The sequence below is a fragment of the Pleurodeles waltl genome, chromosome 12, assembly GCF_031143425.1.
Source record: "Pleurodeles waltl isolate 20211129_DDA chromosome 12, aPleWal1.hap1.20221129, whole genome shotgun sequence".
NCBI classification, from domain to species: domain Eukaryota; kingdom Metazoa; phylum Chordata; class Amphibia; order Caudata; family Salamandridae; genus Pleurodeles; species Pleurodeles waltl.
This window is the reverse complement of record NC_090451.1, coordinates 257,142,982-257,215,070: the sequence shown is the minus strand read 5'-3', so window position 1 is coordinate 257,215,070 and position 72,089 is coordinate 257,142,982.

Sequence of the window (72,089 nt, the reverse complement as noted above, 5' to 3'; positions counted from 1 at the left end):
AGTCTTACTCTACTTTTTTGAGAAAAGTGTGTTGTGGACCTTCAGACACCTACACTTGTTTGTAGTCAGACCTAAAAAGGCGGGGCAGTAAAGTCACCTTCCAAAATGATGATGTTTCCTTGGTATGGTAGTGGTGTTATACTGTGATAATATGTGATACAGTGTTATACAATTTCCTCGGAAAGTGATAAAGATAAGCACAATATCTATGTTTACTTTGTGTTAGTAGGGTTCAACATTTTAAATGTGCTTTCTTTGATTGTACTGAGTTGATTTTCCATCAATATAGATGTTTTAAGCCATTATTTGTAAATGGAACATCTAAGCAGCTAATGAGGAATTGTATTTCTAATTAAATGCTAAATCAGTCAATGTTTACTGTAGAAGTTTACATTTTGAAAGACATTTTTAACCGTATAGAATTGTATTGTTAAAGTCTGTTTTGGTGCCCTTTATATTACTATGACTCTAGTGGTGCTGGAACAATTTCGAGTGTGAGTGTGCTGCCCTCAATGTTCTATCACCCACATCATAGGTATTGTGAAAAATCCAAGCATCACACAAAGAACTAGTGTAGCAAATGAGCCACACCAATTTATCAGGAGATTGATAAATTGTGATATGTAGTCAGTGGTGTATTTGGGAGCAAACATCACAAATATATCTAGATAGTGCACTGTTATTTATAGACACAACATCTTTCATTGAAGTGGCCATTACATTTGCACTTCCTATGTACATCACAAGTGACAATGGTGGTCATTACAACCCTGGCGGACGGTGTTAAAGCGGCGGTAAGACCGCCAACAGGCCGGCGGTAAACATTTTGCAATTACGACCGTGGCTGAAACCACCAACAAAGACAGCCACTTTAACACTCCGACCGCCACAGTGGTACAAACAAACATTGCGGCGGTCACCGCCAACAGACAGGCGGGAGACAATGTACCGCCCACACTATTATGACAGGCCAATCCGCCACATTTTCCGGGGCGGATTCAACACGGATAAAAACACGGCGGAAACAGGCATTTCGAAGGGAAAACGCTCACCTCTACACACTCCACGAGGAACGACGACACAATGGAGCCGGAACTCCATATTCTTCCTGCGCTAGTCTTCCTGCTCCTGTACCAGGAGCACCAACGCTGTCGGCGAAGACCACGGTAAGTACTGCACCTATGACATAGGGGAGGCAAAAAACAGGGACACACACACGCAACACCCCAAACCCCACCCCCACCCTCACCCACTACAACACACACACCAATGTATATCCAAACATTACAGTAACACCCCCAAACCCCCCTGAAGAATGCAAAGACAAAAGGAAATGAGTGTAACGATTGTAATATATCAAAATAGAGCAAGCAAAAATATACATATAAACACTATTAACAAAATATACACCACGAATAGTAGTCCAGATAATGGACCATTCATAGTCCGTGGAACACTGGGCCCAAAGTGCATGGACGAGGCCCACACAAGATACCCGAACATGACGGAGAGAACACTGCAGGGGCATCAGATAGAAACACAACAGGCACCTCAAGGGGAAGGGAAGGGGGGGCACCTCAGCCGGATGAGTGCACAACGCCAGATCCACGAGGGGGCTCAATGGCCATTGATGTATCCTGGGGAGTGCAAAGCCACCGTCTCACAAGTCTCTACAGTGGGTGGTTTGCCCACTGTTCAATCCTGGGGAGTGCAAAGCCACAGTCTCTCAATTCTCTTATGTGGGTGGTTTGCCCACTGTTCAATCCTGGGGAGTGCAAAGCCACAGTCTCACAAGTCTCTACAGTGGGTGGTTTGCCCACTGTTCAATACTGGGGAGAGGAAAGCCACAGTCTCTCAAGTCTCCCAAGTGGGTGGTTTGCCCACTGTTCAGTCCTGGGGAGTGAAAAGCCACAGTCTCCCAAGTCCCTACAGTGTGTGGTTTGCCCACTGTTCAATCCTGGGGAGTGCAAAGCCACAGTCTCACAAGTCTCTACAGTGGGTGGTTTGCCCACTGTTCAATCCTGGAGAGTGCAAAGCCACAGTCTCTCAAGTCTCTACAGTGGGTGGTTTGTCCACTGTTCAATCCTGGGGAGTGCAGGACAGACGGAGTGGATGCATGTCTCCACTGGTTCTGGAGGGGGACTGGTGCCCAGAGTGCTTCATCCTGTGCAGGAGAGACGGAGTGGATGCATGTCTCCACTGGTTCTGGAGGGGGACTGGTGCCCAAAGGGCATCACTCACCCCATGACGGTCCCTGTTGCGTCACTGCCCCTGCCGCTCATTGGCTAGCGGTGCTTGAGTTGGCGGTCCTTGCCCTGTTCAGCGGTCCTTGCCCTGTTCAGCGGTGCTTGAGTTGGCGGTCCTTTCCCTGTTCAGCGGTGCTTGCCCTCTTCAGCGGTGCTTGAGTTGGCGGTCCTTGCCCTGTTCAGCGGTGCTTGACTTGGCGGTGCTTGCCCTGTTCAGCGGTGCTTGCCCTGTTCAGCGGTGTTGACTTGGCTGTGCTTGCCCTGTTCAGCGGTGCTTGACTTGGCGGTCCTTGCCCTGTTCAGCGGTCCTTGCCCTGTTCAGTGGTGCTTAACTTGGCGGTGCTTGCCCTGTTCAGCGGTGCTTGACTTGGCGGTCCTTGCCCTGTTCAGCGGTGCTTGCCCTGTTCAACGGTGCTTGACTTGGTGGTCCTTCATTGCCCAGCTGGGCTGGGGCTGGCGGTCCTTCATTGCCCAGCTGGGCTGTGGCTGGCGGGGCCCTCCTGTGCAGCTGGGCTGTGGCTGGCGGGGCCCTCCTGTGGCCCTCCTGTGCAGCTGGGCTGTGGCTGGCGGGGCCCTCCTGGGCAGCTGGGCTGTGGCTGGCGGGGCCCTCCTGGCTAGCGGGGATGACGGCGGTCCTCCCAGACTTTGCGGGTTTCTTCTGCCCCTTCCCCACCTTGGGAGGAGTCACAGCTGAGTCCACACTCCCCCCGGGACTCCTGTGAACGGCTTGGGTGGCTGGAGTCATCCCCCTCTCCCACCGGGCACTGGCCAACTTCTGGTGCTTCACAGCGGGGGGACTGGCTGTGCTCTGGCTCCTTGATACACTGGCTGGCCTGGTGGCCGGTGCACTCCACATACCTGTGACAACAGGCACTACTGGTCCCGGTGATTTTGTGGCTGAGGTGCTAGTACGGGACCTATGAGTTGGACGGGGGGTGGTGGGAAATAGGTTAAGGGTGGACAGGAAAAGTTGTTTGGAGACACTGGGACGGGTAGCTGGAGGGGGTTTGGGAGTGGAGGAAGAGGTGGTAGTTGTAGGAGGTGTAACTTTTGTGGATTTGGGTGCAGGTGCATGCTCTGGAGGCTGTCGTGAGGTGGATGGCTGTTGGGTGGGTGTGTGCCTGCGTTTGTGTATCTTCGGAGGGGGCGTCGCAGACACACTGGGAGAGGACACATGGGACGTGTGAATGGTAGTGGGGGTGGTGACTGCACATGAGCGGGGTGTGGTGGTGTGCGTGCTGGTGATGGAAGTAGTGGCTGTAGATGTAGTGCATGCGGGTGTGAGTGGAGACGAGACTGGGAGGGAGGAGGGAGACGAGGAGGAGGGGGACACAGTGGAGGCAGTGGATGTTGGTGTGTCTGCTTGTGTGTGATGCTTGCTTGAGTGCCTGTGGGATGTGTGGTGCTTATGGTTGCCAGAGCTTCCCTTGTGTGTTGACGTGTGTGCATGCTGGTCTGAAGGTGTGCTTGGGATAGGCTGAGGTAGAGGGGATTGGGTCTGGGTGGAGGAAGTTGGAGGGGGGAGGCTAGACACAGGGACAATAGACCTCCAGGAATGCATTTGTTGGTTGCAACTGCCATTCTACACCCTGGATGGCATTCAAAATGGTAGACTGCCAAACAGTGAGGGACCTGAGGTCAAGGGCCTCCTCACTGAGGGCAGCAGGGGTGAATGGGGCAGGGGCTGAGGTGCCTGGGGCGAAGGTGATGCCCACCCTCCTGGGTGAGCAGGCACGGGGCGAAGGCTGAAGGGCTGCTGGGTGGGCGGTGCTGGTAGGGGGGTGGCAGCTGTACCTGTAGATGCGGGTGCACAGATGTGGCACACAAGGGAGCTCCCATTAGAGGACGAGTCCGTATCACTGGTCTCAGCTCCTGTCCCCGCCGTGGAGCTCCCCTCACTCTCCATCCCACTGGTGAACTCCGAGTCCGTTGTCTTGCCCTCCAGGGCCATGTGGGATGCAGCTCCCTCCTGCTCCGGTGCCACTGCACCTCCGCCTGATGATGCTAATGCACACAAGAACAGGGAGACCGCAAAAAGATGGGGGGGGAACAGAAGAAAGACAGGTTGAGTGCATGGTTTACTGCTACCGTTGGCAGACAAGACAGACACAGCAGCCTCCTGCACTACGTCGCGGTGTTGGGATCTACAGTGCAATTCCTGGGAAATGGCCTACAAGGCTATGGACGACATCTGCACACATAGATAACACAGGTGCATGAATAGCTGTACTTGGCACTCTACAGAGGTGGGGTGGGGGGCCACAGGGCCATGCCTAACGAAGGGGCCTAGCCTACGGAACTCGCCCTGGCCTAGGGAAACCCACAGCCCTCCTCCCCCACCAAGGCCTCTCCACTGCGCACAAAGTCAGCAGAATGAGAGTGTACTCACCCCCTTATGTCTGCTGTGATGTCCTCAAGCGCCCATCCAACTCAGGGTAGGCCACCGCCAGGATCCGGAACATCAGGGGGGTCATGGTTCGACGGGCACCCCTCCCACGTTGGGAGGCCATCCCCAGCTGAGCCTCCGCCGTCTTCTTGCTCCAGCGGCGAATGTCCTCCCATCTCTTCCGGCAGTGGGTGCTCCGTCTGTGGTGGACCCCCAGGTTCCGGAAGTCCTTGGCGATGGCACGCCAAATATCCTTCTTCTGGTGGGCGCTGACCTACATGAAATGTACAGGGGAGCAAGAGTAGTCATTACCAACTGCACCGTCAAAGTGAGTGGCCCCCATCCCTACCTTTGCCATGTGGCACATGCACCTCCCGTCTTTCATTCACTCAGAATTCACTCACTCAGAATTCTGCCCCCTTACTTCTTACAACCAGCCGTCTCCACACAGGCATTGCCCATACAGCATACTCCCTATGTACTTACCTGTTGGTCTGGAGGACCGTAGAGTAGCGTGTACTGGGGGAGGACCCCATAGAAGATCTTCTCCAACTCCTCCGCAGTGAAGGCAGGGGCCCTTTCCCCAGACGCACAAGCCATTGTCTCTTCCAGACCGAGGTCACAGCAGCACTTGCAGTTTAGGTCCTCTCCTGTCGAAGATCAGGCATTGAGTGATTCAACAGATAGAAAATGGCGGTCACGTCCGCGTCGGTCACGTCCGCGGCGGTGCATACAATCACCGCCGGCGTACATCGTCATTGGCTCCTGGGACCCATAGGGTCCAATGTTAACCAATGCAGGATTGCACCGCGGTCTTCGACCGCCTACCGTGACAGTGTTCAACGCCAGCGCAGTTACCTCGCATCCCATTGTCCCGATTTACAGGTCAGGAAGCCGTCATTTCAGGGGCCCACATGGCCTAATTACCAACTGCGTCACACATACCTCGGCCTACTCTCAACACACATACAGGTCAGATTTTGTGTATGAATGGTGTTCTGTGTAGACTGTGGGTACATACCTCTGAGTTGTTTGACTCTGTGCTCGCTGTTGTCCTTCCTAGGCACTGTCCACTGGGACATGTGAGGAGATGGCAGAATCCTCCGGTGTACCGACCGCTGGTGGACCTGTCGACAATGGAGGAAAGACATTTGATCATCACCTACAGGTTTGACCGTGCCACAATCCAGGAACTGTGTACCCAGTTGGGGCCAGACCTGATGTCAGCAATCCGCCATTGCACCTATGAGACAAATAGACTGGACTCTGCCATGGACACTCCTCCGCCATCACCCCTCACCATTTAACTTCCCCCTCCAATATTTTGTATGTAAATAAACACACCTAAAGCACCAAAAGATCTGAAGTCTGTCTGTGATTTTGAAATAGTGTATTTGCAATTACAGTAACAAAATATCCAGCAAATAGTAATGTCAACATACCTATGTCACACAGCTCTAGTCCATGAGGAATCTAAGCAGATGACACACGTTGGGACCCACACCTGCCATCCCACAGGAATCCCCCGTCAAGTGCAGGTGCTATCAGTGCTCCATTTCCTTGCAAGCGGGTTTTTTCAAACAACTGTGGCCATGGCATCAGGGATGTCCCAGCCTATGTTTTCCAACGTATTGTCCAGAGTGTTGTCTGCCCTGCTGAAACACATGCAGAGCTACATCGATTTCCCTCAGGTGGAGGACTTGCCTACAGTGAAAGGTGACTTCTATGCCCTTGGACATATCCCCAACATCATAGGTGCCATTGATGGGACCCATGTGGCTTTGCCCCCCCCCCACAGGAGCGAACAGGTGTACAGGAACCGGAAGAGTTATCATTCCATGAATGTACAGAAGGTATGTTTGGCAGACCAGTACATCTCCCATGTGAATGCCATGTTCCCTGGCTCAGTGCATGACGCCTACATCATGCGGAATAGCAGCATCCCTTATGTGATGCGTCAACTACAGAGGCACCGGGTGTGGCTATTGGGTGACTCTGGTTACCCCAACCTGTCATGGCTACTGACCCCGGTGAGGAATCCCAGGACCAGGGCAGAGGAATGCTACAATGAGGCCCATGAGCGGACTAGGAGGGTGATCGAACGCACCTTCGGGCTCCTGAAGGCCAGGTTTAGGTGCCTCCATATAACAGGTGGATCCCTATTCTACTCACTAAAGAAGGTGTGCCAGATCATCGTGGCCTGCTGTATGCTTCATTACTTGGCTTTGCGACGACAGGTGCCTTTTTTGCAGGAGGATGGTCCAGATGGCGGTGTTGTGGCAGCTGTGGAGCCTGTGGATAGTGATGAGGAGGAAGCAGAGGAAGAAGTCATTGACAACAGGGACTCAGTCATCCAGCAATATTTCCAGTGAAACACAGGTGAGAATACATTCGTGCCTACTACAAGTGCTTTTACACTTCTACCTCTCTCCTGTCTGTCGTTTTCACCCAGTGTATGGTCACTGAGTTGTCACTTTCCCTTACGGTTTCACAGGTGTGGGTCCCAACGTGTGTCATCTGCTTAGATTCCTCATGGACTAGAGCTGTGTGACATAGGTATGTTGACATTACTATTTGCTGGATATTTTGTTACTGTAATTGCAAATACACTATTTCAAAATCACAGACAGACTTCAGATCTTTTGGTGCTTTAGGTGTGTTTATTTACATACAAAATATTGGAGGGGGAAGTTAAATGGTGAGGGGTGATGGCGGAGGAGTGTCCATGGCAGAGTCCAGTCTATTTGTCTCATAGGTGCAATGCCCATTTGGGCATAGGAAGTGGAGCTGGGGCAGTTCCAATTTGGACAGGGTGACAAAGTGGGACAGGGGTTGACAATCAGGGTGGTCTCATTTCTTGGCAGGGGTCTCGGCATCGTGCTCTGTATTGTTGCTGGATCTCAGGGACCGTTTGCTGGGTGTTTCTCCATCTCCAGGGGGTGGGGTGCTGGTGTGGTGGTCCTGTGGCGGTGCCTCCTGTCCACTAGCGCCGGCGGAGGTGGTGGGAAGTTCATTTTCCATGCTAGTGTCAGGGGCCCCTTGGAGTGCCACAGTGTCCCTCCTGGTGTTGAGTATTTCCTTCAGCACCCCTACGATGGTGCCCAGGGCGCAGCTGATGGTTCTGGGTTCCTCCCTGAACCCCAAATACTGTTCCTCCTGCATGCGCTGGGTCTCCTGAAACTTGGCCAGGACCGTTGCCATCGTCTCCTGGGAGTGGTGGTATGCTCCCATGATGGAGGAGAGGGCCTCGTGGAGAGTGGGTTCCCTAGGCCTGTCTGCCCCCTGTCGCACAGCAGCCCTCCCAGTTCCCCTGTGTTCCTGGGCCTCCGTCCCCTGGACCGTGTGCCCACTGCCACTGCCCCCAGGTCCCTGTTGTTGTTGGGGTGGTGGGTTATCCTGGGTTCCCTGTAGTGGTGGACACACAGCTGATTGACGTGTCCTGGGGACGGAGGTATGGGCCCGCTGGGTGGGTGCTGTGCTGGTGTTACCAGATGGTGGAAGGTCTGTGGTGGCCTGTGCCTGTATGAGGGGAACCGACCTTCCCGAGGCCCACGATGGTCTGGGCTGGTCATCTAGATCCAGGTGGACAGAGCTGCTGTCATCACTGTGGGCCTCTTCTGTGGGTGGGGTGGAGATGTGTGGACCCTCCTGTCTGGTGACGTTGAGTAGTGGTCCTGCAGGGGTGGAAAAGCATGATTATTGCATCCGTGTGTGTCATGGTGTGCAATGGGTGTGTGACCGTGTACCCCAGTGCTAGCATTCCTGTGTGGGGGCTTGTGTGATGATGGTTTAGGGGGGTGTATGGGTATGTGCAGTGGGCATGCTTTAGTGATGGGTGTCCATGCTTTGTTGTTGCATGCAGTGCTTGGTGTTGGGATGTGTGGTTTGTGATATTGGGACATTTGTGTGGAGTTGGAGTGATGGGGGTGAGGGTGGGGGTATGTGATCGCATTCAGGTAGGGTGGGGGATATGGTAGTTAAAGGTTTGACTTACCAGAGTCCATTCCTCCACTGACTCCTGCAAGGCCCTCAGGATGCAGAGTCGCCAAGACCTGCTCCTCTCATGTTGTTAGTTGTGGGTGAGGAGGTGGGGGTCAGCCGCCAATCCGCTGAACCGCCTGGTGGTGTCTTGAGACCACGGAACGCACCTTCCCCCGTAGGTTGTTCCACCTCTTCCTGATGTCGTCCCGATTTCTTGGGTGTTGTCCCACTGCGTTGACCCTGTTGACTATTCTTCGCCATAGCTCCGTCTTCCTTGCAATGGAGGTGTGCTGCACCTGTGCTCCAAATAGCTGTGTCTCTACCTGTATGATTTCCTCCACCATGACCCTGAGCTCCTCCTCCGAGAACCTGGGGTGTCTTTGCCGTGCCATGGGGTGGTGTTGGTGATGTGTCGGGTTGTGTGTGTGGTGATAAGTGTGGTGATATGTAGTGGTGTGTGGTGTTTTGTGCGTGGAAGTTGTGTGGGTGATGGTGTTGAGTGCCTGTGGATGCAAGTTTGTGGATGGTGGTGTCTCTCTCTGGCCTTCGTTCGTGAATTTTGGTCGTAGGGGTTTGTGGGTGATGTGGGTGTGTGTTTTATATAGTATTGGGTGTGTGGGAGTGGTGTGTGTCTGTGTATCAGGTGTGTGTATTTTGAATTGTCCAATGTGGCGGTGTTTTGTATGTGTGTGTGTATTTTGAGCATGGCGGTGTGTACCGCCAATGGAATACCGCGGTTGCAAGACCGCCGCGTGTATTCGTGGGTCGTGATAGCGTGGGCGTATTTCTGTTGGCGTGACGGTGTAGGTTTTGTTTTCGTCAGTTTATCACTGACCTTTGGTGTGGCGGACTTGTGTGGGTGTCTGAAGTTTGTCGGATTTCGAGATGTGGGTTATAACAGCTGTGACGGAATTCCGCGGCCGCGGCGGTGTGTTGGCGGTCTTCTGCACGGCGGTAAGCGGCTTTTACCGCCGATGTTGTAATTTCCGCCAATGTGTGGAAATCGGGTTTCACTGAATAATTATAATTTGTACATTACTGAGTGTCTTGATTTGTTTTGAGCCTTTTAAAATGTATGTTTCCATCTCACATCAGAATTTTGTTTTTAAAGTGCTTCTATTGTTCTTTTTTAAATTCTGATATATTTTGCAACATTTGTACAGTCCATTTTGTAGTGTTAAAGAAATAGCATCCAACAGTCTCCCTGTTCAAGGGCATCCTACAGCCTTAACTTTGACACTCCCTGTATTCCAGCAAGATTGTCACGCAGTTTCCCTACAAAATCATTTTTTTTGTAGTAAGAGAATTAAAAATGAACACCAATCTTCATGTTAACTGAATAACCAGATTTTGTCAGAAGACATACTTTACCTCTGTCTTTGAATGAACAGCAAACATGACAAGATAAAGACAAAATGTAAATGCATCTTTATTAAGCAGTCATCTTCTGAACTCCAGCACGGTTATTACACCTCCACTTCCAATGCCTGTGCCTGCCTCTCAGGAGGCATGCATAACAGACATCTAACACAAAATAAGTAATGCAGTATTGTATGCATTCTCATCCATATTCTTTATTAGACACGTTACTGAGTGGGGTATTAGCCTTGTCAGGAGACGGGCAATCAATTTCTATCACCTAAATCTACCCCTATTGTTTGTCTGGCCCTAAAAGGTACCTACATCCTACCTGTATAATTTTTGTGCCAAAATTAAATTCCTGATCCAGTAGAGCAATTATAAGTAATTGTAATGTATAACAGGAGTGCTGTTCAAGAAGGCACTATGGCCCTCATTCTGACCTTGGCGGTCTTTTCGCAAGACCGCTGAGTTACCGCCGCGGTGAAGACCGCCGACCGCGGCGGTGTGCCGCTGTGCGCATTCTGACCGCTGGGAGCGTTCCGCCGGAAAACCGCCAGCAGCCACACTGGCGGTCGGCGGGAAAGTGGAGACTGGTCAACCTCCACCGCCACGCCAGCAGAACACCGCCCACAGAATTACGACCCACATTTCTGTGTGGCGGTCTTCTGTTGGCGGTCTTCTGTTGGCGGTCACGTCCCTATGGCTCCCGTCGCCTCCCGGAGGACCAACGCACAAGGTAAGTTGATCGTCCGTGAGGGGAGGGGGTGGGGGGGTGTTGTGTGATGTGGGCGTGCATGGGGGTGTGCGTGTGAGTGTGTAGAGGGGGTGTGTGAGTGCGTGTATGCGGGCGGGGGGTGCTGCTGTGTCTATGGGTAATGTGTGCTGTTCGGCAGGTGCGCATGTCGGCATGTATGTGTGCGGGTATGTGTCCCCGTTGTGTATGTGTGTGTAGGGGGTGTGTATATGTGCATGTTGGGGGTGTGTGCATGTCGCGGTACATGTATGTGCATGTCGGGGTGGGGGTGGGGAGGGGGTTCGTACCACCTCTGGGGGGTGGCAGGGGGGTGGAGGGTGTGGGGGGAGGACTCGGGTGGGTAGTGGGGGGTGGGGGAGACCCCTATCAGTGCCAGGGAAGGAATTCCCTGGCCCCGATAGTGCTTACCGCCATGGTTCGCACGGCGGTTCCCGCCCGCAAGAAACCGCGGCGGTAGGCAGGGTCATAATACCCTTGGCGGTCTTGGGACGACCGCCGGGACGGAGTGCGCAAACTCCAGCCCCGCGGTCATGACCGCCGCGGCGGTCGGAGTGGAGAAGTAGCGGTCGGTCGCGGCGGGGACCGCCGCGGTCAGAATGCCATTTTTAATACCGCCGGTCTGTTCGCGGTCCGACCGCCGTCTCTCCGCCGACCGCCAGGGTCAGAATGAGGGCCTATGTTTGTACAACAGCTAGCTGAGGGCAGCCTGGTTTTTGAAGAGCATGACTCCTGCCCCAGACGACTTTGTTGCCCTCACTGAGTACCCACCTGTTTATTCTTCCCCCTCCCAGTTGCATGTCATGTTAACAAATAAGTCAGTCAGTCACTCCAAATGATCTGTTTATTAAGACCCTGGGTCAGATGTATCAAGCTCCAGGTTTGCATTTCTTAAATAGCAAATTTTAAGAAATCGCTATTTAAGAAGTCCAAAATGGGATGTATGAAAAAAATTGAAAATTGGTAATAGCGATTTCTTAAAATTCGCAATCGCGATTTGCGAGTTGCACATCGCAAAAAATAGCGAATTGGTATTTCCAAATCGCAAAGTGTGAAAACGGCAACCTGGAACAGCCTGATGACATCACAACCAGGAACTGAGTCAGTCCATGCTGTTTCCAGAAGCCCCACCCACAGGAGCAGGCAGAGCGACCCAGCCAAGCACCATGGAAGCAGTCTAGGAAGCCAGCCAGGACCAAACAGGATAATGGCTACTGATGGGAATGTGAAGGAGAAAGGAGATAGGAAGTGCAAACTCAAATACAGTGAGCAGGAATTAGATGTGCTAACCTTGGAGGTGGTTAGGAACTACAACAAACTATTTGGAAAACACTCACTACAGGTACCTGAAAGTGAGAAGAGAAAACTGTGCTCAGACATCCAGAACAAAATATGCGCAGTGGGTGTTGTGCAGCGCTCCGTTGAGGAGATACACCAAAGAGAGGGTAGCAAGCAGGCTGGCTGAGGGAGGCAAGGAACACCAGAGGAGGACCAACCATGCAAACACCGTCCACACCAATGGAATCCATGGTGGAGTCTGCACTTCTTCCTGAAGCTGTCAGTGGTGTCACTGACATTGACACCTCAGGCACACCCAGCACCAGCAAAGGTAAGGGCAGTAATGATGTGTTTCCCCATATGTGCATGGACAAATGCGCCTTAGAAAATAGTTATCACACTATGCAGTGTTATAAGTTGTCCATGCCACATCTTACATACAACAAAACAATGCATTATGGGAGTGGTAGTCCATATCCCTAAATGTGCAACTACCACATAAATAGCAAGATAGTGTAAAACCAAACATATACACAACACAAAAGTCTCTCAGTGATAATATGGCAGTGTAAATTTAATAATATTACACAACTGTGTGAGTACCTATCCAAGAATGACATGCTGCACATTGTTGTTGCAGATGATCCAGTCCCTGACGCAGCAGAAGGTGGAGATGTGGGGGATAGCGAAAGTCAGCCACAGTCCGACTCAAACACCAGTGAGTCCTTCATACAAGCACCAACTAGACGCAGGGCAACAGTGCTACCCCTCCCTGAGTATAACCTGGACTCTGATGAAATGCTGGATGAAGTACCCACACCACCCCCAGAGGCTAGAAGCACCGACATACAACAGTCCCTGCCGCAGCATCAGTCCTCTCCCCTCAGGAGGCGTCGCGAAGAAGGTAGACAGTGCACAGAAGAAGGTGAGGGCCCATCACTGTTTTGTGGCGTTGAGGCTCCTATGCTGAAAGTGCAGTGCCTGCAATGTAAACACATGAGGTCAATGCACAGGCAGTTGGTGTCAATCGATCATAACATGGGAGCAATGCACAGGCAGTTTGCGTCCCACAATGACAACATTGGATCAATGCACAAGCAGTTGGAGATGACGAATGCCATTAGGGAACTCTGCACTGTGATGCAGCAGGAGCATGTCAGCCACAGTAGGCGCCATCACAAATTGATGGGCAGGTTGGATGGGTTCTGCAGATCTGTCAATCGGTTCACTACCATGATCTGTCAATCAGCTCACTACCACAACTGCTTTGGTATCACAACGTGCTGTGGGCATAAAAGTGGAGATACCACATTGCAGTCTGGAAGTTGCACAAGGATTGGTGCAAATCACAAATGTTTTGGAGACAATGCAGTCAGCACGGAGTGCTACAAGTAGCGAACTATGTGGTGGGGATAGTGAAGAGCTCTCTAGCCTCAGCAGTCTCACAGCCCCTGTGATTAATCCTAGGCCTTGCAGTACCAGGCACAGTACTGTCTTTGAACCCTCAACAAGAGGTGCCATCGAGAACACTGAGCACTCAAGTGGAGTGTGTGGACATAGGAAATAATGTTGAGAGGTACAGAGGACTTGCATATCATGTAGCAATGCAGTGATACTATGATGCTAATAGTGTGACACTGTAACTAGCACCTGTATGTGTATAGTGCTTATCTATGTCCTTATCACACATATATTACCTGAAGTCAAGGCAACAAAGATGCTGCTTACAGCAATACATAAATGTATTACTTACATCAGAAATAGTTGTGTGTAACCTCAGCACGTCATTGTCTGCCCTCTGCTGCACTGCTTCTGTCTGCTGGCTGAAGGGGTGACAAGGGATCGTCCTCCTCATATGAGTCAGGCTCTGTGGGTTCTACTGGTATGCCCGTCGTTGTTGCAATGTTGTGCAACATGGCACATGTAGCCAAAATTTTGCATGTGTTTTCAGGGCTGTATTGAAGTGCACCACCACTCTTGTGCAGGCATCTGAAATGGCTCTTCAGCAGGCCAAAGTTTCTCTCTCCAACACTGCGTGTTGTCCTGTGTGCTGCATTATACCTCCTTTCGCTTGGCGTGGCAGGGTTCAGATAGGGTGTAAGTATGAACGAGCACACTGCGTAGGCACTGTCTCCAAGAATGACAGGAGAGTAAAATGAGTATTTGTTATCCGTGACATCACATATACATCAAGGCGACATTGTCAACTATTACATTACCATGTAGGTATCCATCGCCAAACTCCCCAGCAAGTAGTCTTGTGTGTATACCACTGTGCCTGAAGATGTAGGAGTCAAGTGTGCTACCTGGGTATCTGGCCACAACATCAGTAATAACATTGGAGGCATTGCATATGACTTGTATGTTCATGGAATGAGTACTCTTTCTGTTCCTATAAACATACTCTGTGGCCCATGGGGGACAGATAGCTACATGTGTTCCATCAATGCAGACAATGACGTGGGAATTGGGCAATCTGGTAGAAGTTGTATTTGGTTTGTAGCAATTCCTGTGGGGTGTTGGGGAATCTAATGTGCAGATGGATTTTGCTAAGCATGGCATTGAGGATTGCATTGAAGAAGTGTGAAAGCGCACTCTGTGAGACACCTCCAGCTGCTGCTATGACCCCTTGATAGCTCCCTGAGGGTAATAGGTGCAGGGAGCATAATACCTGCACATGGGTGGGTATGCTATTGGTCCTGTGTGTTTTTTGCTGCAGTAGGGGTTGTAGATCAGCTATCAGGGCAAGTATCATGGCTGAGTTTATCCTGTACTTATCATATATCTCCTCCTCTGTCTGGTCAAAAAGGGTAATGCGCACTCTAAAAATGCGCCACTGTCTCCTCCTCCCTCTCCTCAAACCTGCCAGGATCCTCGTCCTCCTTGCCATGACGTAGAGTGCAGCCATTGTGGAAAAGAAGCTGAGTCATTCTGGGCTTCTTTATATAGGTTGCACCTGTTTACCACCTGATTTGAATTTGTGGCAAATTGCACGTGCAAAAAGCCATTCTGCAAATATTTGAAATTTGTGAATTGTTGATGCATTGCATTGCGATACGGAATTTGCGATGCACATTCTGCGATTCGCAAATTCACGTCGCTAGTTGCGAATCGCAGAATGTGATTTGGAAAATCATGTTGCTATTTGCAAATTACAGAATGCGACCCGCAAATTCATGTCGTAGTTGCAAGGAATCGCTATTTTTGTGATTCCTTAAATTTTATCTGCGAATGCCTCTCATACATTGTGAAAGGCGATTTTGCATTTGCAAACAGTGGAATTTACCGATTCGCACCGTTTGTGAATGCAAAATCCTTTGATATGTCTGGCCCCTTGTTCTTTTAGACAATTGTGAATACTTCCATCTACTAATTAGACATTATAAAGACAATCATTATCTTAGCATTACCATTTTATTCTTTTAAAATGTACAATTAGTCATTATATTATTATTCTTTTAAAATGTACCTTGTATATTAAGTAACAATACTATGTTAAAACATGCTTCTCATCTAACCTTCAAACTATTTACATAGTTCTCCTTTTAAAATTCTCTTTACTGGTATCAAAAATCTTCCAGTTGCGCAAGTCACATTCAAATACTTCATATACAGTATATAAAAAAATCTGAGGATTGCCTACCTTCAAAACTTCAATATTTCAAAAGATTTGGTTTTAAAAAGATTTTTCATGCCAATTGAGTGACGAGCATAGAATCTGTGTTATTCTCAGTTTTTGAGAACTTTATATAATAATCTTATGGTCTAGTGAACAGGTTCCCATCTGGTTAGAGGAGATAGGCTCTGCAATATGGAAGAAGGGTTTCACCATCTTAGAGTTAGGTAGAGAGAGCTACTGTAGAGCTGTTTGCAGTATGTCACAAAGGCAATGATGAAAAAAGTGGGTAGGTTAAACCCTGGTACCTTCTGGAGTTCCCAAGATTACCATATATCACCATCTTGGCACGTGGTAGACAGGGCCATAAGGTGTGATTGTTGTTGTGCCCATAATATACTTGACAAGTATGTGTCACTTGAAATTGGTTACGTTTTGATTTAGTTTGAAATGCAAATGTATGGCTACCAAAACTTTACCTTGAATGGTTGTATGCTTCACAACAACATCCTAACTATGCCAACCCCTAATAGCAAAGTGACTTGTACATTGACTGCAAGAGCATGCAGACCTCCTCCAGATCTACTTGGTTATGTAATTCTCCCTTAGTTGTATTTCCAATGCTTCCTTTATTTTTGGGGCTGTGGATACATGTGTCTCTGATTATATCTGAGAATAATGCATTGCAAAACTGCAACCATCTGAAGGAGAATCCTCATACCTTAGTCATCAGTTCTCTCCACCTTCATAATGTATTTGCCTCAGCATGAAGGTGCATCAATGGCTTGTGCCTCCATTCTTGATCCTAAGCCTTTATAGTGGAAATATTAATTAGCCTAATAACCTCTTACCTGTTTTATGGGCCCCAGTGTTTTTTAAAACAAACTTTATTGTGTTTTTCCTGATCTATATCAACACATACATGACATAGCTATATGAACACATATCATTCAATACAAAATGCCATTGTGGTAGAAACAGTGTAGGTTGCACAAGGTGCACATCACAAATTGTATACCATAGTTGTCAGATCATCAACAAACATATTATTAGTATGTGGAGGGATCAATAGTAATGGATGGTTACAGTTCATGAACTTGTTGACAAAAATAAACAGAACAAAAAGAAGAGGATAAGGTAAAAAGAATTAAAAAAAACTATTGAACCAGAATCCACCCCCAACACCTGGCCTGTCATCTCAGCACCATGCCTCTTGGACCTGTTAAGACTAATTGGGAAGTTTGTGTGGAAGTATATCCTATGCCTAAATCTATAGGGATGGTACTAATCCGGTTTCAGTGGTTCCACACATGAATGCACCAGAGACAGTAGCTTTTAGTGAAGGAATTCGGTGAGCATCAGTAGGCACCATGTGGTGGCAAACAAATGAGTGTGGCACAACAGAAGAGAGAGAATGCAGACCTTGGGCAACATGCACATAAACAGAAAGGAATGGTGCATGTAAAGGCACAGAAAGAAGCCTACTCAGTGCTCTCCACTTGGGATTTAAATGTTTCAAGCATATCATCCTATATCATTGCAATGGGATGTTTTTGCAGGCCGCGGTATTGCTCCCTACACAGGGTACAACTCTTTGCCATACCCCACCGTAGCACCTCCTTTCTCCATTGAGATACAGAGGACACTATGGAGGTCTTCCAACATCTCATCATTAGACACTTTCCCAATAAGAGCACCAGGTAATTGAAGCATCGCAAAACCTTAAAACCTTTAGGTCTGGGATATATCCCTAACAGACAGTGTTTGTTGCTGCCCCAGTGGGTGGACCCAGTCAGTTCAGTCAAAGCGTCTGTATGTTTGGCAAGTGAGGTCAATCTAGGGCAAGCCAAGAGCATGTGCAGTAGGTCCGAGCCCTCTGCGTGACACTGGTGGCAACTGGAGGAGGCAGCAGGGAGCATGGTGTGATGTTTCCATGGTGTAAAGTATGCTCTGTACGGGACAGAGAGTTGTATACATATAAAACATGAATTGCAAGAGATCCTTCTTGGGTATTCTAGAATAAAGTGCCATTTGTTATCATACAGAACACAGAACAACTCCTCTTCCAATTTGTCCCTTCGAGCCTCCTGGGGGGTAGTTAACTGAGTATGTAAACCACGGTAGAGCCATTTGGGTAAATGTTGTTGGAAAATGGGTTATTGGTAAGGGCAGGTAGGTACCTACACTTATCAATAGGCCACTAACCTCCACTTAGCTCCAGTTAGGTCTCTGTAAATTAAACCCAGCTCAACCCTTGGTAGCTTGGCAACCAGCGTCAAGGATTAACTTAGGAGACAGAGTGTAAAGCATTCAAATACCACAAAACAGTAATTAAATAAAGCACAGGAAACAGTTTAAAAATCCAAAACCAGTTTATAAAAATAGATTATATTTTTATCTTTAAAATGACACAAAAATGAATAAAATCTGATAAGGGGAACCAGAGATATGCATTTGTAAAGAATTATTGTTTTTTTAGCGCCTAGAAACAAAAAGCGCCAATCGGGTCATCTGGTTGCACCTCGACCGGGGCAAAGTCAAAATTTAAGGCCAATCGCGATGGAGCCCTGCTCGGCTACAGCTCGCGGGAGGCCTCGGTCAAAAGTTTACCTTCGGACTTAGGGGGTAATTACAACCCTGGCAGTCGGTGTTAAAGCGGGTGTAAGACCGCCAACAGGCCAGCGGTAAAAAAATTGCAATTACGACCGTGGCGGAAACCGCTAACAAAGACAGCCACTTTAACACTCCGACCGCCATGGTGGTACAAACAAACAGCTTGGCGGTCACCGCCAACAGACAGACGTAGGACAATGTACCGCCCACAGTATCACAACCTACCAATCCACCACCTTTTCCGGGGCGGATTCACCGCGAACAAAAACACGGCGGAAACAGGACTTCGAAGGGAAAACGCTCACCTCTACACACCCCTCGAGGAATCCGGACGCCATGGAACCCAAGCTCCAGATCCTGCCAGCCCTCATCTTCTTGCTCCTCTACCAGGAGCACGAACGCCGAGGCGAAGACAACGGTGAGTACTGCACCTACGACACAGGGGAGGGGGGAGGGAAAAAACTGGGACACACACACGCAACACCCCCACCCCCACCCTCACCCACTAAAAAACACACACTAATACAACATGATACATTACAGTTACACCCCCCCAAACCCCCTGGAAGAATGCAAAGACAAAAGCAAATGAGTGTAACCATTGTAATCTATTAAAATCCAGGACGCAAAAATATATATACACTATAAACAAATATATACACCAAGAATAGTAGTCCAAGTAGTGCTCCACTGAAGTCCGTGGAACACTGGGCCCACACGGCATGGGCGAGGCCCACACTCAATCCCCGAACATGACGGAGAGAACACTGCAGGGGCATCAGATAGCAATAAAACAGGCACCTCAGGGGGAAGGGAAAGGGGGGGCAACTCAGCAGGTTGAGTGCATGACGCCAAATCCATGAGGGGGCCACATGCCCACTGTTCAATCCTGGGGAGTGCAAAGCCTCAGTCTCTCAAGTCTCTACAGTGGGTGGGTTGCCCACTGCTTTATCCTGGGGAGTGCAAAGCCACAGTCTCTCAAGTCTCTCCAGTGGGTGGGTTGCCCACTGTTCCATCCTGGAGAGTACAAAGCCACAGCCTCTCAAGTCTCTACAGTGGGTGGGTTGCCCACTGCATTATCCTGGGGAGTGCAAAGCCACAGTATCTCAAGTCTCTCCAGTGGGTGGGTTGCCCACTGCATTATCCTGGGGAGTGCAAAGCCACAATCTCTCAAGTCTCTCCAGTGGGTGGGGTGCCCACTGCTTTATCCTGGGGAGTGCAAAGCCACAGTCTCTCAAGTCTCTCCAGTGGGTGGTTTACCCACTGTTTTATCTTGGGGAGTGCAAAGCCACAGTCTCTCAAGTCTCTCCAGTGGGTGGGTTGCCCACTTCTTCATCCTGGGGAGTGCAAAGCCACGGTCTCTCAGGTGGATGCCTTTCTCCACTGGTTCTGGAGGGGGCCTTGTGCCCAGAGTGCTTCATCCTGCCAAGGACAGAGGTGGTGTATGTATCTCTCCACTGGTTCTGGAGGGGGCCTTGTGCCCAGGGTGCTTCTTCCTGTCAAGGACAGAGGTAGTGGATGTATCTCTCCACTGGTTCTGGAGCGGGCCTTATGCCCAGAGTGCTTCATCGTGCTCGTGACGGACTCAGTAGCATTAGTGCCCTTGCCGCTCATGGGCCAGCGGTGCTTGTTGCGGCGGTGTCCTTGGCAGCGGTGCTTGTGGCGGCAGTGTCCTTGGCAGTGGTGCTTTTTGCGGCGGTGTCCTTGTCAGCGGTGCTTTTGGCGACGGTGTCCTTGGCAGCGCTGCTTGTGGCGGCAGTGTCCTGTTCAGCGGTGCTTGTGGCGGCAGTGTCCTGTTCAGCGGTGCTTCTGGCGGCTGTGTCCTGTACAGGGGTGCTTGTGGCGGCGGTGTCCTTTACAGCGGTGCTTGTGGCGGCAGTGTCCTTTGCAGCGGTGCTTGTGGTGGCAGTGTCCTGTTCAGCGGTGCTTGTGGCGGAGGTGTCCTTGGCAGCGGTGCTTGTTGCGCCGCTGTCCTGTTCAGCGGTGCTTGTGGCAGCAGTGTCCTGTTCAGCGGTGCTTGTGGCAGCAGTGTCCTTGGCAGCGGTGCTTGTGGTGGCGGTGTCCTGTTCAGCGGTGCTTGTGGCAGCAGTGTCCTGTTCAGCGGTGCTTGTGGCGGCGGTGTCCTGTTCAGCGGTGCTTGTGGCGGCAGGGTCCTTGGCAGTGACTCAGCTGCTGGCGGTCCTGTCTGGCCCAGCGGGGCTGGTGCTGGTGGTCCTGTCTGGCCCAGCGGGGCTGGTGCCGGCGGTCCTGTCCTGGGCAGCTGGGCTGATGCTGGCGGTGGCCACCTGGGCAGCAGGGCTGGTGCTGGCAGTGGGCTCCTGGGCAGCAGGGCTGGTGCTGGCGGTGGCCTCCTGGGCAGCTGGGCTGGTGCTGGCGGTGGCCTCCTGGGCAGCAGGGCTGTTGCTGGCGGTGGCCTCCTGGGTAGCGGGGATGATGGCGGTGGCCTCTTGGGCAGCGGGCATGATGGCTGTGGCCTCCTGGGCAGCGGGGATGGTGGCAGTGGCCTCCTGGGTAGCGGGGATGATGGCGGTGGCCTCCTGGGCAGTGGGGATGATGGCGGTGGCCTCCTCAGCAGCGGGGATGATGGCGGTCTTCTCCGCCGTGCTGCTCTTCCCAGACTTGCTGAATTTCTTGTGGCCCTTCCCACCTTGGAAGGTGTCAAAGCTGACTCTACACTCCCACCTGTACCCCTGGGAGCTGCTTTGGTGGCTGGAGTCTTCACCCTCTCCCGCCGGGCACTGGCCAACTTTTGATGCTTCACAGGTGGGGGACTGTCCGTGCTGTGGCTCCCAGCCACACTGGCGGCCCTGCTGCCCGGTGCACTCCAGATTCCGGTGACTACAGGCACCACTGATCACGGAGATGGTGTGGCTGAGGTGCTAGGTTGGGACCTGGAGAGTCGGGACCTAGGAGACTGACAGGGTGGGGGAGGTGAGGGAAAGAGGCCAAGGTTGACAGGAAAAGTTTCTTGGGAACACTGGGACAGGTAGCTGGAGGGGATTTGGGAGTGGAGGAAGAGGTTGTGGTTGTAGGAGGTGTTCGTTTGGTGACTTTGGGTGAAGGTGCATGCGCTGGAGGCTGTCGTGAGGTGGATGGCTGTTGGGTGGGTGTGTGCCTGCATTTGAGTATCTTGGGAGTGGCGTCACAGACACACTGGGAGAGGACACAGGGGACGTGTGAATGGTAGTGGGGGTGGTGACTGCACGTGAGAGGTGTGTGGTGGTGTGTGTGCTGGTGATGGAAGTAGTGGCTGTAGATGTAGTGCATGCAGGTGTGAGAGGAGACGAGACTGGGAGGGAGAAGGGAGACGAGGAGGAGGGGGACACAGTGGAGGCAGTGGATGTTGGTGTGTCTGCATGTGTGTGATGCTTGCGTGAGTGCCTGTGGGATGTGTGGTGCTTATGGTTGCCAGAGCTTCCCTTGTGTGTTGACGTGTGTGCATGCTGGTCTGAAGGTGTGCTTGGGATAGGCTGAGGTAGAGGGGATTGGGTCTGGGTGGAGGAAGTTGGAGGGGGGAGGCTAGAGACAGGGACAATAGCTGTCATCAGTGCTGAGGGCAGAGTCTGAAAAGCTCGCTGAAGGGCCGTCTGACCAGAATGCATGCCCTCCAGGAATGCATTTGTTTGTTGCAACTGCCTTTCTGCACCCTGGATGGCATTCAAAATGGTAGACTGCCAAACAGTGAGGGACCTGAGGTCAAAGGCCTCCTCACTGAGGGCAGCAGGGGTGACTGGGGCAGGGGCTGAGGTGCCTGGGGCGAAGGTGATGCCCACCCTCCTGGGTGAGCGGGCACGGGGCAAAGCATGAGGGGCTGCTGGGAGCGCGGTGCTGGTAGGGAGGGTGGCAGCCGTACCTGTAGATGCAGGGGGCACAGATGTGGCACACAAGGGAACTCCTATCAGAGGACGAGTCCGTATCACTGGTCTCAGCTCCTGTCCCCACCGTGGAGCTCCCCTCACTCTCCGTCCCACTGGTGAACTCCGGGTCCGTTGTCTTGCCCTCCAGAGCCATGTGGGATGCAGCTCCCTCCTGCTCCGGTGCCACTGCTCCTCCGCCTGATGATGCTAATGCACACAAGAACAGGGAGACCACAAAAAGGGGGGGGACGACAGAAGAAAGACATGTTGAGTGCAAGCATTACCGCTACCGTTGGCGGACACGACAGACACAGAAGCCCCCTGCACTACACCGTGCACTTGGGCTCTTCTGTTCAATCCCTGGGACATGGCCTACAAGGCTATGGCGACATCTGCACACATGGATGACAACGGAGCCTGACTAGGTGTACTTGGTACTGTACACATGTGGGGTGGGGTGCCACAGGGTCTGCCAGAACAAGGGGACCTAACTAGCACACTCGCCCTGGCCTAGGGAAACCCACAGCCCACCTCCCCCACCCAGACACCTCCACTGTGCGCAAAATCAGCAGAATGAGAGTGTACTCACCCCCTTGTGGCTGCTGTGATGCCCTCAAGCGCCCATCCAACTCCGGGTACGCCACTGCCAGGATCCTGAAAATCAGGGGGGTCATGGTGCGACGGGCACCCCTCTCACGTTGGGAGGCCATCCCCAGCTGGGCCTCCGCCGTCTTCTTGCTCCAGCGGCGAATGTCCTCCCATCTCTTACAGCAGTGGGTGCTCCGTCTGTGGTAGATCCACAGGGTCCGGGCGTCCTTGGCGATGGCACGCCAAATATCCTTTTTCTGATGGGCGCTGACCTACATGAATTGTACAGGGGGAAAAGAAAAGTTATTACCAACTGCACCGTCACAGTCATTGGCCCCCATCCCTACCCATGCCATGTGGCACGTGCACTCACTGTCGTTTCATGCACGCCTCAATCTCCCCTCCATCTTTCATCCACCCCACTCCACACAGGCATAGCCCATACAGCATGCTCCCAGTGTACTTACCTGTTTGTCTGGAGGACCGTAGAGTAGCGTGTACTGGGGAGGACCCCATCTATGAGTTTCTCCAACTCCTCCTATGTGAAGGCAGGGCCCCTTTCCCCAGACACACGTGCCATTGTCTCTTCCAGACCGAGGTCACAGCAGCACTTGCAGTGTAGGTCCTCTCCTGTCGAAGATCAGGTATCGAGTGATTGAACAGATAGAAAATGGCGGTCACGTCCGCGGCGGTGCGTACCATCACCACCGGCGTACATCGTCATTGGCTCCTGGGACCCATAGGGTCCAATGTTAACCAATGCAGAACTGGGCCAAGGTCTTCGACCGCCTAGCGCGACAGTGTACAACGCCAGCACAGTTACCTCGTGTCCCATTGTCCCACTTTACAGGTCAGGCAGCCGCCATTTCAGGGGCCCACATGGCTTAATTTTTAACTGCGTCACACATACCTAGGCCTTGCCCCAACACTCATACAGGCCAAATTTCAGATTATGATTCGTGTTCTGTGTAAGCTGTGGGTACGTACCTCTGTGTTGGTTGACTCTGTGCTCGCTGTTGTCCTTCATAGGCACCGTCCGCTGGGACATGTGAGGAGATGGAAGCATCCTCCGGTGTACAAACCGCTGGTGGACCTGTCGACAATGGAGGAAAGACATGTGATCATCACCTACAGGCTTGATCGTGCCACAATCCTGGAACTGTGTGCCCAGCTGGAGCCAGACCTGATGTCAGCTATCCGCCATCTCACAGGAATCACCCCTCAAGTGCAGGGGCTGTCAGTACTCCATTTCCTTTCAAGTGGATCATTTCAAACAACAGTGGCCTTAGCATCAGGGATGTCCCAGCCTATGTTTTCAAACGTGTTGTCCAGAGTGTTGCCTGCCTGCTGAAACACATGCGGAGCTACATCGTTTTCCCTCAGGTGGAGGATTTGCCTACAGTGAAAGGTTACTCCTATGCCCTGGGACATATCCCCAACATTATAGGTGCCATTGATGGGACACATGTGGCTTTGGTCCCCCCCCGCAGGAGTGAACAGGTGTACAGCAACCGGTAGAGTTATAATTCTATGAATGTGCAGATGGTGTGTTTGGCCGACCAGTACATCTCCCATGTTAATGCCAAATTCCCTGTCTCAGTGCATGACGCTTACATCCTGTGGAATAGCAGCATCCCTTATGTGATGGGGCAACTCCAGAGGCACTGTGTGTGGCTATTAGGTGAGCACCTGGAAGCAAGTCAGTGGGAATGGTTGTCTGGGGATATCCCTACAGGTTAGTGTGTGTCTAACAGTTGTCCCTCGCCATTTGCAGGTGACTCTGGTTACCCCAACCTGTCATGGCTACTGACCCAAGTGAGGAATCCCAGGACAAGGGCAGAGGAACGCTACAATGAGGCTCATGGGCGAACACAGTGGATTATAGAGCGGACCTTCGGCCTCCTAAAGGCCAGGTTCAGGTGCCTCCATATGACAGGTGGATCCCTACTCTACTCACCAAAGAAGGTGTGCCAGATCATCGTGGCCTGCTGTATGCTTCACAACTTAGCTCTGCGACGACAGGTGCCCTTTCTGCAGGAGGATGGTCCAGATGGCGGTGTTGTTGCAGCTGTGGAGCCTGTGGACAGTGAAGGCGAGGAAGCAGAAGAAGAGGACATCGACATCAGGAACTCGGTGATCCTGCAATATTTCCAGTGAGACACAGGTAAGAATACAAACCTGCTTACTACATGTACTTTAACACTACTACCTCTCAACTGTCTGTCGTTTTCACCCAGTGTATGGTCACTGAGTTGTCACTTTCCCTTACGATTTCACAGATGTGGGTCCCACTGTGTGACATCTGCTTTGTTTCCTCGTGGACTAGAACTGTGTGACATAGGTATGTTGACATTACATTTGAAAGAGCATTTTGACACTTTAATTGCTAAAACACTATTTCGAAATCACAGACTGACTTCAGATTGTTTTGTGCTTCAAGGGTGTTTATTTAAGTGCTCAATAGTGGAGGGGGTTGTAAAATGGTGATGGGGGATGGTAGAGGAATGTCCATGGCAGAGTCTAGTCTATTAGTCTCACAGGTGCATTGCCCAAATGGGCATAGGAAGTGGAGCTGGGGCAGTTTGAGGATGGACAGGGTGATAAAGTGGGACAGAAGGATGACATTCAGGGTGGTCTCATTTCTTGGCGGGGGTCTTGGCATATTTCTCTGTCTTTGTCCTGGATCTCAGGGACCGTTTGCGGGGTGGTTTACCCTCTGCAGGGGGTGGTGTGCTAGTGTGATGGTCCTGTGGCGGTGCTTCCTGTCCACTAGCGCCGGCGGAGGTGGTGAGCAGTTCATCATCCAGGCTGGTGTCAGGGTCCCTTTGTTGTGCCACAGTGTCCCTCCTGGTGTTGAGGACTTCCTTCAGCACCCCTACGATGGTGCCCAGGGTGGAATTGATGGATCTGAGTTCTTCCCTGAAGCCCAAATACTGTTCCTCCTGCAGGCACTGGGTCTCCTGAAACTTGGCCAGTACCGTTGCCATCGTCTCCTGGGAATGGTGGTAGGCTCCCATGATGTTGGAGAGGGCCTCGTGCAGAGCGGGTTCCCTTGGCCTGTCCTCCTCCTGTCGCACAGCAGCCCTCCCAGTTCCCCTGTGTTCCTGGGCCTCCGTCCCCTGGACCGTTTGCCCACTGCCACTGCCCCCAGGTCCCTGTTGTTGTTGGGGTGGTGGGTTAGCCTGTGTTCCCTGTAGTGGTGGACACACTGCTGATTGACGTGTCCTGGGGACAGAGGTATGGGCCCACTGGGTGGGTGCTGTGCTGGTGTTTCCAGAGGGGGGAAGCTCTGTCGTGGCCTGTGACTGTGTCAGGGGAACCGACTGTCCAGAGGTCCCCGATGGGCCGGGCTGGTCATCTAGATTAAGTTGGACAGAGGTGCTGTCATCACTGTGGGCCTCTTCTGTTGGTGGTGTGGACATGTGTGGACCCTCCTGTCCGGTGACATTGGGTAGGGGTCCTGCAGGGGTATGAAAGGATGTTTATTACATCTGTGTGTGGCATGGTGTGCAATGGGTGGGTGACCATGTACCCCAGTGCTTGCATTCTTGTGTGGGTCCTTGTGTGATGGTGGTTTAGGGGGGTTTATGGGTATGTGAAGTGGTCATGCTTTGGTGATGGGTGTCCATGCTTTGTTGTTGCATGCAGGGCTTGGTGTTAGCATGTGTGGTTTGTGATGTTGGGACATTTGTGAGGAGTTTCAGTGATGGGGGTGAGGGTGAGGGTGGGGTTATGTGATAACATGCAAGTAGGGTGGGGGACGTAATAGTTTAGATTTGACTTACCAGAGTCCATTCCTCCATCTACTCCTGCGAGGCCCTCAGGATGCAGAATCGCCAAGACCTGCTCCTCCCATGTTGTTAGTTGTGGGGGAGGAGGTGAGGATCCGCCGTCAGTCCGCTGAACCGCAAGGTGGTGTCTTGAGACCACGGAACGCACCTTCCCCCGTAGGTCATTCCACCTCTTCCTGATGTCATCCCTATTACTGGGGTGCTGTCCCACTGCGTTGACCCTGTCCACTATTCTTCGCCATAGCTCCATCTTCCTAGCTATGGAGGTGTGCTGCACCTGTGATCCGAATAGCTGTGGCTCTACCCGGACAATTTCCTCCACCATGACCCTGAGCTCCTCCTCAGAGAACCTGGGGTGTCTTTGCTGTGCCATGGGGTGGTGTGGATGATGTGTGGGGTGGTGTATGTAGTGATAAGTGGGGTGATATTTAGTGGTGTGTTGTGGGAGGTGTGTGGAAGTTATGTGGGTGATGGTATTGTGTGCCTGTGGATGCTTGGTAGTTGTTTTTAATGTCTCTCTCTGGCCTTCTCTCGGTAATTTTGTCGTAGGGGTTTGTGGGTGATGTGGGTGTGTGTTTTATATTGTAATGGGTGTGTGGTGTGTGTATGTGTATCAGGTGTGTGTATTGCAAATTGTCCAATGTGGTATTGTTTTGTAAATGTGTGTGTATTTTGAGCGCGGCAGTGTGTACCTCCAATGGAATACCGCGGTTGAAAGATCGCCACGTGGATTCGTGTGTCGTGATAGTGTGGGCGTATTTCTGTTGGTGTGACGGTGGATGTTTTGTTTACGTCAATTTTTCACTGACCTTTGGTGTGGCGGGCTTCTGTGGGTGTCTGAATTTTGGCGGATTCCGAGCAGTGGGTCATAATGACCGTGGCAGAATTCCGCTGCCGCAGCGTGTATTGGCAGTCTTCTGCATGGCGGTAAGCGGCTTTTACCGCCAATGTTGTAATGAGGGCCTTAGTCTCTTTTCTGAAGATTTTCTTCAGCGGGACGAACCTGCCAATCCAATCCGACCTCCTGGAACTCTTCTCCGGATACACGTCGCGGGAATCCTCGGTGGAGATTTTTACCTTCGGTTGTTTTTTTGAGGTGAAAATCCTTCGACCGGGGTAAATCTGGAACTTGATCTGACGTCCCTGGAGCCCTCCTCGGATACGCTGGCTGGTTGGTCCCAGTCAACTTTTTACCTTCTGAATTAGTCTCTTTTTTGGAGATTTTCTTCACCGGGACGAACCTGCAAATCAGTCCGGGTTTGCGGTTGAGGCAAGCCGGCTAGAGTTGCCGCGGCGGGTCGGTCCCTCTATGGAGCTTTTTTTCAAAAGTGCTCCAAACTTCTCCAAACTTCTGGGGCTTCTCACAGATGTTCTTTTAAGGTTCATTTGGGGTCCACAGCTCACCCCAAGGGTCCAGAAGCTCTGAGATGATCCTTGGGGGTGCGGACTACAACTCCCAGAATGCACCTGGCGCAAACTCCTTTTTGGCCACTGGACAGTGGTCAGCTGGTCGGTTTCTTCAGGAGTTGGTGCAGGGGACTCTGGTTAGCAATTTTTCACCTGTAGCAAACAGGGAGTCCCTCCTTGAACCAGTTGAAGCCAGGCAAAGTCCTTCTTGTGGTGAAGCCCAAGTGGGCAGCTAGTGCAGTCCTTCTGAGTGCAGGTTCCAGGTGCAGGCCAGGAGTCCAGCAGGGCAGTCCTTCTTCTCCTTTGGTTCTTCCTTGTTGGATGTGATAGGGAACTGAGGTGTGGGTGCAGGTCTGCCAGTTTTATCCTTGCTCCTGGGTGAAAACCAGGGGGGTCCTGATTCTCCAGTCAGGTGCAGGGTCCTTCCCCCTGTGATGACCACTTCCTGGGAACTGTGGCAAAAATCAATCCCAGGAGGCAACATTCTTCAAAAATCCATCATGGCTGAATCTGATTTTTGGAGGTTACATATAGCTGAGCCCACCCACTGGTGTGGCTAAAAATCATAAACACACCCCTCTCCTGCCCTCTCCTAATCTAATCAAGGGGGCACCTAGTTGTCTGGGGATACAGGATGTGGGGGTGTTGCTGGTTGCTCCAAATGTCCTTCTCTGCCTTTGAAGACCAGTTTGCCAGCCCTCCCCTTTCCTGCTTCACCATCTGCTGAGGGGAAATTCCCTCCCACAGGCAAATCTCTTTGTGTGAAGCCAGGCCACTTCACACCTCATCAAGGCAGCCTGGCCAGGATGCCAGAGGCTGGCCAATCAGAGCGCAGCAGCAAAAACAATGCAGGGCTGAAATTGCCAACTTTTCAGGTCAAGTTGTAGGATTTAATATAACAATTCATTTGATATCAAACTCTTGGTATCCATTACTTAAGGGGACTTTAAAAATTAAAATAAAGTCTCCCCATTCTAGCCTATGAAGGCCATTCACTACAATGAGGGAAAAACAAATTTGGCTGTTTTTACCTCACCGGGGCTTATAAAACTACTTTTATAAGGTCCCTGCTTATAGTTACATGGCACCCAGCCCTAGAGGCACATAGAGCACACCTTAGGGGTGACATATGTACAAATAAGGTAGTTTAAGACTTTTGAACTACTTTTAATTCCAAAGTCGAATTTGCATATAACTTTAATTTAAAAGCAGTCAGCAAGGCAGGCCTGCCTTTAAAATGACGCTGGGCACCTCAGCAGTGCACCTATGGGTGCACTATCTATGCTGTGGTCCCTAAACCTACATGCCCTACCATATACTAGGGACTTATAGGTAGGTTGACTTAGCCAATTATAATTAGCCTAATTTGCATATTGATTTTACACAGAGCACAAGCCCTGGCACTGGTTAGCAGTACCCAGGGCACCATCAGAGTCAGGAAAACAACAGCAAAAAGTGGAAAATGGGGGTAAAAAGTTAGGGGTCCTCTGCAATCAGCCCTGTCTTCTCACAAATGTCTACCATGACATCTGATATACTGTGTGAATACATTTGTGAGTGGTAGGTTTAAGGCCCAAAGGAGCCCAATGCTTACGGGTGTATCTGATAATGCTCATATGTGTCAGGAAAAGCAACTCATGTATGCCATAGATTTGTATGAACTCTTGATGAGTCGCTAGTATTTTGCCTGTAAAGAAGTCAGCAACTGTCTTGATCCTAGCCAGCTCCCAGGTTGATAATCTATTCACTGTGAGCGTACCCAGAGAAGTGGGAAGACCTCTTAGGGAAATACTCGGGGTATAGTTTGGGAGTAAATTGTTGTAGTGGAGGGCACTCTTTCAATAACCAAGTGCAATATGGAGCAATATGGGCATCTTAGTGAGTGTTTTTACCCCTGGTAGAAGCAAATGGTGCAGTTTTCCTATTCTGAGCATGCATAGTGTCTATCTGATTTTTCCCAGGTGGTGGTCTGCCAGCCAGTAGGACAACCACTGCAGCTGCTCTGCCAAACAACAAACCTTGAAATCTGGTGCATCCATTACCCCATCCTCCAGCATCAACTGCATTTTAATTAGTGCAACCCTGCAACTCTCAGGAGCCCACAGCAAGTCAAATAGTAAGGAGTTAAGGCCCTCATTACAACCCTGGCGGTCGGTGATAAAGCGGTGGTAACACCGTCAACAGGCCGGTGGTAAAAAAATAATGGAATTATGACCACAGCAGAAACCACTCACACAGACAGCCACTTTAACACCCCGACCACCACGGCGGTAGCAACAAGCCAACTGCCAGGCAGAAGACAATGTACCACCCACACTAATACAACAGGTCTATCGGCCACCTTTTCTGGGGCGGTACCAACAACATCAAAAGCACCGCGGAAACAGTGCACTGAAGGCAAAGGATTCACCTCTGGAGACTCAAGGAAGAACCACGATGCCATGGAGCCCGAGTTGCACATCTTCCCCATGCTTGTATACCTCTTCATGCATTATGAACAGCAATGCCGGCGAAGATGACCACAGTGAGTTCTGTCGCCTAGCACACAAGGGAGGGGGGAGGAAAAAGAGAGTGACACACACATGCAACACCCCCACCCCCAAAACCACATACACAAGCAGATGCAGCAACATAACATATTTACCCCATACCCCTCAGGAATAATGTAAGGAAAAAGAAATTGATTAAAGTGAGTGTGATAAGATAAAATAGTAGAAAGTTGTGCTACAAAATCAAAACAATATATACATATCTACAAATGGAGGGACACTGCAAAGTCCTCAGAGTCCGTGGGCCACAGGGCCACCTCACTTAGGCCAAGGCCCCACTTGACTCCTGCAACAACACAGAGAGAACACTGCAGGAGCATCCGGTCGAAAATCCACAGGCACCTCAGGGGGACGGGGTACGGGGATGGGGTGCCTGAGCTGGAAGATGATACTACACCACTGCTCCTGGAGGGGGCTACATGCCCTGTGCTTGGTCCTGGGGAGTGCAAGGTCACAGTCTCTCCAGTGGGTGGTTCGCCCACTGCTTGCTTCTGGGGAGTGCAAAGCCACAGTCTCTCAAGTGGGTGGTTTGCCTACTGCTTGCTCCTGGGGAGTACAAAGCCACAGTCTCTCAAGTGGGTGGTTTGCCCACTGCTTGGTCCTGGGGAGTGCAAAGCCACAGTCTCTCAAGTGTGTGGTTTTCCCACTGGTTCTGGAGGGGGCCTTGTGCCCAGTGTGCTTCATCCTCGCAAGGAGGAGGTGAGTGGATGGGTCCTTCCACTGGTTCTGGAGGACGCATTGTGCCCTGTGATGCAGCACTTGGGGAGTGCAAGGTCACAGTCCTCACCTGGGTGTCACACCTATAGGATTTGCACTACAGCCCATGAAGGCAGGACTACACACTGCCCGCCGGTGGTGGCGGCTGCTCAGTAGTGGCAGTGGCGGTGCTGGTATCGGGGATGCCAGTGGTGGGGGGAGGCTCCAGCCCTTCCCCTGCAGCCTCGGACAGCTGCCCACTGGGGCTGCTGCTGCTGGCAGTGGTGCTGGTGGCTGTGCCTTGCCCTGCCCCTTGGCAACTGGTGGTCCTTGCCCTTAACCTTGGCAGCTGGTGGTGCCTCCTTTCACTTCCCCTTGGCAGCTGGTGGTGCCTCCTTGCCCTTCCCCTACGCAGTTGGTGGTGCCCCCTTTGCTTCCCCTTGTCAGGTGGTGGTTCCTCCTTGCCCTTCTCTTTGGCAGCTGGTGCAGGCACACTGTCAGTGGTGATGGCTGGTTCCTTGGAGCCTCTCCCACTTGCAGTACCTGTTGACACTACTGTGGCTGTGGACTGTGTGGCTGAGGTGCTCGCCTGGGTTCTGACCACCCTGCCCGACGTGAAGGACGGGGGCAGGGGTAGGGAAGAGGTTAAGGGTGGAGAGGAAAAGCTTCTCAAGGACACTGGGTCGGGAAGAGGGTGAAGGTTTGGGAGTGGAGGAAGAGGGAGTGGTTGAAGGAGGTGTCTGTCTGCTGTGATTGGGTACAGGTGCATGGGCTGGATGCTGTTGTGAAGTGGATGGCTGTTGGGTGTCTGAGTGCTTGCGTTTGTATACTTTGGGAGGAGGGGGCGCAGACACAGTGGGAGAGGACACAGGGAACGTGTTCATGGATGTGGGGATGGTGACTGCCAGTGAGGGGTGTGTAGTGATAGGCATGATGGTGATGGGGGTAGTGGATGAGGATGTAGTGCATGCAGGTGCAGGGACGCTACTGGGAGGGTGGTGGAGAACAAGGAGGAGGGAGCCAGAGTGGAGGCAGTGGATGTTGGTATGTCTGCATCTGGATGGTGTTTGTGTGAGTGCCTGTGGGATGATGTGTGGTGCTTGTGTTTGCCTGAACCACTCCTGTGTCTTGTCCTGGTTACATGCTGGTCTGCATGTGTGTTTGGGATAGGTTGGGGTTGAGGGGAATGGGACTGGGTAGAGGACTTTGGAGGGGGGAGGATATAGACAGGGACAATGGCTGCCATCAGGGAGGAGGCCAGAGCCTGGATTGATCTCTGTTGGGCCGCCATGCCAGAGTGAATGCCCTCCAGGAAAGCATTTGTTTGTGGCAAATGGGCTGCCAGCCCCTGGATGCATTCACTATGGTTGACTGCCCAACAGAGATGGATCACAGGAGGTCAATAGCCTCCTCACTCAGCGCAGCAGGGCTAACTGGGGCAGTGCCTTAGGTGCTTGGGGTGAAGGAGATGCCCTCCCTCCTGGGTGAGCAGGCACGGGAAACTCACTGAGGGACTGCTGCGAGGGTGGTGCTGGTACATGGGGTGGCAGCTGTACCTGTAGTTGGGGTAGGCACAGAGGTGTCCGCCACCACCAGGGAGCTTCCATCGGAGGAGGTATCACTGTCAAAACTGTCCCCTCCAGTCTCCGCTGTTGTGCTCCCCTCACCCTCCATACCACTGGTGCCCTCACCGTCAGTGGATTCGGCCTCCTGGGCCCTGTGTGATGCAGCTCCCTCCATTGAAGGTGCCTCTGCTCCTCCGCCGGATGATGCTAATGCACAGAAGGACAGGGTGGCAAAACAAAAAGGGGGGGGAGAGACAAAGGGTACACATGGTCAATGGCAGCAACAACACCACCGTTGGCGTACACGACACACACACACACACACACACACAGGGAACAGCCCTATGCACTAGGCAAAGCACTACCAGTCACAATGCTAGTCACCGGCCCATAGACATGAATACGTAACGCCAATAGCAGCATACCTGACATCCACAGACCCCTGGCCAGTTGTGGATGCCTACTGGCTTGGTCGGAGGTGGTGTTCATCAGCCCCTGCCCAACATGGGACCTACCCTGCAATGTCCGGCCTCGCCTAGGGACACTCACAGGCCCACATCCCCTACCCGGAGACCACCCCACCACGTGCAATTAGTATATTGGGAAACTGTACTCACCCCTTTGTGGCTCCTGTGATGCCCCCAAGTGCCCAACCAGCTCTGGATAGGCCACCGCCAGTATGCGGGCCATCAGGGAGGTCAGGGTTCGACGGGCACCCCTTCTTCGTTGGGAGGCCATCCCCAGCTGGGCCTCCGCCGTCTTCCTTGGCCAGCATCTCAGGTCCTCCCACCATTTGCGACAGTGGGTGCTCTGCCTGCCATAGACCCCCAGGGACCGCACGCCTTTGGCGATGGCACACCATATACCCTTTTTCTGATGGGCACTGACCTGCAGGAAAAGAAACATAGAAAAGGTATCAGTCATACCATCTGGCCTGTTACCCTCACATCCCCTTACACACAGACATTGCCCACCATACATGCATCACGCTGCCCAGAACCCTTCCACCAACCCCCCCTACACGAGGCCCTCACACACAGCACTCCGTGCATCCATGCCCCTTGCATCGTACTCACAGTGTACTCATCTGTTGGTCTGGAGGCCCACACATGATTCGGTACTGGGGTAGGACCCCATCCACCAGTCTCTCCAACTCCACAGCGGTGAAGGCTGGGACCCTTTCCCCAGTGACACAAGCCGTGGTAGGTTCCAGACACAGGTCCCAGCAGCACTTGCAGTGTAAATCCTCTCCTGTTGAAGGTCAGTTAGCAAGTGAGTGAACAGATAGAAAATGGCGGTCACGTCCGCGGCGGTGCATACCATCCCCGTCAACGTACATCACCTTTGGCCACTGTAACCAATAGGGCCCAATGACAACAAATAAGGAGTTGCCCTGTGGTACTTGACCACCTCCCGCAATGGCCCACAACGTCAGCGGCATTACCTCATTTCCACATGTCCATCCACACAGGACAGGCGGACGTCATTTCGGGGGGGGCGGGCCATGGCACCTAACTGAGTCACAGTACACATAAGCACCGTTTGGGCCTATCCAACAAAATACTGCTACAGTCACAACATGCAATGCAGTGTAGGGTTTGGAAATGTGGAATACTGACCAGCTGCTCACCGTTTTGCCCCCTAGATTACAACTGCTGCGGATGAATAGGAAATGGAGACACCTCCCATGTACAGACCCCTGGTGGACTTGGCAACGATGGAGGACAGGCACGTTATCCTCATCTATAGACTGGACAGGGCCACAATCACAGAGCAGTGTGCCCAATTAGAGCCTGACCTGATATTTGCTATCTGTCACCCCACTGGGATCCCCCTTCTTGTGCAAGTCCTATCTGTGCTCCATTTCTTGGCAACTGGCTCCTTCCAAGTGACAGTGGGCTTGGCAACAGGAATGTCACAGCCAAAGTTCTCAATAGTGCTGACCAGACTGTTGTCTGCTCTGGTTAAACACATGCGCAGCTACATCGTTTTCCCCCAGGTGGAGGATTAGGCCACAGTGAAAGCTGATGTCTATGCAATGGGACAGATTCCCAACATTATTTGGGCTATTGATAATACACATATTGCATTTGTCCCCCCCCCGGAGAAATGAACAGTGTATTCAGAAATTGAAAGAGCTTTCACTCGATGAATGTGCAATAGTGTGCCTGGTGGACCAGTACATCTCCCATGTCAATGCAAAGCATCCTGGCTCTGTATGATGCCTATATCCTGAGGAATGGCAGCATCCCATATGTGATGGCTCAACTCCAGAGGCACCAAGTGTGGCAAATAGGTGAGCCCTGGTTCCCACCCAGTGGATGTTGTTGTATGGATATGGTATGGGCCCTAAGGGTTAGTGTGTGGCTAACAGTTTTTCCTCGATATTTGCAAGTGACTCTGGTTACCCCAACCTCTCATGGCTTCTGACCCCTGTGAGGAATCCCAGGACAAGGGCAGAGGAACGTTACAATGAGGCACATGGTCGAACAAGAATATTAATAGAGAGAACATTCAGCCTCCTGAAGGCCAGGTTTTGTTGCCTCCATCTAACAGGTGGATCCCTGTACTACTCACCCAAGAAGGTGTGCCAGATAATTGTGGCATGCTGCATGTTGCATAACCCTGTCTTGAGACACCAGGTGGCTTTTCTGCAGGAAGATGGGGCTGGAAATGGGCGTGTGGCAGTAGTGAACCCTGTGGACAGTGAAGATGAGGAGACAGAGGAAGAGGACAACAGGACAGCTACTATACGACTTCCAGTGACACACAGGTAAGACACTGTAACTTCACTTTGCATTGACCGTTTTGTGTTTGACATTGTACATGGCAGGCTGATTCTCCCAATTCTATTCCCACCTACCGTACCCTTTGACATCTCTATTTTCATATCTGTGCTCCACTCTGGCACCTGGTATGCTGACTGCAGCCATCTACAGGTCATTTCTATGTATACAATACTCTATAGTTGCACTGAAGTGTTCAACCTTGTTAAATGAATACATACTTAAATCATTTGACAGACACCATACTTGTTTTTTTTTTCAAAAGGTGTTTATTTAAGTGCTAATAAGTTGAGGGGTATGTGCAATGGGCTGGGGTGATGATGAAGGAATGGCCAGGTTAGAGTCCAGTCTATTTGTATCACAGGTGCATTGTCCAAGGGGGCATAGGAAGGGGAGCAATGGCAGTTCAAGGTGGAAAGGGTGACAGAGTGGGACACAAGGGTGACAATCAGGAGAGTCTTATTTCCTGGTGGGGGTCTTGGCAATATTCTCTGCCCTCTGCCTGGATCGCAGCGACTGTTTGCGGGGTAGTTCTCATTCTTCAGGTGTGGGGTTTCTGGTGGCCTGTTGTTCCTGTGGCGGGGCCTCTTGTCCACTAGCATCAGCGGAGGTGGAAGGCTGTTCATCGTTGTGGCTAGTGTCAGGGGCCCGGTGGTGTGCCACTGCCTCCCTCATGGTGTTGGCCTTGTCTGCCAGCACCCCTGCAATGGTGACCAGGGTGGTGTGGATGTTCTTCAGGTCCTCCCTGATCCCCAGATACTGTCCCTCCTGCAGCTGCTGGATCTCCTGCAACTTGTCCAGTATCTGGCCCATCATCTCCTGGGAATGGTAGTATGCTCCCAGCATGCTGGTGAGTGTCTCATGGAGGGTCGGTTCCCTGGGCCTGTCCTCCCCCTGTCGCACAGCAGTCCTCCCAGCTTCCCTGTTGTCCTGTACCTCTATCCCCTGAACCGTGTCCCAATGCCACTGATCCCAGGTCCCTGATCGTCCTGTGTTTGTGGGTTGTCCTGGGGTCCCTGTAGTGGTGGACACACTGCTGATTGACGTGTCCTGATGACAAAGGTATGGGTCCGCTGGGTGGGTGCTGTGGTGGTGTTTCCTGAGGGGGGAGTCTCTGTGGTGGTATGGACTGTGCCTGGGTAACCGACTGTCCGGAGATCCCTGATGGGCCAGGTTGGTCATCCAGATCCAGGCGACCAGAGGTGCTGTCCTCTTCTGTCGGGGGACTGGATGTTGCTGGCACCTCCTCTCCAGTGACGTTGTGTAGGGGACCTGTGGGGATGTAAATGCAGTGTTACTGTTTCTGCGTGTGACATCTTGTGCATGGGTGTGTTGCCCTCTATGGTTGCTATTGCCCTGCCAGCTTTGCCTTGTGTGAGTAGTGATTTTGTGGGCTAGCTGATTGTCTCTAGTGTGCATGCTTTAGTGATGGGTGTCCATGCAGGGCTGTGAGTGGTGTCCATGCATTGGTAGTGCATGCAGGCCTTGGTATTAGGATGGGTGGGTTGTGATGGAATGGTGTATGTGAGGTGGTGGGAGGATGGGGGTGAGGGTGGGGGTAGGTGATGGCATGCAGGTAGGGGGGTGATAATAGTATAGAGTTGACTTACCAGAGTCCAGTCCTCCTGCTACTCCTACCAGGCCCTCAGGATGTAGTATTGCCGATACTTGCTCCTCCCATGTTGTCACTTGTAGGGGAGGAGGTGGGGTCCACTGCCAGTCCTCTGTACTGCTATCTGGTGTCTTGCTCCCACGGAACGCACCTTCCCCCGTAGGTCGTTCCACCTCTTCCTGATGTCATCCCTTGTTCTTGGGTGCTGTCCCACAGCGTTGACCCTGTCTACGATTCTCCGCCACAGCTCCATCTTCGTAGCAATGGATGTCTGCTGTACCTGTGATCCGAATAGCTGTGGCACTTCCCGGAGGATTTCCTCCACCATGACCCTTAGCTCCTCCTCTGAGAACCTGGGGAGTCTTTGTGGTGCCATGGGTGTGATTTGTGTGGTGTGTGTGAAGGTGTATGGGATAATGCATTGGGGTGTGTGCTGTAAGGTGCGTGGATGGTGTATAAGTGATGGTGTTCTGTGGCTCTGGTTCTGTGGGTGCTCTGGGTGTGTCTCTTTCTCGGTTGTCAATTATTTTGAGTCACAAAGGGTTGTGGGTAATGTGGGTGTGTGTTTTATAGTGGTGTGTGGGTGTGGTGTGTGTATGTGTGTCAGGTGTGTGTAGTTTGAATTGTCCAATGTAGTGGTGTTTTGTATGTGTGTGTGTATTTTTAGCGCAGCGGTATGTGCGCCAATGGTTTATCGCAGTTGAATGTCCGCTGCAGTGATTCGTAGGTCATAATGCTATGGGCATAGTTCTGTTTGCTTAACGGTGTGGCTTTTGGTATCGCCAGTTTATCACTGACCTTTGGGCTGGTGGACTTGTGTGTGTGGCTGTATAGTGATGGATTGCTATGTGTGTGTCATAATATGGGTAGCGGTAAACCGGCGCGGTATGTTAGCGGCAGTCAGCATGGCGGTAAGCGGTACCTACCGCCAATGTCATATTGGGGGCTTAAGTATTTTAAAGACCAATGCAGGAATAACAGCAAGTAGGTTAAGGAAGTACTACAATAAATTGAGCAGTGTGACCATCTTAGCCACAGTTGTCCGTCCCGCAACCAACAGGGGTAAGGTAACCCAGAGCCCAATTTAAGATTTCAGTGAGAGTTTTCGTGAGGTTACCATCCAAAAAGTCTTTGGTGTCCCTGTAAATCGGCATGCCTAAGTAACAAAATTTCTGAGGGGCTACCTGTATTTTATAGGGTCTGAATTTGCAGGTTATTCCACTAGGTGCTATTTGTAAATGAGAAAGCATAAGACTTGCAGTGATTTACCCAGACGGCTCACATTGCAGAATGACTGGAGCAAGTTCAGGTGCTTATTAAGATCACGGATGTGTAAGATCAGATAGTGAGCGTACCAGGATATGTCATGTATGGTGAGTCTCAGAATGATTCCCTATCCCCGGGCGGATTGCCTAATGTATTACAATACATGCTTCATCACTAATACAAATAAAAATGTAAAAAGTGGGCATCCTTGTGTGGTGCCTCAGGACATCAGGTACTGCAATGATATGTATGACCATGTCTTAGCCCATACAGTTGGATTAGTGTATAGCAGTCTAACCCAGCTCACAGAAGTAGGGTGAGTGCTGACCCTTGCTAGGGCAGAGAACAAATATTACTACCCAAGTGTGTCAAATGCTTGTTGTACATCCAGAGAGTGACAGCCAACCATTGCCCACATCTACTGAGCCACATCCATGACCTGATACAAGCATTGCATATTTAACAAGGTAATGTGTGGCAGGACAAATCCACGTTTATCTACATGTATGAATTGTGGGAGCTGGGGGAGTAGACGTCTTGCCAATACTTTACTCAGTATTTTGTATTCAGAGTTTAACAAAGATAAAGGTCAATAAGAGGACATATGATTTGAGTCATGGCCTGGTTTCAGCAGAGGTAACTCGTAGTGGGTGGTAAAGAGCCAGCCTCAAATAATGCTTTATAAAGCCACTCTAGTTGTAATACTAATTGAGCAGCAAATGTGGCCTAAAATGTAATTAGTAACGTATCTGAGCCAGGTCATTCATCTGGTGTTAATGGAGCACCCAATAGTTCTTTGTTGGAGCGGTAAGTGTAATCTGGGTAAGTGTAATCTGGAAAGAGAGGAATTAATGTCAGAATGGTCGTAGGGTGGGGGAGTAGCATATAAATTGGTGTAATATTACTGAAAGGCCTCATTGACATCTAATTGAGTCGGTTTACTGTTATTGGGGGATGGGAGCACTGATAGGATGGGTGTAGGTGGCAGTGTTGATTTGATCATATACGCATGAAATGCACTGGCTTTATCCTCTTCTACATTTGGTCCCTGTGTGTATGCTGCATAGTCAATAACCCGCAGGCATTAGAGGAGCTCTGCATATTCAATTTTGCCTTCTTGCGAGCGGTCTACATGGGCATAGTCTTCTTCTGCTGCTTTTCACTCCAGGCAGCCTAACTGGTTCTGAGTATAACAAAGATCATTGAAGGCTGTCTTATGGGCACCCTCTATGTTATTAATAGACACATCGCTTACAACCACTTTAAATACTTCCCATTCCACCAGGCGGAATGATGCAGTATTGACATTTCCTGAAAAGTATGTGTTGATTGTGGTAGCTAAAATTTCCCTGAGTACTATGCAGTCTAATAATTGACATTGCATACGCCAAGTTGGGATGTGAATTGAGAGGCGGGCCAGGTTTTGCAAAGTTTTAGAGGGTTGTGATCTGAAAGAGTCTTACCTAAATACATCACATGTGTGACATCCACTTGCATGGAGGTAGGGCATTAGATCTGGTCCAGACGGGTATGCATTTTATGAGGAGGAAGGTAGGAGTGTTCCTGCATACTTATGTTTCTGTAATGCCAAACATAAGTCAGGGACCATCTGTCAAAGTATCTTGATTTGATCTCCTCAGGAGCAGAAGATAAATCCTCAGTCCCAACCCAGACTACTCGCAACAAAATAGAATCTCCATTTTGAGCACCCTGGAGGGGGAAAGGGGAATGGGATTTAGAGAGACTGCTCTGAGATGGTGTTTCTTCTAATACTCAGTCTGCCATTCACTTCTTATCTTAACTGGATAACAGCACCTGCAAGACACACTAATGCAACTACATCATTCATTTACATTTGCTAATGATTAGGTTCACTTCACAATTATTTCTCACTCTCTTACCCTGAGTTTCCTGAGGATTTTGACTCTCTCTTTCTCTATTACTGTTGGATGTTGAATAATAGTAAATAGTTTTCTTAGAAGTGGTTCTCCATTTTTTCTAAGTGAAGATTAATTTACCTTCGTGATGATATATATTTTGAGTTTGTTTGACTGCACGCTCTTTAATAATTTTGAATAGTTGCTATATATATATATATATAGATGAAAGTCAAGAATTATAGTATAATGCGTGAAGATTGTATTTCCTGTTGTCTGTTTTATGTTTATCTTTTCTGTTAAGAATAATCTGTAGACTTCTTTAACTCATTGTGTTAATATTCTCCTGTAAACCTTTCGAACTCTGATTGATAATAGTTTTATATTCTATGGATGTTCACAAGAAATACTTCCAGCTAGAAACTCATTTTGTAAGCTGCAAAAAATTTCTGTCACTGCCACTGCTTCTAAACAATTAAATATTATCTGTAGTTAACTCGAATAGTCTGTGAAATGCATGTGAAGCCAAGATTTCCTCAGAAAACGTTTATCTCACAATGAGCGCTCTCTCAACAAATCCGGATTCCTGTCAGGTCACAGTTGAAGTGCGAAGCTCTCTGGCGTCATGCGCATATCATAGCAACGAACCTGAGTGCAACACTAGAATGACAACTTAACATTTGTACTTCTTGTCAGCCATCTTGGATTCCTTTCTTCCGCATTTTCCTTGCAACGTGAGTAGCACGACTCGACAAACCTTCCTCCAGGAAGGACATCACTTTTTCCACTGTGGATACATCTTTACAAGCAGTCCTATAGCCTTTCCTGTACATTTCGCTGTTATTACATGGAAAGTTTGGAGGAGCCAAGATGGCGGCCAAGACGGACACCTGAAGCGTGCGCTCCGTCTAGGGCTCGCCTAATTCATCCTGAAGGGCACCCCCCGGGCCCATATTGGCGCACCGGGAGCGGAGGAATACCCAGGGCGGGACGAGGTACGGAGCAGGGGCCGGTCACTGCCTCGGGGGCGGCCGCTGTGCCCGGAGTACCGAGCAAGGGCCGTGCGCCGCCTCGGGCGTGGCTGCGGCGCCCGGAGCGTTGATCGTTGGCCGGTCGCTGATTCGAGCGAGCCTGCGGCGCTGTGGGCAGCTTGCACGGCCGGGGGTCGCGAGTCGCGGACCCCGATCTGGACGCGGCTGGAAGGGAGTAGAGCGGTGCCGCCGGATCTGACCTCGGCCCCGCCCGGCATCGCCCGAGAGGCTGTGGGGGCCGGGGAGCCGAGGGCGTGGCCGCCTGCCAGTGCCCCGCTAATTGAGGATTAACCAGCGGGTACAGAGGATCGGAAGTGGCGCTCGGCGCTATAATAACAAAAATAGGTGGGGGAAAAAATAATTTAAAAAAAAAGTTGGAATAGTGGGAAAAAAAAAAAAAAAAAGGGAAAAAAGAAAAAAGAAACAATAAAACAAAATCATTCAGAGAGGGGCTAAGACGGGAGCCCAAGTCAGGACCACAACACTGCAGCGCTGCAACGCAACGCGCACCGACGCTAAGAGAAGGTGCCCCTGCGCTGAGCTGACTGGACACCCCAACCTGCGTTCTAAGTGTACCACGGAATACGAGCAGTGGAGGGAGCCGGGAACGCTGAAGCAGAAAAACACACTGAGGTGAGGAGGAGGCCTGCTGGGGGACACTGGAAACACGCGAGGGGGTCGCTCTATGACTCCGACGGTCAACTCGCGTCCTTAAAATGGTGACGCGCAGCACTTAAGCCCAGGAGGTGGCCCAGGACCAGAGTGCACCACAGGGGCCCCACAGACCTCACCTTGACAGTCGGCTCCACACTGGCGTTTGGCCCGGACCGAGAGAGCGTGGGCCAGACGGGAAATCGGCCGTCCTCTGATCCCCGTGGACCTACACCAGCATTCACGGGAGCCGACGCAGCCCCCGTCTGAGGGCCAGACGTCCGCTCCCCTGCTCGGTTTCGCCCTGGTGTGCGCCCCGCCTCCGGTCGTGCCCCATCTCCCCTCCGGGAGCACTGTTGCCGCCGGGCCCCGTTGGAATTCCTGGGAGCATGGGCATCCCATTACTGCCCAAATAGCAAGCACCCCCAATAGGGGTACTACAAACAGGCCAGGAGCGACTCAACGCTGAGACCGGTGGAAGATACGACGGTCGCCGCACCGCGTAGAGAGCACACAGCCACACGCACTGGCCATTTAAAGTAAAGAACAAGCTCCTACTTGGCTCCACAAGTCAGTCCTGCACCCCAAGAGGTAAAAGCACACCGAGTGCAGCAGACAAAAGCCCAGTCCGCCAAGTTGTCAGCACTAAACTGAGCGTTTCAGCACATCACAAGGTAATCCCTGGACAGCTATAATGGCCGGCAGAGCCAAGTCATCAAAGAACTCGGACCGCAATACCCCTGGAGCGACACCCAAGGACCAGCAGTCCAACCCGTCCCTACAGTCTTTAGAAAACACCCTCATGTCGCATTCTGCCCAGTTTGAGAAAGTACTACAGGTGATTATGGACACTAAATCCTCTCTGGAAAACAAAATAGATGCAGTTTCACAAGACCTGAACCTTTTGCGTGTGGACCACCGAAACCTAGCTGAAAGAGTGAAAACGGCCGAAGAAGAACTCACCGTCCTAACCCCAATGGCTCAGGGCAACCTAAAACAGATTCAGCGCTTAGACGCAGAAATGAAAGTGCTCAGGAGGAGGGCGGAAGAAATGGAAAGCAAAGCGCGCCGCAACAACGTACGATTCCTGGGATTTCCAGAAAGTATGCGGCAGCCGGAATCGGAAATTCCCCTCGAGCAATGGCTCATCAAGGAGGTGCTAAATGGTGTTCCATCCAAGTTCTTCTCCGTGGAGCGGGCGTATAGAATTCCGGGCAGACCCCCGGCCCCCGGCCAACCGCCTAGACCACTGATCGTTAGATTCCTAAACCACAGAGACCGGGACGCAATATTACAACAATTTCGCAACAGAGGCCCATTTAAATACGAGGATTCGACTGTCAATGCATACCCGGACTTCACACAGCAGGTGCAAAATCAACGCAACTTCTATGTTAAAATAAAACAACGCTTGCGTGAACACAACATAAAATACGCCTTGCTATTTCCCGCGAAACTAAGGGTGGTAGCGGAGGACCGCATCCACATATTTACCACCCCGGAGGATGCTTGGACATGGCTGCACGCCAAGGGTCTCGCTCGCCCGCGGGTAGAAGCAGAAGGTGATGAGGACTGGCAAACCCCTGCCACAAAGAGGCGGTCCAAGAGGCGGGCTAGGGGCCAACCCGACGACCAGCAAGCAGCAGAAGAAAGAGCAAGAGTGCTCAAAGAGACGCCCTTACATATACAAAGCAATTTCGCGACCGCTAGGAAGCCCCCTGAGATGAACTCGGACTCTGATACGGCCAGCTCCACATCCACAATAACAGGAGAATTGGGTGGGCCGCAGGTCACCCCCAGGTCAGCAGATGAACTCTAGCCACACACATCTACTTCGCTGAACCGCTGGCCCCAGCGCAATTTGCATTCGGGGAGATGCCGGGATATCGGGGGCGCCTCCGGGACCCGGGTGACATCCGCTGCCAACAACGAGTAACTTTGGTATAAATGTAAAGCTACCTGATGGGGGGTGGGGGGGAGGGGGTGGGGGGCGGGTGGCACTGGGGCGGAGGGCGGAATAGATCCACACCCCGGGGGAACCCAATGTTATTAGCAGACTAAGGCCCTCATTCTGACCTTGGCGGTCGGCGGAGAGGCGGCGGTCGGACCGCGAACAGACCGGCGGTATAAAAAATGGCATTCTGACCGCGGCGGTCACCGCCGCGACCGACCACCACTTCCCCACTCCGACAGCCACGGCGGTCATGACCAACGGGCTGGAGTCTGCGCACTCCGGTCCGGCGGTCGACCCAAGACCGCCAACGGTATCATGACCCTGCTTACCGCCGCGGTTTCTGGCGGTCGGGAACCGCCATGCGAACCATGGCGGTAGGCACTATCGGGGCCAGGGAATTCCTTCCCTGGCACTGATAGGGGTCTCCCCCACCCTCCACTGCCCCCCCGAGTCCTCCCCCCACACCCTCCACCCCCCTGACACCCCCCAGAGGTGGTACGAACCCCCTCCCCACCCCCACCCCGACATGCACATACACGCACCCCGACATGCACACACCCCCAACATGCACATATACACACCCCCTACACACACACATACACAACGGGGACACATACCCGCACACATACATGCCGACATGCGCACCCGCCGAACTACACACATTGCCCATAGGCACAGCAGCACTCCCCGCCCGCATGCACGCACTCACACACCCCCTCTACACACTCACACGCACACCCCCATGCACGCACACATCACACAACACCCCCCCCACCCCCTCCCCTCACGGACGATCAACTTACCTTGTGCGTTGGTCCTCCGGGAGGTGACAGGAGCCATGGGGAGGTGACTGCCAACAGAAGACCGCCAACAGAAGACCGCCACACAGAAATGTGGGTCGTAATTCTGTGGGCGGTGTTCTGCTGGCGTGGCGGTGGAGGTTGACCAGTCTCCACTTTCCCGCCGACCGCCAGTGTGGCTGCTGGCGGTTTTCCGGCGGAACGCTCCCAGCGGTCAGAATGCGCACAGCGGCATACCGCCGCGGTCGGCGGTCTTCACCGCGGCGGTAACTCGGCGGTCTTGCGAAAAGACCGCCAAGGTCAGAATGACCCCCTAAGTCTGCAGAATGATGTGAGCCCCTTATAAGAGCCACATCAGGTAGATATGATAACTCCATTATGGAAATCCAATCGGATAAGGGTTATTTCACATGTTTATGGGTTTAGTTGTTTCACACAAGTAGTAAGTAGTGTTGGGGACTTATTGGTGGTGGGTGGGGTTAGTAGTTCAGTAAAAATGCACGCGCCGGAATCACTCAAAACACAAAGCGGACAGCTGCACCTGCTATTCTTCACAAATAGCACTGTCAGAGGGGCAGTGACCAGATGGGCCAACCCTAAGGGTCGGTGCTCAAGAATAGAGAATTATCCCCAAATCCCCGCATGGCGCCTAATGGGAGATATAACAAAACCCAGTATATCATAGTAACATGGAATGTAAGGGGCCTGGGAGCATTGAGCAAGCGGACCAGAGTATACGCACGCCTCAGGCGACTAGGAGTGCACATAGCCATCCTGCAAGAGACGCATATGCTTGAGGCGGACTTACGAGAGCTGCGCGCGAAATGGGGCGGTCAAATGATAGGCACTGCGTACTCGGCCTTCGCGAGAGGGGTACTGGTCTGGATAGCAGCGGGAGTTCCATTCCTCTTGTCGGCACATAAAATAGACCAAGGAGGCAGATATGTGGTAGTGGAGGGCAGCCTGGATGGCAGACAATTAGCAGTAGTCGGTATATACGCCCCAAATGGCGGGGCTGCGGGTTTCCTGGACACCCTAACACCCACTCTACTGACCAACCCAATGGTACCGGCCCTTTGGGGCGGGGACTTCAATAGCACACCTACCGTAACATTGGATAGATCCCATACTCAAGTGTGCTTGAAGGCAAATAGGAAAACCCCCGGCCCCCTACAGATTTGGGCAAGAGATATGGGTTTGCACGACATATGGCGTCTGGGGCACCCACAGCAGAGGGAATACTCATTCTACTCAGTTCCACATAACACCCATACTAGAATAGATATAATATGGGGCACCCGGGATATAGGAGCACTAGTCAGCGAGTCAGAATACCTAGCGAAGACACTGTCGGATCATGCACCACTGAGAGTAAACTGAATTGGGGTAGGGCACGCCAGGCGATTCCCACTTGGCGGCTCCAAGTGGAAGCGCTACAAGATCAGGCATTCGCCGAAACATTGAAATCTACCATAAGTCAGTACTGGGAGACAAACGTCATGACAGCAATAACTCAGGCGAATGAGTGGGACGCTCACAAAGTAGTGGTCCGAGGAGTATGCATATCCTCCACATGGGGAGTTAGACGCACCTTGCAGGCGGAGATTGGCAAACTAGAGAAGGAGCCCAGAACAGCAGAAACAGCAGCAGCGCTAGGTGAAATCCCCCACACTGACTTAAAGGATAAGCGCTTAAAATACAACGAAACCGACAGCAAACTCCGCTGTCACGATTATAACTATCATCTAATGAGGCTTCAAACAGAAGGGGATAGAACGAGCAGAATGCTAGCGTGGCTGCTCCGAGAGGACAGACAGCATTCCCCAATAGGGGCCATACGTGTGGGTCCACAAGTAATGGTCACCACACAAACTGAGATAAACGAGGCGTTTAGAGATTACTACTCACACTTATATACTAAACGCACCTCATGCACTGCTCCACAACTTGAGGCCTTCCTTTCTGGCTCTCTCCTGCCGCAGCTGTCACCAACAGACAGGGAAATAATTGAAGCCCCCATGACAATGGGTGAAATAGAACTAGCCCTAGCACAGATGCCCAGGAATAAAGCGCCTGGAACAGATGGGCTCCCGTCTGAATATTATACCACCTATTTACCCTGCCTAAAGTCTCACCTGTTGAAGGTGTTTGTAGAAGCATGGACTAACGAATGCCTGCCTGCTTCCCAGAGAGAAGCTATGATAGTGGTGCTCCCCAAACAGGGTCGCGACCCCACTGATGTTAAATCCTATAGACCACTATCGCTTCTAAACGTAGACTGCAAAATATTAGGCAAAATATTAGCAAATAGATTAGCTCCCCTTATGCACACCTTGGTGCACGCTGACCAGAATGGCTTTATACCAAGGCGTAACACCTTCTTAAATATCCGCAGACTACTGAGCATAATAGGAGGCACTCCCCCAGACGCATATGATGAAATGGTGCTCTCACTGGACATTGAAAAGGCATTCAACACCCTCGAGTGGGACTTCCTCCTGGCCACTATGACCTGCATGGGGATTGGCCCCAATTATATACGCTGGATCCGTACACTGTACTCCAGCCCACAAGCAAGGGTGAAGACGGGCGGAGTGATTTCCGACAGCTTCTCGATCTCCCGGGGCACGAGACAGGGTTGCCCCCTATCCCCGCTACTGTTCGCTCTAGCAATGGAACCACTAGCGGCAAGAGTGCGCCTCATGGAACGTGATTGGGGAATACTCAGGAACGGGTTCCACCACACGATCTCGCTATATGCAGATGATGCTCTAATATATATCCGGAAAAGCCGTGAGGCTGCTCCCTTAGTAATATCCTTACTGGCCGAGTTTGGGGGTCTATCAGGCTTAGTTGTGAACTGGGAAAAGTCATGTGCGTTCCCTTTAGTAAAGTGGCCACCCGAAAGACCGGGCCCCCCTCCGTTGGGACGACTAAAATGGTGCCCGGAGACGTTGAAATACCTAGGGATAAATGTATACCATGACACAGAAGATCTCAGAGATGGAAACCTGGGGAGGGCACTGTCCTCCATAAAAGGCTCAATGCAATTTTGGAATAAACTACCGCTCTCGCCGCCAGGCAAGGTGGCGATCGCGAACATGCTAATTCTACCCAGGCTGTTATACTACTTTGCGGCTTTGCCAGTAATCATCCCCAAAAGCTTCTTTGGCAACTTAAACACAGCCCTGCTGCAGCTCATCTGGGGCGGAGGCAGAGCACGCGTGGCTCTGGCCACACTACAGCGCCCAGTGGACCTGGGTGGTCTGGGAGCCCCCAATCTCGAATACTACTATGCGGCCGCACAACTGCAGTGGGTTCAGAATTGGCTCCATAGACCAACGCTGGTAGAGTACGTGTGCTTGGAGCCCTGGTTGAAGGGGTCCCCCCTGCTAAAATGGCTGTCATCCAAACGCTCCAGGGCAGAGCCCGTGAGCCCACTGTTAGCAGTGGCGCATACGTGTTGGGCTAAATACGTGCAAAGAGGAGGCGATAAGCTTCCCTACTCCCCACACATCCCACTGGTCCACCTCCCAGGGTGGAATGCACCCGGCACGCAAACGCCGCTGGCGTGGATAGAGGCAGGCGTGCAGACAGTAGGCGACTGCTTCGAAGATGGTAAATTAATGTCATTCGAGGCCCTGCACGCCCTCACGGAGGTGAAGCCAAGCCAATTCCTGACATACCACGCTATATGCCACGCAATTAAAAAAACGTGGGGGGCAAACACCTCGGAACCAGAGACCTCCCCGGTAATTCATCATCTTCTACAATACAATGCTCAAATAAAAATAATATCAAGCCTGTATAAAGTCCTCAATAAACCCCCCGAGCCACATGCGGAGAAAGCTCGGGAGAGATGGAATGCCATCCTCCCTGACCCGATCCTACAACCCGATTGGCCGAAAGCCCTGTACCACGCTCGGGGCGTGTCTAGGAAACCCAGATTCAGGTACACCCAGTTCAACTTTACACATCAAACCTACTTGTCCCCTGCCAGGTTAAAGCGAATGTTCCCCGAATCTGAACCGGCATGCCCCAGATGTAAAGCGCCGTCAGCACACTTCTATCACATGGTATGGGAGTGTCCTCATATACAAAAAGCCTGGACAGAGGTGATACAGGAGATCTCCGAAATAACGGGGCTTGCATTGACAGTAGATCCTAAGTCCTGTTTATTGGGGCTGAGGCTAAGACCTAAAAAACAAAGACACCTGCACAAATTTGTAGACCTAGCCTGTTTAATGTATAAAAGATTGATAGCAATGCATTGGAAAGCACCCACAACTCCCGATCAGAAAACCTGGCACAGCTTAACATTACGCTGGACTCGCACGGAACACCGGGTACTACAGAAACTGACACAAGAGGGGCAACACCACACAGGGAGCACCATCTGGGAAGCATTGGTAACAAAGCTAGAGGCGAAAAACGATGACAAGCCCCCCTGATCTAGAGAGCACACAATAGGAACAAGCGCAATATAATTTCCCCCGCACACCTTATCACAGTAGTGCAACGCTAAGCGCGGCCAAACATGATAGATCAGCACCGCCCACCCCCCTCTCCCTTTGGCAGTGATAACCCACTAGATTAACCGCACTAGAATATCTACAACACAAAGGATAAAACTCCGCCTCTGTCTTCATCCGATATCACCATTCCAAGCAGGACCAACAATGGGTGATAAGCGTCACAGGCTCAACAGAAAATGGCCCATACTGGTCACGCGCGAATACCCCCTCAGACATTTATTTAATACACGCTAAAGCTTTTAGCAATTGCAGCAAGCAATGATACTGAAGGAATGGTAGTGTTCCGAGACGCGTCCAATGGGTGGGGGTTTGGGGTAGTTAAAGGGTTTCAACGCTGATAAATGTTCTAGCTGATCCGGATGCAGATAACTGCACAAATTGTATCACATATTTGAAATATAAAAAATCCAATAAAGAGATTTAACAAAAAAAAAAAACAACAACAAAAAAAAAAAAATTACATGGAAAGTTTGAGGGTTCTTGACACCATCATGGAACCTGTTGCTTTCAGCTTTAGCTTGTTGGATCGAGTCTGAGACAGGTAGCGGGGTGGTGGGTGAAAACAGTCTAGTTCAATATCTAGGACTGCATTAAAGTCCTCGACGATCACCCATGGACACTGCATCCAATCAGAAAAACCTATGTCTAAGTGCATTAAAAATATTTCTTTCTCAGAATTAGGAGTGTAGACGCTGCCACCTGCCTTCAACCCAGTGTGCCCTCAGCAAAGACATAGGCCCTCATTACGACCCTGGCTGTCGGTGATAAACTGGCGGTAATACCACCAACAGGCCGGCGGTAATTACTGCCAAATTATGACCATGGCAGAAAGATCTCCGAAAGACAGCCAATGTACCACACCGACCACCAGGGCGGAAACAACAGCCACCACTGTGGTAGCCACCTACAGCCAGGCGGAAGTCAATGTTGCACCCACCATATTAAGACTCTGCAAACCATCAAATATTCTGGGACGCTACCAACGACATCAAAAGCCTGGCGGAAACAGAGCTCTGTAGTGAAAGGACTCACCATTGGAGACACAGGGAAGAACCACGCCGCCATGGAACCAGAACTGCATGTATTTCTGATGATATTCTACGTTCTTCTCCACCACGAACACCAACGCCGGCGAAGACGACAACAGTGAGTACAGCCCCCTAGCACACAAGGGAGGTGGGGAGGGAAACAACAGTGACACACACACGCACCACACACACCCCATACACACAACCAGATGCACAAGAAAGCATGTTACTCCCCCTAAATCGGCTGAATAATGCAAGGACAAAAATAATTCACTAAAGTGAGTGTAATAATATCAACAAAGTACAAAAATAACTTACCTAATGTTACAGATATCTACGAATGTACAGAAAAAGGGACACTGCCCAGTCCTCAGTTGGCGTGGTCCACATGGCCACAGGGCAAAGTCCAAGGCCCGCTTGTCACCTGCATCAATACTGAGAGAACACTGCAGGGGCATCATTTGGCAACCAGGTAGGCACCTCAGAGGGAGGTGGGGGACACCTCAGCCTGATGAGGAAACAAGACCACTGGTTCTGGAGGGGGCAACATGCCCTGTGCTTGGTCCTGGGGGGTGCAAGGCCACAGTCTCTCGAGTGGGTGTCTCCCACACTGTTCTGGAGGGGACAACATGCCCTGTGCTTGGTCCTGGGGAGTGCAGGGCCACAGTCTATCGAGTGGTGTCTCCCACGCTGGCTCTGGAGGGGGCAACATACCCTGTGCTTGGTCCTGGGGAGCGATGGGCCACAGTCTCTCAATTGGGTGTCTCCCACACTGGTTCTGGAGGGGGTAACATGCCCTGTGCTTGGTCCTGGGGAGTGATAGGCCACAGTCTCTCAAGTGGGTGTCTCCCACACTGGTTCTGGAGGGGGCAAAATGCCCTGTGCTTGGTCCTGGGGAGTGATGGACTACAGTCTCTCAAGTAGGTGTCTCCCACACTGGTTCTGGAGCGGGCAGTCGGCGCAGCAGCCCATGGAGGCAGGATCACATTAAGTCCACCGGCTGTGACGGCTGCACTGTGGTGGTGCTGGTGGAGGGGGTCGTGGTGGGAGGCTCCTGCACATCCCCTGCACCCTCGGATGGATGCACAACCATGCTTGGTGGTGGGGGCTCCGTGACAGCTGCTGGTGCATGCTACTGGTCCTTCTTGCCTGCTGGGGCAGCCTCCTTGCCCTTCTTGCCTGCTGGTGCAGGCTCCTTGTCCATCTTGTTTGCTGGTGCATGCTCCTTTTCCTTTTTGCCTACTAGTGCAGGCTCCTTGCCCATCTTGCCTGCTGGTGCATGCTCCTTTTCCTTCTTGCCTGCTGGTGCATGCTCCTTCCCCTTCAGGATATGTGGCCTGGAATCCTTTCCACCATAAGTAGGTGCGGATGGAACTGAGGCCGTGGACTCTGTGGCTGAGATGCTTGGCTGGGTTCGTGATCGCCTGGCTATACATGCAGGATGGGGGGTAGGGGAGGGGTAGGGAAGAGGTCAATGGTGGATAGGTAAAGTTTCTTAGGGACATTGTGGCAGAAAATGGGAGTGGAGGGTGAGGGAGTGGTTGTTAGAGGTGTCTGTCTGCTTGATTTGGGTGCAGGTGCATGGGATGTATGCTTTTGTGAGGTGGATGGCTTTTGGGTGTCTGATTGCTTGCGTTCGTGTACTTTAGGAGGGGGGCAGACACAGTGGGAGAGGACACAGGGGATGTTTGCATGGATGTTGTGGAGGTGTCTGCCAGTGAGGTGTGTGTTCTGCTTGGTGTGGTGATGATGCTTGTAGTGGATGATGATGTAGTGAATGCAGGTGTGAGTGTGGACGTGACTGGGAGGGAGGTGGTGGAGGGGGAGGAGGGGAAGACAGTGGAGGCAGTGGATGTTGTAGTGTCTGCAACTGTATGTTGTTTGTGTGAGTGCTTGTGGGATGAAGTGTGGTGCTTGTGTTTGCCTGTGACACTCTTGGGTGTTGTCCTGTGTGCATGCTTGTCTGGCTGTGTGCTTGAGATGGGTTGGGGTAGAGGAGAATGGGACTGGGAAGAGGAAGTTGGAGGGGGGATGGTAGAAACAGGGAAAATGGCTGCCATCAGAGAGGAAGCCAGAGACTGGATCGATCTCTGTTGTGTGAATGCCCTCAAAGAATGCATTAAATTGTTGCATCTGGGCTGCCATTCCCTCGATGGCATTGACAATGGTTGACTGCCCTATAGAGATGGATCTCAGGAGGTCAATAGCCGCCTCACTCAGGGCAGTCGGGCTAACTGGGGCAGGGCCTGAGGCGCCTGGGGCGAAGAGATGCCCACCCTCGTGGGTGAGTGGGCATGGGCAACTCGATGAGGGGCTGCTGGTAGGGCGGTGCTGGCACAGGGGGTGGCGGCTGTACCTGAGCTGGTGTGGTTACAGAAGTGTCCGCCACCACCAGAAAGCTTTCATCGGAGAAGGTATCTGTGTCTGAACTGTCCCCTCCAGTCTCTACGGTGGTGCTCCCCTCACCCTCCGCCTCACTGGTGCCCTTAGCGTCAGTGGACTCTGCCTCCGGGGTCCTGTGGGATGCAGCTCCCTTCGTCGCTGGTGCCTCTGCTTTTCTGTCCTAATGCGCATAAGGACAGGATGGCAAAACACGAAAGGGTGGTAGAGAGACAAAGGATACACTGGGTCAATGGCTGCACCAACACCACTGTTGGCCTACACAACACCGTCACACACAGGGAACAGGCCTACGCACTATGCATTGTATCACCACTGATATTGCTAACCACCAAGGCATGTGGAGGGGCACACACCGCCAAATGCAGCACACCTGGAACCCATGCAACCCTGAACAGTAGTGCATGCTTACAAGCTAGGTAGGGAGGAATATCCCTTCAGAACCCTAGCCACCAGAGGACCTACGCTGCTATGTCAGGCCTGGCCTAGGGGCACCCACTGACACACATCCACCACCCGGATACCACCCCACCAGCCATAAGTTGAAATGATACCCACTGTACTCACCCCCTTGGGCTGCTGTGATGCCCTCAAACGCCCATACAGCTCTGGCTAGGCCACCGCCAGTATGCAGGCCATCAGGGGGTCAGGGTTCGATGGGCACCCCTACCTCATTGGAAGGCCGTCCCCAGCTGGGTCTCCGCCATCTTCCGTGCCCAGTGTCTCAGGTCCTTCCTCCGTTTCCGACAGTGGGTGATCCGCCTGCCATAGACCCCCAGGGTCTGCACCTCCTTGGCGATGGCACGCCATATACCCTTCTTTTGATGGGTGCTGACCTGCAGAGGCAATACACGAAGGAAAACACCATAGACAAACAGTTCAGCCTGTTACACATATGGCCCACCATACACGTTTCCTTCACCATTGTCACACACATAGCCTAGAACACAGCATCTACACTGCAAAGAAGACATCCACCCCCCCTTACATCGAGGCCTTCACACACACAACTCCATGCATTCATGCCACATGCATCATGCCCACAGTGTACTCACCTGTTGGTCTGGAGGCCCATTCAGCAGTTCTTATTGGGGTAGGACCCCATCCACCAGTCTCTATAACTCCTCCAAAGGGAAAGCTGGGGCCCTTTCCCCGGTCACACGGGCCATGGTAGGCTCCAGGCACAGGTCACAGCAGCACATGCAGTGTAGGTCCTCTCCTATGGAAGGTTAGGTAGCAAGTGAGGAATATGGTAGAAAATGGCAGTCATGTCCGTGGCAGTGTATACCGTCACCACTGGCGTATCTCACCATTGGCCACTGTCCCCCATAGGGGCCAATATTAGCCAATGAGGAGTTGCACAGGGGTTCCTGACCGCCTCCTGCCACGGTGCACAACATCAGCTGAATTACAAGTGTACAGATTGAAAACTACTGTTGTGGCTCCAATGCTCAGTTTGTGACATCATCCTCACTCTTGTGTCCCTTATATACCTACCGCTGTGGATGAATAGGAGATGGAGAAATACCCCTGTGTATAGACCCCTGGTGGACTTAGCAACACTGGAGGACAGGCACATTATCCTCACCTATAGACTTGACAGGGCCACAAACACAGAGCTGTGTGCCCAATTGGAGCCTGACCTGATATTTGCTATCCGTCACCCCACTGGGATCCCTCCTCTTGTGCAAGTGCTATCTGTACTCCATTTCCTGGCAACTGGTTCTTTCCAAGTGACAGTGGACTTGGCAGCAGGAATGTCACAGCCAATGTTTTCAATAGTGCTGACAAGAGTGTTGTCTGCACTGATAAAACACATGTGCAGCTACATTGGTTTCCCCCAGGTTCAGGATTTGGCCACAGTGAAGGCCGAGTTTTATGCAATGGGACATATCCCCCACATAATTGGGGTGACTGATGGTACACATATTGTATTTGTCCTCCCCCGGCAGAATGAACAGGTGTTCAGAAATCGCAAGAGTTTCCACTCATGAATGTTCAGCTGGTGTGCTTGGCGGACCAGTACATATTTCATATCAATGCTAAGTATCCTGGGTGTGTGCATGATGCCTTTGTCCTAAGGAAAAGCAGCATTACAAGTGTGTTGTGCCAACTACAGAGGCACAGGGTGTGAATAATAGGTGAGCCCTGGTTCCCACCCGGTAGATGTTGGTGTAGATGCTTGGTGTGGGCCATATAGGATTGTGTGTGGCTAAATGTTATCCCTCAATATTTGCAGGTGACTCTGGGTGCCCAAACCTATCATGGCTGCTGCCCCTGTGAGGAATGCCAGGACAAGGATAGAAGAACGTTATAATGAGGCACATGGGTGAACCATAAAGACCATTGAAAGGACCTTTGGCCTCCTGAAGGCCAGGTTCCGGTGCCTCCATATAACAGGTAGATCCCAGTGCTACTCACCCAAGAAGGTCTGCCAGATAGTAGCGGCATGCTGCATGTTGCCAACCTGGCCATCAGATGCCATGTCCCTTTTCTGCAGGAGGAGGAGACTGGAGATGCCTGTGTGGCAGCAATAGACCCTGTGGACAGTGAGGATAAGGAGGCAAAGGATGAGGATGAGGACAACAGAGCATCAGTTATACGACAATACCTCCAATGACACACAGGTAGGACACTGTAAATTTATATTTCAATGACTTTGGTTGTAATCTGTGTGGCAATGGCATGATGATATTTCCCACTTCTATGCCCACTTACTGTTCCCTCTGGCAATTCATTTTGCAGATGTTAGTGACTTGACATATAATCCCGGTTTGATCACAACAGCCAGCTATAGGTCATGAATCTCTGCTGATTCTATGTACAGTTAATTTACAATGTTTCTACCTGTTTCAAATAATACATATTTGATATACATGACATACTCTAAATTGATTTTTTTTTTCAAAGGGTGCTTTTTGAAATGCTAACATATAGGGGGCAAGTGCAATGGGATGGGGTGATGATGGAGGAAAGTCCAAGGTAATGTTCCAGTCTGTTTGTAGCACAGGTGCATTGTCCAAGGGGACATAGGAAGGGGCGCACTGGCAGTTCAAGATGGACAGGGTGACTGAGTGGGACAGAAGGGTGACAATCAGGAAAGTCTAATTTCCTGTCGTCGGTCTTGACAAGTGTCTCTGGCTTCTGTTTGGATCACAGGAAATGTTTGCAGGTGGTTCACCTTCTGCAGGGGGAGGGATGCTAGTCACCTGTGAGTCCTGTGGCGAGGGCTCCTGGCCACTAGCGGCAGCGGAAGTGGAAGGCTGTTCAGATGTCTGGCTAGTGGCAGGGGCCCGCTGGTGTAAAATTGCTTCCCTCATAATGTTGGCCATGTCAGCCAGCACCCCGGCTATGGAGATGAGGGTGTAGTTAATGGCCTGCAAGTCCTCCCTGATCCCCTAGTACTGTCCCTCCTGCAGCTGCCTGTTCTCCTGCACATTGTCTGGGATCAAGCCCAACGTTTCCTGGGAATGTTGATAGGCTCCCAGGATCTCGGAGAGTGCCTCGTGGAGAGTCGGTTCCCTGGGTCTGTCCTCCCCTGTCGCACAGCACTCCCCCCAGTTTCCCTGTTGGCCTGGCCTCTGTCCTCTGAACCATATGCCCACTGCCACTGACCCCAGGTCGCTCATTTTCTTTAGTGCGAGGTGTGGCCTGGGGTCCCTGTAGAGGTGGGCACACTGCTGATTGACGTGTCCTGGGGACAGAGGTGTTGGTACGCTGGGTAGGTGCTGTGGTGTTGGATCCTGATGGGGGAGGTTCTGTGGTGGTCTGTGACTGGGCTTGGGTAACCAGCTGTCCAGTGGTCCTTGATGGGCCAGGTATGTCATCCAGATCCTGAAGACCAGAGTTACTGTCATCACTGTGGGCCTCTTTTGTTGGGGGACTGGATATTGCTGGCACCTCCTCTCCGGTGACATTGGCTGGGGTACCTGTGGGGATGTAAATGATGTGTTATGATTAATGTGTCTGACATATTATACATCTGTGGCTTCCCCTCTATGGTTGGATTTGCCCTCCCAGCTTTTACTTGTGTATGTTAGTGTATGGTGGGATTGTTAGTTTTCTATGGTGTGCATGCTTTGGTGATGAGTGTCCATGCAGGACTGTGAGGGGGTGTTCATGCATTGGTACAGCATGCAGGGCTTGACATTGGGATGAGTGAGATGTGAGGGTGGAGTGTGTGGGATGTAGTGGAGTGATGGGAGAGAAGGGGGTGAGATGGCATGTAGATCTGGGGTGTGATAATAGTAGAGGGTTGACTTACAAGAGTCCAGTCCTCCTCCAACTCCGGCCAGGGTCTCAGGATGCAGTATTGCCAAGACTTGCTCCTGTGTGTGGTGGGGGAGGAGGTAGGGGTCTACCGCCAGTCCTCTGGATAGCGAGCTGCTATCTTGCTGCAATGGAACGTACCTTCCCCCGTATGTTGTTCCACCTCTTCCTGATGTCATCCCTAGTTCTTGGGTGCTGTCCCACAGCGTTGGCCCTGTCCACGATTCTCCGCCATAGCTCCATCTTCCTTGCAATGGATGTCTGCTGCACCTGTGCTCCAAATAGCTGTGGCTCTACCCTGACAATTTCCTCCACCATGACCCTTAGCTCCTCCTCTGTGAAACATGGGTGTTTGTGTGGTGCCATGGGTAAAATGTGAGGTGTGTTGGAGAGGGTGTGTTGGGTAATGTGTTGGGGTGTGTTATGTGCAGTGCGTGAGTGGTGGATAGGAATGAGTAGTGTGTGGCTCTAGTTGTGTCAGTGGTCTTTGTGTCTCTCTCTGTTGGCAATGAATTATAATCGGAAGGGGTTGTGGGTAATGTGGGTGTGTGTTTTATAGTGGTGTGGGTGTGGTGTGTGTATGGGTGTCAGGTGTGTGTTGTTTGAATGGTCCAATGTGGTGTTGTTTGGTATGTGGGTGTACATTGTGAGCGTGGCGGTATGTACCGCCAGTGGTTTACCGCCGTTGAATATCCGCAGTGGTGATTCGAGGGTCATAATATGGTGGGCGTAGTTCTGTTGGCGTAACGGTGTGCGTTTGATACCACCAGTTTATCACTGACCTTTGGTCTGGCGGATTTGTGTGTGTGGCTGAATTGTGTCAGATTGGTGTGTATGTGTCATAATATGGTAAACGGATATCCGCCGCCGAAGAGATAAGTTGGCAGTCATCAGCGTGGCGGTAAGTGGGATTTACCACCAATGTCATAATAAGGACTATAGTGTTGGAAATGGCCTTTCTGCAGGGTCACCCCCTAACTTTTTTGCCTTCCTCCTTCTCCTTTGTTGACCTCATTTTTGCTCACTCTGCGCACTTTACCACTGCAAATCAGTGCTAAAGTGCATATGCTCTCTCCTTAAAACATGGTGAAATTGGCTCATACTCAATTTTCTTATTTATTTTACTTGTAAGTCCATAGTCAAGTGCATTACATGTGTCCAGGACCTGTAAATTAAATGCTACTAGTGGGCTGCAGCACTGGTTGTGCCACCCATATAAATAGACCCCTAACCATGTCTCAGGCCTGCCATTGCAGGGCCTGTGTGCAGTTTCACTGCCACTTTGACTTGGCATTTAAAAGTAATTGCCAAGCCTTAAACTCCCCTTTTTCTACATATGTCACCCCTAAGGTAGGCCTTAGCTAGCCCCTAGGGCAGGGTGCTATGTAGGTAAAAGGCAGGACGTGAACATGTGTGTTCTATATGTCCTGGAAGTGTAAAACTCCTAAATTCGTTTTACACTGCTGTGAGGCCTGCTCCTCTCATAGAATAGCATCAGGGCTGCCTCATATACTGTTTGAGTGGTAGTTGCTGATCTGAAAGGAGTAGCCAGTTCATATTTAGAATGGCCAGAATGGTGATACAACATCCTGCTTAATGGTGAAGTTAGATTTTATATTATTATTTTAGAAATGCTACTGTTAGAAAGTGAGCATTTCTCTACATTTACATCCTTCTGTGCCTTCCAATCCACATCTGGCTAGGTTTAGTTGACAGCTCCCTTGTGCATTCACTCAGACAACCCCAAACACAGGATGCTCAGTCATACTTGCACACATCAGCATATTGAATGGATCTTCCTGAGCTGGGAGGGTGTAGGGCCTGACACTTACATGTCAAAGGAAAGTACCCTGCCCTTACACAAAGGACTGCCACACCCCCTACTGGGACCCTGACAGACAGGATGGAACTGAAAGGGGACCTTGTGCACTTCTAAGCCACTCTTTGAAGTCTCCCCCAATTCAAAGGCACATTTGGGTATTTAAGCAGGGTCTCTGACACTACCAGTTTAGACGCTTTTGAACAAGATACCACTGGTGAAGAATCCCTGAACCAGAACCTGCAACCTGCCAAGAAGAAATGCCTGGCTGCCCACAAATGACTCACCTGACTGCTTTTCTGCAAAGGACTACTGCCCTGCTGTTGCCCTGCTGCCTGGCTGTCTTCTGTCTGTGCTGAGAAGTGCTCTCTAAGGGCTTGGATAAAGCTTTCCTCCTGTTCCCTAAAGTCTCAGGACCAAAAAGACTTCATGCCTGCAAAAGACCTCCTCGTGCAGCACAAATTGGCGCACAGCCTGCAAGAAATGACGCACAGCCTGCATCGCTGTGAGAAAATAACCGCACGCCGAACCGGATTGATGCAGCCAGATTTCCCAAAGAGGAGAATGATGCAGTGCCAGCATTGCGACTGGAAATTCGCCGCACTGCCCACTGGATCGATGCAAAGCCGAACCGGAACGATGCGGCCCGACTTTCTGAGAGAAATTGATACAGCGCCTTCCGTGCAGCAGAAAATTTCCACGCATCGCCCACCGGATGGATGCAGCGCCTGGGACTTCGTCTTGCACACCCAGGATTTCAACTCATCGTCCCCGGGGCATCCGAAAACCCCGCAATCTGAAGAGGATCCTAGTCTACACACCGGAAATCGAAGCAAAGCCTGCCCTGCGTGAAAACTCAACGACGCATCATCTGTGTGTGCCAGAAAAATCTACAAACACCTCCCTGTTTTCCATGCATCTCCTCCTCTGTGATCCCCTTGCGTGGAATTTGAACGCAAACCAGGTACTTTGTGCTTGCAAGAGACACTTGTTGCTTTTTAAAAGACTAAAGACACTTTTTTACAGTGATATCTCAATGTATATTGTTTTGACCTGCATCTTACCAGATAAATATGATATATTTTTATAAACACTGTGGGGTGTATTTTTGTGGTGCTCTACTGTGTTATTGCATGATTTATTGCACAAATACTTTATACATTGCTTCCTACGTTAAGCCTGACCGCTCAGTGCTAAGCTACGGGAGGGTGGGCACAGGATAATCTGGAATGTGTATGACTTACCCTGACTAGAGTGAGGGTCCTTGCTTGGACAGGGAGTAACCTGACTGCCAACAAAGGACCCCATTTCTAACACATATCAAATGTTTTTATTAATTTTAGTGTTTGAATCTGCAAAGGGTACCCCAGCTCACAACCATACTGTCACTCTTCTTGCAAAGGCTGAGTATGACTAGTTGCCTTCTCCACTTCTTGTGTAGTTTAAAAGCTTCAGTAGCAGAAAGGTATGTCTCTTGTAAATACACTATACTCGCACTGCATTGATTAAGTTGGGCTGAGATCCTATGTCACTTCTGAATTGACTCCTTACCCCTGATCTTCCATGGTAAAACCTTATAGCTATATTTGACATCTGGAATAAGGCAAAGTAACAGTTGTTAATCATAGATGACCCACACATTGTTTAAATTAACCGGTATAAGGTAGGCAAGTGCTTATGATGACAGGACATTGAACAATTCCCCAATACAAGGGTCAGCAAAAAATGATTGAGCAAAACTGTAAAACGCTTTGAATAGGTTAATGCTGTGTGCAGTTGCTATAGGGTCGAGTGAGCAGGAACTTTAAAGCGGTGTTTGAGAAAACAGAGTCATCAATATACCCCTAGCTCTGTGGCCCCAGTCTCAATGTTGTAAGGTATAATATAGATTGGCAAATGTAAATATGTAAAGATTACTGTCGGCCCGAGCAGAAAAGACCTCATGATCCCATCTAGGAGCAGGCCCACCAGCTGGAGGGGTCTAATTTTGTATGGGGATAGAGGTAAGGCTTGTGTTTAGGGATGGCACCAGGTGACTGAAAAAGTAAAGCATGTCATACCCTTCAGGAAGAGGTGTACAGGTGTCCCTAGGCCAAGTGAACAAACACCCCTCACTTTACTATGTAATATGTATCACGTCCACCGCAAGGCACTGGGGGGAGCATCCGCGTGCTGCAGCATTTTAGCAAGTAAGAGCATCATTTAAGCCACAGCAGTAGAGTGTACAAGTAGTGTCACACTGGAACCAAAGCGTTGGCAGAGTCAGAGGATATCATCAGCAGTTTGTGGTGTTACTAAGGGGAACAGAGCCACACTGGTGCTGGAGTCAGAATGAGTGCCATTTTCTGCTGAGGAGCTGGATTAATAGGTCAGTTGTTGCTTTCTGATGGATGTCGTTGATGCCATTGCAGCCTGTCTGCCCTCCAAGGCTTGTTGCAGGGACGGCACAGCCCCAGATGCTGAGCTGCGGTCAGCCCCATGACTATGTGGCCACAGGACAGTCGAGTCTTGTGCGATTGTGGTCCAGATGGTATCAGTCTCAGAGTGTTCAGACTATTACTCTAGCCAATCACACCAGCTTCCAGTGTATCAAGAAAGAGAGAACACTGATTGTGGATTACTTTTAACTTGGCAGGCAAAAGGAGAGCATATGTTAGCCCCTCAGACCTTATTTGTTTTTAGCAACAAGAAAAGAAGAACACAGATATTGGACCACCAGCGTGTAGTCCTGAAAGTGTGAAACATGTGCGTTACCCACAGTTACGGGTGCGTAATCTCTGGACCACCAGAGGATGACATCACAGTCCCTGAAGTTTAGAGTATGAGTCACTATGGGTCACAGTGGTGCACCAGGAGACAGGCATTGCGTAGGCACTCTGTGTGCCCTTTGACCATGAACAACAACGATAGCCCTTTGGTGCCACTTTAGTTTTCAGCCAGTTTTCTATGTAGTGTGTGACATTGGAACCTCCACATTTTCAGGTATGCCAATACTGCCTATGTTATTACAGCATGCTTGCCCTTCAGCATCCTCTGCTTTTTCATGCAATGTTATGACCTGCTTGAGGAGATTGTTGATGAGGGCATAGTGTTCTGCCTGTTGAAGGGCCAGAGAGGACAAATTTGCTTTGTCAGTTTTGACTTTATCTTCTAGAATCTGCTGGTCATATTTAAGGAGGCCTAATTCTCTGGCAATGGTGGCAATTCCTTGTTCAATAGCAACCCTGGAGTTGCAGATTTCCTGAAGAATAACATCCAGCTTATTAATTGGGGAGTCAGCCTTTGGAATGTAGTCCTCTACAGTTTGCACAGAAGAACTGTCAGATTAGGTAGAGTGGGAAGTGTTGAGTTCCAATGACAGCGTGATTTAGCAGCCTTTGTGCAGCCCATTGTGGGAAGCAGACATGTAGAGGGCCAAATGTTCCATTATGTATGTGGGAGCCACTAAGATTTGGGTTGGTCCTCACAATTGCCCCATTATAGTATAACAACATAATCAGGAGGGATCACCAACAGTCATTTGCTGCAATGGAGGGGCGCCCCAGTTTACATAACAAGAAGCAGAGGTTCAAATTGGGTTGCAAACTCCACATAGACATCCATCTCCAATATAATCTGGCCCAAGCCTCAGCCCAGTATGGGCATTGTTGTGATGACCCCAAAGGTTCCTTTTAGGGCAATACCTAGCTGTGGCAGATTGGCAGCAATAGTGCTTGAGTGGCAGAAAGGCTGTGGGAGCAGTAGAAGCCAGTAGAGCACCCTCAACTGCACCAGGGAAGGCACCACACCACGACCAGCTTTGATGGTCTTACAATAGGTGCAGGGAACTCATTGTTTGCAGTCAATGGTGCTGGCCGCCCTGCTACCCTAGGCACTGTAGCCCACAGCTGGACCTCTGATAATGCCCTGCGGGCCACCCGGCGTTCATCTAGTGGGCCAGGCCATCTCAATCTCTCTGCCCAGCATGTTAATATACTGCGAGCTGCAGGCCTTCAATCACGCTCCTGGTAGGAACCCCAGGCTTGCACCACCAGCTATCACCACTGTGTCTCTATGATGGTCAGCCCACTGCCGCACAGCCTAGAGCCAGAATGGTAGGGATTCTCTGGTCAATCCTGAGCCCAGGGCTGGTCCTTGACTAAGGGCCAAGCACCCAGCACGAAGCAGCAGTCAGCAGCACTCCAAGGGGGAGCTGGGCCACCACCGCCAGGTCTGGCAGGACATGACACCATTGCCACAAGGTCCCAGCAAACCTCGCCTTACTAATCCCCTCAGCCAGCAGTCAAGGCCAGGAAAAAAGGGGTCTGTAGGGGATGGGGGCCAAGACCCAATGGGTCATAGCTGTTTGATCCTTTGATTAGGCCACAGATGTTGGCGGATGGTGAGCAATTCTGAGACTCACTGTGGGAGAGTCAGGGAAGTATGTCTGCCATTGTTCGTGGGTAGCCACACCTCCACCCCCTTCTGGACCCCATTGTTATTGTGGGTTTTAACATAAATAGGGCAATTTTTTTAGAAAGAACAAATTCATATGATACTTTTAGGTCACCTTCATGGTAAGACAGCTTGGCTCCTAGAACAAGTAACTCGTGGTCATACATGTTCAATGCTCATTGAAAAGGTGACTGTAAAACTTTTCAGAACAAACTGTAGTTTGAGTGGTTTGGATATTATGCGGCAGCATTCAGTTTTGCTAAAAGTGCAGTTGTCGCACCTATGAATTAGCCTTGAGCACAACGATCTGTGATAGAGATGTGGATCTTTAATATACATGAGGCACCTACTTCGACCTAGTCACCCAGCTAGTTGCCTGTCAAGAGACAAAATGAGACTCACTAGTCACTTTTAGGAGTCAGAATTGTGCAGTATTCGCCCAGTGCTGAGCATTAGCATTGTGAAGTGTGCAGTCACTCGTTATTATTATAAGTTTGTGAAAGCATGCGACTGTAATGTTTGGAGCATGGATAGTTGGGAGCCCAAGACATCTGGGATGTGGGTGAATTCCAGTGAGTTATAGAATAGGAACTTGGTGAAAGACAGCATGGTTGCAGCAACATGGGAAATGTGCCTCGGCCCTAATCCAAACATGAAAGTCCTCCCCCATTGTAGTTTCTGGACAATGGAAAATAAGGAGTCACACTGAGTTTGGCATGCAGGTTGCTTTATTTTGTACACTCTCGGATATCGTCTGTCCCCGAGCTCTTCTGTCCCCTACTGTGCTCCTTCTGCCCTCTTTTCTCCTCCCCTTCCGGTTCCTCGCCGAGGAGAGGGGTGAACTCAACCTCTTTACTGGCATGGGAGTATCCTCTGTGACGTCACAGTCCACTCGTGAGGTTGACTCTTTGGGTGGTGGGTTACACTTCCTGAAGAAGGTGAAGTTCCAAGTTGTCCTCAGAAGCAGCATGGTGCCTGTTAGAAATGGGGTCTTTGGTTGGCAGTCAGGTTACCCCCTGTCCAAGCAAGGAGCCTCACTCTAGTCAGGATAAAAAAGAATCACCCTCAGCCAACCCCTGCTTACCCCCTTGGTAGCTTGGCATGAGCAGTAGGCTTAACTTCAGAGTGCTAGGTGTAAGTATTTGTACCAACACACACAGTAACTTAATGAAAACACTACAAAGTGACACAACACAGGTTTAGAAAAATAGAGAATATTTATCTAAACAAAACAAGACCAAAGCAACAATAATCAACAATACACAAGTCAAGTTATCAATTAAAAACCAAAAAGAGTCTTCATGTAATTTCAAACACACACTAACACTGTTAGCGTGAAAATGTACCTTGGGCTCCTCAAAAATAGCCCTGCTTGGGGAGTGTGCGTCAAAAAGGGCTTGTGATGCGTTGATTTCACTCACGAGTGAGACCTTACGTCGTTTCTCATTTCCTCGGGTATGGTTGCGTTGTTTCTTCTCTCTGCAGGAGAGCGATGCGTCGATCTGGTCAGCACTCTCGGATCCAGACAGGCCTTGCGTTGTTTTTACACGCCCAGCGGTGTTTGCGTCAGAAATCCAGCCACACAATGATCCGAAAACCACACAGTGCGAGTTGCAATCTCACCAGCCACTGTCAGCAATGCTGCGTGTTGTTTCCCCAGCTCCGTGCATCGATTATTTGTTCGCTTTGCAGGCGAGTGTCGATTTTCAGTCGCAAAGCCGGCCGCACGTCGATTTTTCAGCAGCAGATCGGAGTCAAGTTTATCTTTTCCCTGCACGGCGTTCTGTGTGTGGATTTCTTCCTCTTAGGCTGCCAGCTTCTCCTTTCAAGGTCCCAGGAACTGGATGGGCACCACTTGGCAGAGTAGGAGTCTCTCCAGAGACTCCAGGTGCTGGCAGAGAGACGTCTTTGCTTTCCCTGATACTTCAAACAACAGGAGGCAAGCTCTAAATCAAGCCCTTGGAGATCTTCACAAAATGGAAGGCACACAAAGTCCAATCTTTGCCCCCTTACTCTAGCAGAAGCAGCAACTGCAGGTTAGCTCAACAAAGCACAGTCACAGGCAGGGCAGTTCTTCTTCCTCAGCTCTTCAGCTCTTCTCCACGAAGAGGTTCCTCTTGGTTTCCAGAAGTGTTCTAAAGTCTGTGGTTTTGGGTGCCCTTCTTATACCCATTTTCTCCTTTGAAGCAGGCCTGCTTCAAAGCAAAGTCTCTCTTGATTGTGAAATCCAGCCTTGCCCAGGCCAGGCCTCAGACACTCACCAGGGGGTTGGAGACTGCATTGTGTGAGGACAGGCACAGCCCTTTCAGGTGTAAGTGACTACTCCTCCCCTCCCTCCTAGCACAGATGGCTCATCAGGAAATGCAGACTACACCCCTGCTCCCTTTGTGTCACTGTCTAGTGCGAGGTGCAACCAGCCCAACTGTCAAACAGACCCAGACAGGGAATCCACAAACAGGCTGAGTCACAGAAATGCTATAAGCAAGAAAATGCTCACTTTCTAAAAGTGGCATTTTCAAACACACAATCTTAAAATCAACTTTACTAAAATACTTATTTTTAAATTGTGAGCTCAGAGACCCCAAACTCCACATGGCCATCTCCTCCCAAAGGGAATGTACACTTTAATCAGATTTAAAGGTAGCCCCCATGTTAACCTATGAGAGGGACAGGCCTTGCAAGAGTGAAAAACGAATTTAGCAGTATTTCACAGTCAGGACATGTAAAACACATTGCTATATGTCCTACCTTAACCATACACTGCACCTTGCCCTTGGGGCTACCTAGGGCCTCCCTTAGGGGTGCCTTACATATGAGAAAAGGGAAGGTTTAAGCCTGCAGGTGGGTACACTTGCCAAGTCAAATTTACAGTTAAAACTGCACACACAGACACTGCAATGGCAGGTCTGAGACATGATTACAGAGCTACTTATGTGGATGGCACAACCTGAGCTGCAGGCCCACTAGTAGCATTTGATTTTCAGGCCCTGGCACCTCTAGTGCACTGTACTGGGGACTTACTAATAAATTAAATATGTCAATCATGAATAAGACCATTACATACACATTTTGTAAAGGAGCAGTTGCACTTTAGCACTGGTTAGCAGTGGTAAAGTGCCCAGAGTAACAAAAACAGCAAAATCAGAGACCAGCACACATCAACAACCTGGGAAACAGAGGCAAAAGGTTAAGGGAGACCATGCCAAGGATGAAAAGTATAACAGTGCCTTTTAGATTTTTTACTTGCAGAGAGTGTTCATGGTACAGACTGTAAGACTTTCCTTTTCGTTCTTGCCTGACGAGAACCCAATCTCCTTCCTGGACTGTCGACAGCTTGGCCCTCTTTTGTCTGTCCACATATTTCTTCATTTTGGCTTTCTATGACAAAGATGTATTTGACGGATTGCAACGGACCAAAGAAATCTACTGCCTCTTGTTGCCAGACTCCTTTCGCTAGTTTGGACATTTTCAGCGGCGAGGGATGTTATTCTCAACTGAAGAGTTGACATTGAGGACAGTCCTTTAACATGACCTCGACCATCATATCCAGGAAGGGGAACCAGACATGGTCACGTAGGGCCTTTAGTGGTCACTATGCCATGGTGCCCTTCATGAGCTAGAAAGACCACCTCCTGAGGGAGGTTTTTTGGAGTGACAATCATTTCTCAGCAGTAGGGTATCATTTCCAATGGACAGTTCACCCTTTACGTGTTGAAAGGAGGTTAGTTCTTTCATGTCAATAAGTTAATTGCTTTTGGGTTCTTCCATGTGTCCCCACCAGTTAGTTTGGATGCAACGTGTTACCTCTTGCTGTGTGACGTCACAACAAGTGGCCTCGATGATGGCTTCAAGTGGGACTGCAGGTGGTCTTGCTTGAACAATAATGAAGTGAATATATACTCCTCTGCTGGTGATGGTTTTATTGTGGAGGATGTTCAGGGATGCCCTGACATGTAGTTTTCTGGATTTGCTGCCTTTCTGGGTTTTTGTTTGATGGTGTATGTGTATTCTTGAAGACAAATTCCCCTTCGCTCGATCCTGGGGGGCATCTTTGCTCAGGGATTTCAGGATATGGTTATTAAGTGAAGTGTTTCCCGTATATGAAGATGTGAAAATGCTCACAGGATCAGACTGCTGCCAGACTTTTCTTTTGCGGCTGCAAGTATGCTCTCTTGGTGTCAGTCAGGCTGCGACTGGCATATGCCACTATGGGGGTCATTCCGACCCCGGCGGGCGGCGGAAGCCGCCCGCCTGGCGGGAACCGCCAAAAGACCGTACCGCGGTCAAATGACCGCGGCGGTCATTCTGACTTTCCTGCTGGGCCGGCGGGCGACCGCCAGAAGGCCGCCCGCCGGCCCAGCGGGAAAGCCCCTTCAACAATGAAGCCGGCTCCGAATGGAGCCGGCGGAGTTGAAGGGGTGCGACGGGTGCAGTGGCACCCGTCGCGATTTTCAGTGTCTGCACAGCAGATACTGAAAATCTTTATGGGGCCCTGTTAGGGGGCCCCACGACACCCGTTCCCGCCATCCTGTTCCTGGCGGTATTTACCGCCAGGACCAGGATGGCGGGAAGGGGGTCGGAATCCCCATGGCGGTGCTGCAAGCATCGCCGCCATGGTGGATTCCTTGGGCCAGGGGTAAACCGGCGGGTTGGAATGACCCCCTATGTGTCTTTGATCACCTTCTTTGCCATATTGACTCAGGATAGCTCCAAGTCCTACAGGACTGGCTTCCACTGTGATTTCTTGCAGGGAATGAAGTATGCCATATTTCTGAGTCCTTGATTGTGTTAAACGATTGATCACATCACTCTGACCACCTGAATGGTTGCCCTTTTTTAGTCAGTTCCCTGAGGGGATAGCTGATGGTGGCATAGTCCTTGATGTAATGGGTGCAGTCACTGAAACAACCGAACATCCCCAACATCTTGCGGGTGAGGGGTGTCCATCAGGGCTGTGACTTTTTTGTGGTCTGGCCCCATCACGTCATCTGAGAAGATGTGTCCATAGAATTTCAGTGTGGACCCGTGGAGTTCGCACTTTTCTTTGTTGAGGGTCAGGTTGGTTTCCAGAAGTGCATGACATACGTGATCCAGGGCTTTTTCATGTTCCTAGACAGTGGCACCAAATACAAGAATGTCATCGCTGTAGGTGAGGACGTTGAAATGTGTTTAATTACTCTTCTTATCGCTTCTTGAAATATCTCAGCTGCAGATGAGATGTCAAAACTGAGCCGCTTGTACCAAAATTGACCTTGGTGCATTGAAAACGTGGTGATGTAGCATGAACTCTCGCGGAGTTTGAGCTGGTGGTAATCCTTGCTTAGGTCCAGCTTGGAGAATATTTTCACCTCATTCAGCAGTGTGATCATGTCACTGATGTGGGGTCCCGGATGTCTTTCTTCATTCATTTGCGGTGTTTGGAGCTTGCACTTTGCTGCTGGATCCTCTTTTAGGCACCAGCACCACTGAGCACACCCACTGGGTGGGTCCTTAGGTTCTTTCTATGATATCTGCCAGAAGAAGATCCCATAGTTCATCCTCAACCTCCTGTTGGAGGTGAAAAGGTACCTTCCTGTGATGCTGGGCCACTGGCGTTATGTGCTCATTTATGTGCAGGCAGACTTGAACATGCGCCAGCTTTCCAAGTCGTGTGAACAACCTTAGAAACTTGTGTACAGTGTTTGATTCATCCTCTATTCAATATACTATTTCCATCAACCTTAGTCATTTGGCAGTGGACTGACTGAGGAGACAGTCCTCTTCTGGCCCATCGATCACGTGAATGTGCGCTTGTACGGTTCTATCTTTGAATGTAAGAGGTGTTTGAAACTGCCCTAGACATGGAAGAGGGTCTTTGGACATCCACGTGTAGACTTGCACAGATGCTTTGTGTAATTTTTGCTTTGGATTCATTCTGTTATATTCTGTGACACTGATGTAATTGTGGGATGCTCCACTGTCAAACATACATGTAGTGAAACGTTTTCCCACTGGAAGGTGCAATCGTGAGTATTTCTTTAGTCAGTCATGGTGGGTGACCATGCAGATGTACTCCTCACTGTCTTGTGAGATTGGTGTGGGTGATCTTTACTTACGGGATTCAGAACGTTTCAATTTGTATGTGCCATGTGAGTAAAGGATTGATTGGGATGAGCTGATGGAGCATTCCGGTCGGTCACACACAGTCTTTGCATTATGACGCAACCTGGACTACCTGGATTTCCATTGTATGTTTTTCAAAGTGATTTTCCTTTCAACAGTATCAACAATGTTGACCCAAAGCTAGGCACGGTTCGGTGTGTGGGAAGTCTTGGCTGCAGTGATAGCATTTCAGCTGGTGCTCTCTTCTATGGCCGTGCTTTTTGGTGCTGCAAAGCTCCTTAGGGGTAGTTTGTGGATCTTCGAGTTCTATGACATTCTTGTGACTGATGTCCTTCTGATGAGTTTGAAGCCTGAATGCCTGCTCCTATTTCTCTAGCTTGCCTGCTTCCATTTTCTTTGCAGGTTCTTCTGCTTGATCATTCACTCTCATCATTTCTTCTATTTCATCCAAGGAGTAGCATTTCTTTAAGAGATGTCTGCGTAGAGACTCAGATTGACACCCTTCAATAATCCGCAGGCAAAGAGCATCTTCAGTCGTAAAAGTGTCAAAAGCGCAGTAGCTGGCTAAGCATTTTAGTCACAAAATTAATTCCCCTATGGATTCATCCCCCTACTGGGATGCTAAGTTGTAGCTGTAGGGTTCATACTCAATGTTCCTTTTGTGAAGAAATTGCCTGTTGGTTGTCTTGTGGACGTCTTGATAAGATGATGCAATTTCTATTGGATGTTCCTTGATGATGATCTGGCTGACCTCCTTTCCAATGAGTTTAGGTTGATCAATGAACTGTTGTGCAGGGTTAGTGACGTGTGACTCTTTCATGAATTTTCAAAGTCTTCCAACCACTTTTGCCAGTGGAGACCCACGCCACCCCTAGACACGAGGTTCCGGCGGGTGCAGAAATGGGACCCCCAGTTTGTGGTCTGCGCATAGCATGGGGAGGAGAACTGCGCGATGCTGACATGGCTCCATCTGTGTTGCAGTGTGTGCATCGTGCGGAGCCTGTGATGTTGACATGAAATTATATACAGTGGGTTGAGTCTGCCAAAGTGTTTATTGGCAAGGCATGTCATCAGGGTGATCACTATGAAAGCTCACCAAGTGTGGGCAGTATGGTGGTTGAAGTAACACAATGGCAATGCTAGAGTATGTTTTGGGACCTAGAAGAGCAGAGTAAGGCTCCTATGATGCTGGCTTCACAAGTGTCAGTAACTGGGCATGGCTGTGCACCTCCTCAGCATTTAATATTTATGTTTGTGATGATGTCTTACGTTAGGATGAGGAAGTTGCTTGCAGCTCATTGGCTGAGCTGCCTGACCCCAAGATGGCCGCCAAGGAGGGATGTACTTTCACAGGACTTCACGAGATGAGAGAGTCTGCAAGGGAGGTTTGCACTTGGAGTCATGAGCAAGCAGGGCTCCGTTTACCTCCTTCTGAGTGCGGAGAGCCAGGAACTCTGAAGCAGGAATGCTGGTGGCACACGGTGAGTGGATGTGACCGGGGTGGACTCTCGGCATTACTTCCAATCAGGACATCTTCTGCGCAATCGAAGTGGGCTCCCGATGTCATGCTATGGGCAGCAGTCATCCGCGCCACTTTACGATGGTGGTTGCACACAGTAAGGGGATGTGACCGGCTAGGCTCCCGACATTGCCTCAAATCTGAACTTCTGCGCGATCAGGATGAGCTCCCAGGCTCAAGCTGCAAAGGCAGGCTGTTCTGTTCTGTGGCAAGCAGGCATGACTGGGATGCCGATTGTAGAGTCCAGCTGGACTCGTTCTAGTGTTTCTGCCAGCCACTCTGCTGAGGGCTGGTCTTACATATGTAACCCACACCCACCCAACACAGGCGTCACCAGTCAGGTGACCCTGCCAATAAAAGGGGCCAGGCGCACGTGCCTGAGGCCAGTTTAATACCACCCTACCACTGTGTCTCGGTCACCTCATTTTACCAGCATGAGGGCCTAGGGCCCCACATTACATTGGCGACGAGTGGGATCTGAAACCCCACGTGGTCGCAGACATGGACTCAACTCGGTGGAAGAAAGAGGAGAAGTGAGGCCGTCGCAGCCCCAGCCCCATTGGTGCGAAAGAAGGGGGTGAGTGCTGTTGATGACTGCATCCTGCAGCGCTGCCAAAACGGCTGCGTTGCGGAAAATAAGTAAAGCGCTGTGAGGCTTGTGCACCCGGTAACCCCCCCGAAGAAATTGACCTGAGCGTGCCCCCCACCAGAATTGGATAGAGCGCGGCCCGCAGGGCTGTGGGGTCCGCGCAGCACATGGGTAGAAAGCGCTGTTGAGCGCCGTGAAGAAATGAATGTCCAAAAGAAGAAAAAAATGATTGGGGCCGTCGCCCGTTTAATCTTAAATAATGGTGTTCCCGCGCACCGAAGAAAATAAAGAGGAATGCCCAGGGCCGCCCCTCTGCACAAGCGCTCGGTGCTGACCTGCACCGGAATGGAGAAAAGCCTAGGGCCGCCCCCCCCCCCATCGAAGAAAGTACGAAAATGTGGCCGGGCCGGTCGGCCCAGGAAAAGAACGCGGTCCACAGTGTGTCCCATGCTGCTGCGGCCGCGTGTGGAGAACATGGTGCGATCGGCACCGAGGAAAAAGAAAATTACCGGGCCGTTTCCCCTTTCACTTTTAAAGTGGCGCTGTCGCGCGCCGTGCGCTGTGAGAAGTTGCCAAAGTGTGGCCGGGGCCGGTCGCCCCTTTTCATTTTAACAATGGTGCTCTCGCGCACCAAACAAAATATGCCCAGGGCCGCCCCCACCCCAAAAATGCCGGCAAAACTGCCGCAGCACAAAGGACTGCTGCGGCCGCAACATAAGATCCGCGATGGT